This window comes from Pezoporus wallicus, unplaced genomic scaffold (assembly GCF_028554395.1).
Source record: "Pezoporus wallicus isolate ANWC-B61680 ecotype Strahan unplaced genomic scaffold, APGP_CSIRO_Pwel_v1 contig_7274, whole genome shotgun sequence".
Classification (NCBI taxonomy): domain Eukaryota; kingdom Metazoa; phylum Chordata; class Aves; order Psittaciformes; family Psittacidae; genus Pezoporus; species Pezoporus wallicus.
In genome coordinates, this window is record NW_026637137.1 from 2,736,386 (window position 1) to 2,800,067 (window position 63,682).

Below are 63,682 nucleotides of genomic sequence, written 5' to 3' on the forward strand. Positions count from 1 at the left end.
AAAGATTGCTTATTTTAAAAGAAATGGCGCATTTTTCAGATAATCCTTACTCCCTTCCCAAACATTCCTCTTTCTTGGAAAGATTCTCATTCCCTTAGTTCTGCTAACCTCTTTACTTGCAAGTTTCTGGAACAGAGGAGAATTGCACACTGAACTGGGAAACCCAAAAGACTCACTTTTGCAAATCACTTCTATAAACACGGATGAGTCCAGACATACATTGGAGTATTTTCCTGAATCTAATTTCTCTGAGAATTTTGTTTCAAAAGAGACTACAAGATCTTTCCTTTACATACAGACTTTTTCTGTAATTTACTGTACCTGTTCCCATTCCATCAATAAAAGTCAAATGATAATTTTAAGGTTAAAACAGAATTGAGATTCAGTATATCTAGATCTTTTTCTCATTCTAACAAGAATTTTCTCTGGGACTTTGCTATAAATCACTTGTCAAGTATGTGTATATCCAACACCACAGGCAACTACTGCCAGGAGTAAGAAATACCTCAGTAAATGGCAGACTTTCTTTCATGGCCTCATTTTACCCACATATAAAAGGAAACTAACATATTTTCTGGAACATAGATGTGGTTAATTTGCCACTGTCTGGGGAGAACTTTTGGAGCCTCCAGAAAAAAATATAGAAATGTCATAGAAATGTGGAAATGCAGAACTATTATTTTTTAGAATAATCATCCCTGTTTATAAAGTTCTATGGAATTTAGTAGATACGAAGTGACAAATGTTCCACATAGACTGCATGTTAGAAAATATTTTTTAGAACTTAGAAGGACTTAATGAAATAGTATTGCTAATATGCATTCTGTAGTGTTTTCAGAGCAAAATTACAGCTGATCTATTCATAGAAATAGCTGAGCAAGCTTAAGGAATAACTGTAAGTTCTTCTTAAATTCCATATCACTTTTCCTATGAGAACGATGGAACCATGTTGAGATTTTTGAGCCCATAAGGCGTTTTGGGAACAATTCTGATGAAGATTTCTCACAGAAAAATACACAGATGGAAAGGTTTGTTATGATCACAGTTGGATGAAAACCATCCCAGGGATTTGCAAATGGCAGTTGGCATCAAATATGCAAATTATTATTCTGATGTACTATATCAGGAAATAAATTTGTTATGAGTTATTAATTTTTATAGATATTTCTTCATTACTGTTATTTGGCTTATGTTGCTTTTTTGGAAGTCATAAAATGACAAAGGAACCTTGCTATAGGGGATGAAATTACTCTCATCTTGAATGAACTTGGGACTTCGTACTTTCTCTTATATCACTGAACTAACTGAAGAGGAAAATGGAAGTAGAAATATTCCTTCATGGAAATGACTACTACTTTAATGGTGTGGACATGGAATAATGTCAAAGATTGTTTAGGGATGAGTTATCGCTTCAGACACTTGAAATCTGTAGGACACATTGCCAAGCTACATTGAAATCTGCTATACTGAGATTTTATTACCAACTGTGAAAAAAATATGTTTTTTTCTTTCTGTCCTTAAAATATAACAAAAAATCTGCAATACTTGATGAGAAGAGACCTCAAGCCTGAAAAAAAGCCTCATTGGGGAGAAAAAAATGACAGTGATGATGCAGGGTTACATCTATAGGAGGGAACACTTAGGATCAGATCTTTAAGATATGACTATCTGTTAAATACACAAAATGTGAAGAAAACAAGAAAACTGACATTTCTGGCAACTGACATCATTGAAGAAACACAAATCATGGCATGGAAAGCTAATGAATCCAAGTCTGTTATCCTCAGATGTTTATCACAGTTCTTGAAATGAATGACTTTCAAGTAAAAAAATTTCCTTACTCTTTTGGCTGAGGTCTGTACAGTGTAGGCTTTACTAGGAGGCTGGACATACGAGTCAGAGCTTTGCATTACTTCTGGGACTGCCTCAATCTAGACAGCAAGAAGTGCAACACTATCACCATCACAGTCACTGGGTAAAATACTTAGTCTTTGCAGAAGTCATCACAACTCTGTTTCCTTGACTTTCTCTGACCATCATATGAGAGTTCTGGTTCACAGAATCACAGAATGGTTGAGATTGGAAGGGACCTCTGGAGATCATCTTGTCCAGCCTCCCGGATCAAGCAGGGCCATCCCGACCAGGTTGCACAGGACAATGTCCAGATGGCTTTTGAAAGAAAATGGAGATTTCACAATCTCCCTGAGCAACCTGTGCTGGGCCTCAGGTACCTCTACATAAGGTGATGTTCAGCCTGTGGTTCCCGTGTTTCAGTTTGTGCCCATTGACTCTGGTTCTGTCAAAACAGCCTGACACTGTCTACTTTACATCCTCCCTTCAGACATTTATATACATTGATGAGATCCTCCAGGCCATCTCTTCCTTAGGGTAAACACTCCCAGCAGAGGGGACTGAATTAGATGATCTTTAAGGTCCCTTCCAACCCAAACGATGAGAAAAGGGGGGAAATTAGAGACAACCTTCTGCTAGATCCCCAAAACATTAAGGATTTTTTTTTTTGGTAAAATGCAGCTGCTACTTCCAGAATAGAATGTGGTTGGCATGAAGAGAATCTACCCTACGATAGTTCCCCAGGCAACCCTGCAGCCTTGACATATGCTAAGAGAAACTGAACAGAGGATCGAGCGGACTGTGGCCAAGCTCTGTTATACTCCCTGCATGTGCAGGAACTTGAAAGTGCTGTGCACTGATAAACTGCCTAGCAGCTGCCAAACAAGGCAGTTGTATTTTTATTATAAAGTGAGAGCATTTTACACCAATAATTAACAAAAAATACGCATTTAGTTAAATAGGCATTTAGCTAAGAAATTGAAACTTGTGTTACTATGAAAAAGCCTGAACAGGTACAAGGGCCTCCTAAAAGATCAGAAGACCTGAGAAACAGCATATGAAGACAGGCTGAGAAAATTTTGGCTGTTCAGCCTGGAGAAGAGAAGGCTGTGTGGAGACCTCATAGCAGCCTTCCAGTATCTGAAGGGGGCCTATAAGGATGCTGGGGAGGGACTCTTCATCAGGGACTGTAGTGACAGGACAAGGGGTAATGGGTTAAAACTTAAACAGGGGAAGTATAGATTGGATATAAGGAGGAAGTTCTTTACTGTAAGGGTGGTGAGGTACTGGAACACGTTGCCTGTTCCAGTTGAAAGGAAGTTGTAAATGCTGCTTCCCTGGTGGTGTTCAAGGCCAGGTTGAATGGAGTCTTGTGCGACGTATTCTAGTGTGAGGCATCCTTGCCCATGGCAGGGGGGTTGGAACTAGATGATGTTAAGGTCCTTTCCAACCCTAACTATTCTATGATTCTATAATTTATGATGAGAATTAATAGCATGAGAGGAGGCTTTGGCCTTGTGTAGGTGGATTAAGAAAACTGGACTAATGAACCTCTAATCTGGAAGGGTTACCCTTGAAGTCTGGTACATTCTGAGAACACATGGACATCCATCAAAATATGGCTTCATGTGTCAGCAAAACATGATTAGGATGTCCTTTAGATGAACTATCCTTATTATACTCTCATTATAATACTAAAAAGCATACCCGTAGGTCAAAAGAACCCTTCCCTGAGCATGTGTAGTAAGAAAATAAATAATGTAACTTTATGCAAATTAACTGATCAATCATTAAATGGTGGGAGGGTTACAGGGAGTTACTAACCTGAATTAGATTGGATTAACATGCAAAATTAGGAGGGAAGAAGTTAGAGAAAACTCCATCAGAACTGCTGGGATCAGTCAATGGGCTAACTTGTCTTCTCCCACATATGGAACCCTACAGTTTGGGAAGAACTATATTCTATTTGTGCTTAGTAATTAACTTTCACTGGCTTTTGTGTATGTTATTTCTACTGTTTCTTCCAGTTAGTGTACTGTCAAAGGCAATCTTTGAAACTTTATCTGTCACAGATTTATATAACAAAAATTTTCAGCTGAGATCTATTTTGTGTGAGTTTCTGGAAACCTAAACAATTAACTTGATGGGTGAATCTGTTACTGTGAACCTACTGCTGTCCAGTAGAGCACCTTCTCTGACAGGCTAATAGGACTCAAGGGTCTCACCTTTCCTGGGCCGTTAACAGACTGACCAAAACTATAGGTAGGAGGGTAAAATTCCCTCCTTACTCAGGTAAAACTCTCTCTTACTGGGATAGAACCTCCCATTCTATGATTCTGTGATCTCAGTCTTTCATCATAGCAGAAATAGATACTGCAGTTTCTTAATCATCCTTGTAGCTCTTCACTGGATTCCCTTCAGTATGCCCATGTCTCTCTTATTCTGAGGAGCCAAGAACTGGACACAGCACTTCAGGGGTGGCACTACCAGTGCTTAATGGAGGGGAAAGATCACTTCCCTCAAGCCACTAGCAACACTCCTCCTAATGCAGCCCAGGATACCACTTATTAAAGTTATGGGCAGAAAAGAGAGGCTAGCTTACAATTTAATTCAGCAATTTTGTTTAATTGAAATTCCTTTTGCAGACAGGAATTGAATATTTAATGTGCATTTTAGGGACATGGGTTAGTGGTAGACTTGGCAGTGTTAGGTTTATGGTTGGACTTGATGCCCTTAAACGTCTTTTCCAACCTAAATGATTTTATGATCCTATGATCAACCTTTGCCACAATGGCATATTGCTGGCTCACAGTCAGCTTGGTGTCCACCAGGAATCCGAGGTCCTTTTTTGCCTTCCAGCTTGTTGGCCCTAGCATGTACTTTTTCCTCCTCAGGTGCTGGACTTTGCACTTCCCTTTGATAAACTTCAGAAGATTCCTTTCAGCCCATTTCTCCATTCTCCCAAGGTTCCTCTGGATGCAACACAACCCTCTGGTGCATCAGTCACTCCTCAGGTTTGTATTACCAGCAAGGCTGCCAATGGTACACTCTACCCTATTATCCAAATCATACTGAACAGGATTGTACACAGTGTTAACCCCGTGGTACACTGATAGCTACTGGTCTCCAATAAAACTTTGTAGCACGAATCTCCACCCTCTGGACCTAGCTGGACAGACAGTTTTAAATCCATCTAATTGTCTGTGCATCCAGCCCTTCAGTTTCTCTGTGAAAATATTATGGAGCAGCCATAGTGCAGTCCAGGTAGACAATATCAACTGCTCTTCCCTCATCTACCAAGCCACTCATTATAGAAAGGTATTATGTTGGTCAAGCATGACCTCCCCTTTGTGACTCCATGCTTGCTTTTGCCTATGCTCTCTCCCTTTGGTCCCAACACTCTTGCAGTTTTTCCTGCACTATTATGACAAGAAATTTTAATAATTGATTTATTCTAAAAATGTTTATGGCCAGTAGCTCAGGCATTTTCCTAAAAAGAGACATGCAGCCTGGAGAGAATCAAAGAATTAGTAAACAAGTTCGATAAGTACTATTAACATTGCTGTAATTATATTTTAAGATACTAATAAACAATTAAAAAGGAGTTTTATTTCCATCCATATATAGAAATACTATATATTATGTTTAATTCAATATGCTCTTTTTACACATAACTTTTTGCTAATGCTATGTAAGTTGAATTTCCAGGAACCCTGAGAAGTCTGGGAACCCTGAAGGAAGAATGTGTACAAAGCTATCTTGAACCACATGTGGAAAATTATGCAGGTCATTTAACGTAATCATTGAGCTCTTCATTTAACAGTGTGCATTAGGCATCGGCTGAAACCTCGTTTCCAAGTAAAACTGAATGTTCTGGTAAAAATGGTGAATTTTGGACTGATGTTTGAAGTACTTGCAGTCAATTTGTTTGCTCAATCTATTGCATCCCCAAGCTAAACCCTCCATTAGAATATTCAGAGTGAGTTAATGTGATGGTTTAGGTTACTTTCACAAAGGACAGCACAGTATTTTTAGGACGGTGAATTGAGATTGCCAGTTTCAGATTTCATTTCGACAGACTGAGCTATCTTCCATGTAATCACTCTTTTAAATCCTGAAATTCTTTTATCATAAGATCTGCTGTCATTTCCCCACCAAGAAGATCTCAGTATGAATGACTATAATATGCAGAAAACCATATTATTAGAATTAACATATTATTAGTGTTGGGTACTGTGAGGTATAATGAATGTGTGCAAATTTGTTTAGGTCAGTGTGAGACCACATGCACAGGATACTAGTGATCCCTGCTTCAGGTGACTCTGGCCTATGAACTCTGCTGGGCTGACTCCAGGGTTTACAGTTGTTTTGTATAAAACAATGATAACTTAAGGGTGGGTACAAAACAAAAAGAAGATATTGCATTATTTATTAGCAACAGTGGCATAGTCTGTATGCTTCTTGATGAACAAACCAAGAATCTGTAATGTTTTGCTGAAGAAAAATGTGAACTCTATGTAGTCCAAACAGGACTATTTTCTTAATGACAGCAATTTGCATTACTTTTAATAGGATTTATTCTTAGTGCCTTGTAGCAGAGAAGGAAAGAAACATCCCAGCTCGTTCCCTAAATGAGTTCACAGGGTTGTATGTATTGTTGGTATTGCACAGGCACCACTGCAAAGCAAGGCTAAATTCAATGGCACTACCAAGAAGAATCATGGAGGAATTGTTTCAGTCCTTTTGAACATAAGCAAGCATTTTGTTTGTGAAAATAAATCCTCATATAATTTTTGCCTGAGACAAGCCAAGGAGAAATATAGACTACTAAACGTGTTTTCTTGTGAGGAGTGGAGTGCAGCATCTATGGTGGGTGCAGAGATGAATGGTCCTGCTCCAGCGGCAGAGTAGGGTGACAGCCTCCAGCTGCTGCTATTTCCTTCTCCACAGGGACAAAAAATGGGATTGGGTAATAGAAGCTGAGACACAGAAATTTTGCTCTGACTGCCTAAATTAATGATACCCAAGATTTGCTCTCTGAGTATCAGATAACACTGCAATTCCACAGAGCTTTCTGGGTATTTGGTCTGGTGAAAACATACATAATCAGGAGAAGTCTTGGAACAAGAGCTATGCACCACCGCCTGGTTTCTCAGAAGCTGCTCTGCTAACCTACGCAGTGAAGGTGAGGTGGTGATGCAAAAAGCCTCCACTATCAACATACAAAGCGCAATATAGAAAATGTGCAACTTAATAGTAACAGTTTTTCAGATGTTATTTCATGCTTGCTACGTACCCACACATAGGCTGGAGTCTTTGCATAACTTAGGCCAACGTCTTTAAGTTGTGTCAAAAAGCAGATGCTACTTATGAGCTTCGCACTGAGGATGTGTAGGCTGCATAGTAAAACAGCTAACCAGATAGCCTTAACTACAAAACCTTGCTAATTTGTGAACTGTCATCCCCTTTTACCCTTTTCTTATGTTTTATATGCTTTATGCTTATGCATTTGTAAAGATAAAGGAGATCAAGCCCAACATTTAACACAGTATCATATGGTGTTATTACTAGCTAAAATAAATGGAAATTATGTCACTGAAGGAACTGTACCAGAGAACTAAAGCTAACTGAAGGCTTTTTGGTATAAGGTCCTCCAGCTGCCTCTGCAATCTGACCACAAAATACTGCAAATATTGAACCGTGTTAATTTGAAGAGGAATATGATCTGCACTACACTTACTTTTCAACAATTGAATAATTGTTGAAAACAAGTATTTGTTTTGAATGGATATGTTTAATTGGAAGAGACACCTGTATGAAATGCTAGCCTTTAAGAAGAACTAACTCTATGCCTTAAGTCACTGTAAGACGTGACTGCCAGCTGGTTGACTCTGAATTCCCTAGAGGAGATTTTACTTCTGAAGCAATCTTAACAACTGTATCACTGAAGTGTAGCAATAATCAAGAACAATGCTTTCATGGATTATCTCCTGTTGTTTGATAACCAGATAACGTATCAAATGATTTCCTGCCTTAATAAGGAGCTACTGTAGAAGTAAAGGACTATTAAAAAATATTCAGGGATGTTACATAAATACTCTGTAGTCCCTGACTATTCTGCAGTCAGTTTTATTCACTGCAGAAAATGCTTAAGGGGATAGTCTTGAGGTAGCTTCATAAAAGGTAAAAGAAAATACTATGGGAAGGCAGGCTACTGACCAAAGCTAGCCTTTCAGATGTCTGGGATATGGTCCAGAATGTTGCCTACTGTGATGGCACCAGCTGTTTTGCACAGTGAAACAAATTTTTCAAGCTTGCAGAAAGAAATAACATTTCCTTTTCTTACCGAATGATAAGGAAGGATACAACCTGTAGACTCCAAGTGGGAAAATTATTGCTTAAATTAGGAAAGTGTCCCTTGATTAGTCTTCCTGATAAACAGGGCACTTTAACACCACCTTTTAGTTTATCAAGAGAGAACTGGGCAAAATTATGAACGAGAATAGGAATGGTTACAGGAATGTGGATGATTTGCCTGATTGAAGTCTGACAAACTAATCACTGCAACTCTGCAAATGAGCTGAAAAAATCCACCCCTGCATCAGTTCCTGCTAGAAAGCTGGAAAAATTACTTTTGTTGCATGTAGTATTTACCTCAATAATAACTTTTTAAAGCGCTTCCAGAAGAGTACACATCTGATTTTAAAATGGTCTGAATGAATAAAATGCATAATCTGTACTTGTATTTTGCTAAACAGAAAGCCCAGAGGTTATGCCAGTCAAATCATGCCAGTCAAACGAAACTATTGAAGAGGGAGAAATAAATTACACAGAGAAATTATGTTCCTGTACAGTAGATATTATTGTAAAGAATTCTGAGTGGACTAAAGCCATGAATCACTTGTACTTCATGGTGAAGAGCATGAACAGGCTCACAGAATGAGTATGACTCTCAGTTTGCCTGAAAGCTAAAAATATTACCTGTATCTCAACCTTTAGATAGAGTGCCAAAAAAGCTGAGAGTGCTGACTGACTTCCAAGGCAAGGGGGATTTTCTTTACAATTATCAACATAATGTTGTAGGCTTTTATGTATGATAGTCTTGCATATATAAATGAAAAAATGTTGTTGCAAGGATTATCAGCTGTTAGCTGGCAGAGGTGGAGGCTCTCTGCCTGTGGTAGGGAAGCGTTATAAAACCAGCCCCATCACACAGCACAGAGCACATGCCACCATATACAGTACTAATGTTAGGCTTGAATCCCACTTAGTAGACTTTTAATTGACCTGGTACCTTTTGAGGAATAAATATCTCTTACACTTTCCTAATATACTCACAACAGCATAGACAAACCTGTAATTCCACTGGCACAGAAGCTTAACCTGCATGAGGTAAGGACCTGCATCACAAAAATATTATTACATTTTAGGAGCGAAATCCTTTGTGTAGAGTCAGCAGAAACAAAGATGAAAGTCTGAGTTTGCAACAGAATTGTGATAAGACTGAGCTGAGTCATTACCTCTTGAAAATATTAATGTTGAGCTCTAACTCAAGTCTTAAGTTCACTTTGTGTCTTCCAGGAACTATTTTAGCTAAAGCACTTCTCCACTGTGTGCTTTGGCTAAAAAAAGAGATCCCAAGATGATGAGAAACCTCAGAGAAGTAAGCAAACAGCCAAATGACCTGAATGGTGGGGTTTAGAACTGCTGCTCCTCTTGGATGCCTGTTGCACATGCACCATCTCACCATTACCCCTGCTGTATATGTACCCACGGTACAGCACCTGCATCAGGAATCCTGTCTAATCACAGGTTTTGCCTTTGTGGACAGGACTTCTCATCCTTGAAGTTCTGACCCAGACTGTGTTTGTTACTCCATGAAAACCTTTTCCCCACTTCAAATGCTGGCAGCCATGTAAGACTGCTCCAATGACCGAGCCACTGACAGTAACACAAAGAACACTCGGTACAACCTTTGTGGGATAGATTGTTTTATACAAGGCTGAACAGGGCACTGGCACATCCTGTGCTTGGGCAGGATTGAGCAGAAGTGTGAATCTAGTATCATTAAGTGACAGTAGTGCTGTCTTTTAATACAGAATAGAAGAAGCAATGGTGAAACCCAGAAGCTCCTTCGGTTTTAATTAGAGAAGCAAGTTGGGACTGGTTATAACACAAAAAAAAAAGAATCTTAAAGAAAGGTATGATAAGGTCTAATGTCATTTAGCATGACAGTGGCATAGAAAATGTAGGACAGAAGACATCTGTGATGTCTCTTTGTGTGTATATTACTAAGGACAGCTCTCAAAAGCTTGCCAGTAAATGGATATTCAGGTTTTCCAGAGTTAGAATAGAATCATAGAATAGTTAGGGTTGGAAAGGACCTTAAGATCATCTAGTTCCACCCCCCCTGCCATGGGCAGGGACACCTCACACTAAACTATGACACCCAATGCTTTGTCCAACCTGGCTTTGAACACTGCCAGGGATGGAGCACTCACAACCTCCCTGGGCAAGTTATAAGGATGCCTGTAAAAAATTACCTGTTTAACGTTATCTGTGGAGATGGCTCATTTTTAATGGTAATGTTTTAAATAATGAATCATTTTCACAGCTGAGAATAAGCAAAGGGGTTTTCCATTTGGTTATTCATCCTCTTTATTTGCAGAAGCCATGTAGGAATTCAAATTAAATTAATCTGAAGTGGCCATCTTTTAAGGTAGAAAAATGTAAACAACATATAAAATTATTCTCCTTATGGCTTAAGAAGACATATTCCATATCAAAGTAATGCTAATCCTATATTTCTGCAGCTATCTTACTTTTTTCCCTTCGGACATTAGCCTGAGAAAAAAAAAATAGATTTGTTTCCCATATGATTTGAAATTAAATATTAAGTACTTGATTTATCAGGAAATTTAAGGTGTTGTTTCCAAACAGTCCCCTTTTGCTTAAAACAAGTTTATTGCAGGAACAGAAAAATGCGTATTAGTCATCAAAAGCTGTTTATAGATGAGTTTAAAGTGCTATCAACTAAATTATTCTCATTATGTAGACTAAATTCCAGACCAATAATGCAGAGGAGAACTAGTGAAGGATGGATTAAATAGCCAGAGGTAACCGCAAATGAGGAAAAGTAATAATTTGCATTTGGTTTACAATATGAATCCATTGTAAAGGTTTGTATTTTCTAACTTTGTGTGATCCTAAGCTTATTTTCGATACTGAGGCCAAATCTTAAAAAAATTACTCCTTATTTTAGATATGTATTTCATAAGAGCCAAGTCAGATCCTGAATATGTCAGGTTTTTATACTTCAGTTGTTATTGAGTCAGTGCAGCCTCCTAGTGTGAAGAGGGAAAGATGATTTTGTTGTGTTTTGTTGTCTTTTTATGGGTGAGACATGAAAGCTATGTCTGGGCTGAGGGTGGATGTCCTCTGTGATGGAACTCAAAGTCCCTCTCCCTCAGCCCTTCACCTCAAGGAATATGCTAGGCTGCTCAGCAGCTCCCTTCCAGCATCTGCATCCAGGTTTCTAACCCTTTGGCACAGATAGTCAAGAATCCTTTTCTGACGCTTAACACCCACCAATTTTCTTCTAAAGGTGGAGTTAGTTTCATGGTTTCCTTTTAGACCAGCCTCTGTCTTCTGAAAAGCCAGTTTAACAGCATGCCTGCTCAGAAAGGAGACTTAAATTTCAGGCTCTCCTCAGCCTCAGTGATACTAGCCCCTACACTGACCAAAGGCAAAGATGGAGGAAACTCCTCATTCTTCTTCCTCTTTACTGATTTCACACATAGCCATGACTGTATGGAAAGCAACACACTGTCCCCACCTCTGACAGCCACTGCCAAGACCAGGAATCAGAACCAGTGTTCCTCCTGACGACGCAGTTGTAATACTGTTTAGTGCTCTGCGTTAAGCTTGACCTAAACCTACCTAATGCAGTGGGCCTGAGAAGGACATGGACAGTTCATCTGTAAATCTTGAGTGGGTAAGGGCATGAGATAAACAGTAAATTTTTCAGTCTGGGCAGCATGAAGTTGAATATTGCACATGGCTATGCACACTATTAGCAACACTGAATTTTTTTTTAATCATCATAAACATGAAAATGCAGGTGTTGATAGATGTACTGTTGCCTAAGGAGCCAGGCACAGCTTTGAGGGCTGCACCACTGAGATATGCGCTTCACTTCCACTCAAGTCCCATGTCAGGTGCCTATGTTCTCTGTGGGTCTGTGCACTAGTACCTTCCTGAGCCACACAGGATGCCTGTGAAAGTTTTGCTCAGAAGGAAGTTGAACCTAGCTCTATGGCCTAGGCTAATACTCCCTAGAATGAACATACCTCTGCCTTAATAACATGTTCTCAGCAGCTGCTTGTTGCGACATCAGGATTCCCAGATTTTGGCTACTGTCTTCTGTACTGAGCAAAAAGCTACATTACTTCTACAGTATCGCTGTAAATTTATAGCTTGCAGAGCTTGTTGAAATCCTTTGGGATAAAAGGTCCTCTGTAGATGCAGGTATTTTATTAGTACGCAAGGGAAAATATATTGAAGTACAAGGTAAGTATCTGCAGGGTGCTAAGCAAAGGTTAACTATCGCTGCCAGTCAAACTAGGACAGTGACAAATGGCCCAAAAGGGATAGTCTAAGAGCAACAGCAGATGCTTTAAAGTTGGATGAAGCACTGAAAACAGACACCTGAGCCCTTTTGGTTTGTAGGGTCTTTCTTACACATAGGAGTGAAGCCACCAAGAGAGTGATAAGCTTGTTCCTCCCTCAGTATTCTCACAGCAAAAGAACATCAAACATTTACAACAAAACAGTTTGTACTAATGGCAGGGGAAGAAGAGCTGAAGGTCTCTATGCAAAAGAGAACACATTAAAGATTTTGGGGATTATGGGAGCATTTGCCAGCAGAGATAAAGCTGAGAAGTGCGAGTGTTTTGTATAGTGTAAAATATGTGCTTTCGCCATATAATGTCTCTATTCAAAAATGTATTGGCTGTAAGTAAATTAGATAAGGATACAGCAGCTAGTATTGTGACAATGTTTCTTGTGGAGGCCAAACCTTTCTCATCAACTAAAAGCTTTGCCAGAATTGCTATTATATTTAATGAACCAGAAAGTAACATACAACCAGGTTAATATTCTTCCAAAAACTTCTATTATAGGCCACAGCTAGGGGAAAGGACACTGTATAAGTGACATGTGGCAGGAGGTCAATTACTGTGCAAAATCATTTCACCAGGTAATATTTAGTGCTTGAAACTTCATCTGGCTTGCACTGACTGGAAGGCAGCCTGCGTGTGAAATGCCCTGGAAAATGCAGGGTTGTTTGCAGTGGGTTACTGCATTGCAAATGTTATCTTTTGCATTTTTGCTACTTTCAAGCTAAAAATCAGTGGTTTTGCCCTTTTAAGTTACAATAGTGTGTGTTGTCCAACAGTGTTCTCCCTAGGGATTAAGTTATATTAATGGAGAAAGTTAATTAAGATTTCTCCCCATCTTCATTTTTACAAACCGGTGCACTTCTAGACTTAGTGCTGAAATATAGAAAAATACAGTTTCCCCAGGAATGGTGGCTTGACTAGACATGCGAAATATTAAATGGTTTAAGATACTTTGTTCTAATGAGATCAGAAAATAATTCTGCTGATAGAAATGGCTAAAGTAGTGTATGTTAAATACATAGTTCAGATAAGCACCAACATTCTAAAATGGTTACCTAATCTGACCTTCTCTATTTCTTTTGTTCACCTGGCACTGCACAGCAGTGACAGCAGTGACGGCAATGAGGGGCCAAGTCACGGGATCCTTTCTTTAATCTAGGCTGTCTTTTGCTACTGCAGACCCACTCATCCCAACAGAGCCCCAGCATTAAGACACTACATTTCCAATCCTTCCTGTAAACATATCAGCCCTCTGAGGAATTCTGGTATGGTTGCTGTTTCATCAGCCCTTCTGCTGACCCATACCAGGCTGATCTTCCAGTTAAATACAACTCTTTTTTTCCCTGGATGGAATGAAACAATAGCCTCAAATAAAACAGTTCCTCACGCCTTTCACGCTTAATAGTCTTTTCACAAACTTCTTTTTATTGTTGCTATGGGTTTCTCTAAATCTTTAACCACTTACCCAGCCAGAAATTGGTCACGGTGTTCTGGTAGCAGCCACGTCCACACCAAACATTCAAATGAAACCACCTCTTTACTTTTCCAGTTTAAATACCGAAGGATTTCATTTGGCCCCTTCAGCCACACTTGTGCACTGGAAACTGGTGTCTGGCAGATTACCAGGCCAGTAAGTCATTGTCAGAGTGACTGCTCATTAGTACCAAGCTCCTGATCGTGAAGTATGAGCCGATAAACTGATCAGAAATGCATAGTTTGCCTGTGCCCGCTCAAAAACACAATCCAAATTCTATCAGCGACCTGTCAGCCTCACTGTTTACTGCTCTCTCAATCCCTGTAAACTTTCTCAATAATGATTTTTTTTTTCCTCCCGGTCACTGATAAAAAAGGAAACCATCTGTAGCCAAGAGCAAATCCTTGAAGGCTGCAGTAACTTTTTTTTCTGTTTGATGGGGATTCAGAGCCTACAGTTTCACACTGGCGGTTACTTAGACCTCAGTAGCTTTAAACAGTTATTTCTGTATCCTGTTTCTTAAACAGAAAGTTGTACAAGTCTGGGTCAAATGATGTATCAAAGTGTAAGTATGTTACATCTCCAATATTGCTTTGAACAATTATATTTGTATTTTAGTCACAAGTATAAATCAATTAAACCTTTTCTTCCCTGGGATTAATAATTCATGAATCCTACCATGAATCTCATGATTTGGACTAATTATTGTCTAAGTTTTTCCATCTGTTCCTTTATCTATCCTGATATTGATACCAGGCTACTCAGTTTGCAACTTGACTAAACCCCTAGAAATAGTCACCCAGAAGAAACTGTTTGTAGACAGTGGTCCAAAATTATCAGCAATGATTTTGGAATTTATCAGGTAGGCTATACCCCAGACACACACCTTAGCAAAGATCTATAATCACTGGGCTGTAACACCAAATTCCTCCATGCTTGCTTTCCTTTCAGTTTCATCAGTCACACAGTGCTGTTTAAACAATGACTCTACTTAAACAGATTGTTCCATAGTCTCATCCTGGGGCATGGAAGGATGAAATGGAAGGTTTGAATTCACTCAAACTGAGGAGGGATTGAACTATCTGATCTCTAATCAACCCCAGGGTCCTGTTTTAAAAGAATCAGCCTTCCCCAGGAGAGGATTTTGCGGTCTGGATCTTGGCAGGACAGGGAAGCCTTCCAGGACAGGAGGTCAGAAGAGCGCTTTTGTGCCCATTGCTACTTACCAGCAAGCACTTTCTTACTTTGCTCAGTTTGTAGGCTTTCCTGTTTGCCCTCTGGTTAAGCACTTTCTTCCCATTAATTAAATATGCTTTCTAAGGATATGTTGTCACTCCTCTGAATCAACAAGTATGAAACAGTTGTTTATCTTTAGGCATTCCAGTGCCTAAATTACAGTCATCCCTATAGTCAATTTGGTTCTCTACTTGGTATTATTGAAGTCAAGGGTAAAGCATCATTCACTTTGCTGGCAGTGTGCCTAAATGATAGTCCACATCCTCATATGTATATTGATTTCATTAATGTCAGAGGACCTATAACAAGTAAGGACTTACTTTTAGCCTGTACTGGATAAATATTTATTTATTTTTTTAATAATAATGCTATTCTATTTCTAGACAAAAGTTGTAAATTGTTCTAAATTATTATTAATCTTTCATCTCATGTGTCACTAAAGTGTTGCATGTCCATATTTCCTAGTAAAATGAAAGCATAATTTAATAGCTATAGTTAAAATTATGCTTAATTTTGGTGTGTTTGGAATCTCAAGATTAAATTCACTGGGACCAATTTGATTAGATATACTGTAGACCTCAGTGAAGATGCCAGCTTCTGGAGAACAGCTATTAATCACTATGAGCCACATCATGTTCTCTGAGTTAGCTAAATACATACACAGAGCTGATCTTAAACTGATATCCTTGAGGACAAGCCCTTCCACTCCTTTAATGATTAGACAATGATAACAATGATATCAGTAAGAAAGCTGCACTTAAAATAAATTTAACTATCCAAACTCACAAAGGAACACTTTAGAGATTTTGTATCTGAAGGTATTTAAAACAGAAAATATCCTAAAGACCTCAAGTAAAAAAAAGCTGGCATCCACCAGAATGTGGCTGGATAATAGGAGATAGTTGTATAAATAATAGGAAGAAAAAAAGTCCTGCAGTGATTTCTGATCACAGGTTTCTGCTTTGGCAATATTATCTGGGAGGACACTCAGAAATAAGAAGTTTAAAATTTTTTCAGTGTATCTATCTGTACACTAAATATAAAACGCCGTACACAGTGAGCATGGGAGGTGAAGAGCTCTTCACCCTGGAAAGAGAAGAGCTCCCATTTAGATTTCTAAAATTAATTATTAATGAAAGAGTTGAATAAGTAAACTTCTGAATGCTGTATAGGAAATTTAGACTTTCTAATACAACAGTAGCAAAAACAAATGCCTCAGATCTCTCTGATCTATTTCTATTTCAGGATAGGAATGTAAGGACCAATTTGCTTTGTAAGTTATCTTCCAAAAGCCCTTATTCATGGTCCTAAATTCAGATCCTATCTCCTACCTAACAAGGACATGGGCTCCATAAACTTTGTATTCCAACTTTATTTCAACTTATATTCTGTGAAGAGGAAAAGGTATTTGAGTTCCACCTTCTGTGTCATAAATTTTACAAAATAAGGTTTTGGGAAAATTCATAGTTTCTTAAGAGAAAAGCAGCTTTGAGTCTTCTTGATAACACACATGCAGATCAGCTGACCCATGCTATCGATTTGGAACTGAAGTGAAATTAAAACATGCTATTAAACTTACTCAGCTGTACTAAGGATGAAACCTGCTAATTATTATTAGCTTTATTATACACTGCAGTGTTGGCATCAGTATCTCTTAACTAGTCTCACAGGGTAAAATGTATAATCGTTTCTTTTTCTTCACTACTTGCACTGGAGTTAACTGCCTAAGACACACAAATTTAAATCTTGTAGTGCCAAGCTAGTTTTTATGCCCTGAGAAACATAGGGAGGAAATGTAGAATTTCTGTGTTGTGGTTTACTCTGGATGTCCTTTCCCATACATGTATCAGTCCTGCAAAAATTTATGGACATAATTAATTAATTGTAGCTAAGCAACTGTTTACCTCACTGAGCCTAAGACTACTAATGCTCTTACCTGACATTTTTACATTTGTAGTACTCTAAATTCAGTTTATGACATCTCTTCAGAATATCCCACTATTTCTAGAAGCTTGCTCTGCTGTCTGATTATTATTAGCAGGCTGGAAAAAAAATGTTATGCAACTTTTCTTCCTTTCTTCATGATACATTTTGGCTTTATTCAGTGCCCCACAAAACCACAGGGAAGCTCTTGTGGGCTTAAATAGGTACTACATCAAGCCCTGAGTGAATCATTCAGGAGTTCTGTTTCTGTGATCAGGCATTCTCTCGCCTGGGAACCACTGCTTCCATTTTCTTACCATTTCTGTTTGCTGCAATCCATTCCCCTTAGTCTACTGGTATTCAAATAACCTTTCTTTTGACTACAGTAACAGAGTCATTTATTCCCAAGTTATTATTTCTGTTCTTTTCAAACACTGGCAGCTACTATCCTAATAATATTGAACTGCACTATGAACTCCCCTCAGGAGGAAGAGCCTCAGGCACTTGCACAGGCTGCAGGCTGACTGGCTAGAAGCCACTTTGCAGAAAAGGACCTCTGGAATCCTGGTAGACCCCAAATTGAACATGAGCCAGCAATAAACCACTGTGGCAAAGAAGGCCAACAGTGTTCAGGGCTGCTCTAGGAGGAGCATTGCCAGCAGGTTAAGGGAAGTGAACCTTCCCTTCTACTCAGCACTGGGCTCAGTGCTGGACTCCCCAGTACAAAAGAGATGTAGAGGCACTGGAGGGAGTCCAACCAAGGGCCACTAAGATAACTAAGGGTATACGGGGAGATGTTGAGAGATCTGGGACTGCTTAGCTGGAACTGCTTAAGGAGGGATCTTATCAATATGTGTAAATGCCTGACTGGGGGAGAAAAGAAGAGTCAGACTCTGCTCAGTGACAGGATAACAGGCAATGGCCACAAACTGAAAACCAGGAAATAACACATAAAACTACTGAAAAAACCCAACCTCTCTTTATTGTGAGGGTGGTCAAACACTGGAACAGGTTACCCAAACAGGTTGCGGACCCTACACCCTAAAAACCTGACACTCTGAACAACTCTAGTTTACCCTTCTTTGAGCAGGTGTTTGATCTAGATGATCTCCAGAGGTACTTTTTAACATCAGCTCTTTTTCATCTTTAACAGAAAAATACTGGGTAGCGAAGGTATTGGAATGTGGCTCTTACGTCCTAGAATCCAATTCTGTGCATGTGTTTTACTGAGAATAAGATCTGCTATCAGAACTATCACTAATAATGAATTGTTACTGGTTACAGGTTGTATTTGCAAGATTAGGCTCTTTGTAAACTCAATAAATTCACTTCTAACAAGTCCAGGCTTTCAATTAAGGGATTGTTCTTTAACAGAGCTTAGAACAGGACTGCATTCTATATACACATCACTGGTTAGACAGGTTTGATGGAAGGAGGGAATCAATAATTTAAGTTCTTATAAAAATATGCATAAGTACATCACAGAGACTATAAAAACTTCAGGGGAAAGGTGATATTATTATTTAATGCCTTGTTGATGAGGTTTATTTTGGTAAGCTCTTGACAGCACAAGGTAACATATCATCTTTGCGTTGACACAAACACTATCAAAATGTGAAAGGATGCATAGCAGAGAAAGATCTGCATCTAAAATAGATTTTTGAGAGCAAATTATTTTTCTCCTTCCCAATAGCTTGTTGATTTTCTTTGTTAGAATGCTGCCAACACCTTGAAGCAAAATTAAAAAGCATTTTTCTTATTGTATGTTATTCTTTCCAGGTCTGTTTAAAATACTCAATTACTTTCTGCCTTCCATTCAGTGCTGAAAATATTTGTTGCTGTTTGTGGTGGGGTTGAATGTCGTTAGATTTCCATTGCTTTTGCAGTACAGATGCTTTCAGCGCTCATTGCACTGTGAGCACTGTGCTATTCGTTTTCACATTGGAGACCAAGGCCTTTTTCTGGTTTTCTCTCCGACGTTCTTTGCTCGGTTTGTGAGGAGAGTGATTCAGAAAGCTCCAGAGGGCAGTGTTGTGCTGAAAGCACCGGTTCTTTGGGCTCTGCCTCGATACTTCTTGGCAGCAGGAGGCCTAGGGTTATTTACTCACATGTAGACTTGCTTAAACGGCTTTAAGTCTTAACTCCACAATAGCCTTGGATAGCCACATCTTACGACTGGGGTCCTTGCAATAAACAAATTACCTGTGCTTGTGCACATAACATGATCTTCAAGGCTTTTCAAATGCTAAGTCAGATGGCAACAGTTAAAAAAGAAGCAAAAATTCCAGTCATCTTAAATAATGCTGTGCCAGATTCATCAAGCAGGATCAATGGGCTGGAATATCAATTTCCCTGCTTGTGTCACAGGAGAGAAAAGGAGGAAAGAAATAATCCCCACAACAGCTAAGGCAATGCTGTTCCCCTTCTCCCTTGGGAGTTCTGCAAAAGAGCAGCAGTTTTCAGTTCCAGTTAAGGCCTTACAGGAGCACACTGTGAGACAGGCTGCAGGGGAAGCATCAAACCACACACCTCTTTCAAGTATGGCCTCCCATACCTTCCCTCTGCCTTGTCCTGCCCTCAATAGAGTGTTCACCAGAATTGCTAGCTGGCCTGGAAAAAACGGTATCATCGGATCCAATTGCCACTGACCCCAGTATTCTTTGAGAACCTTCTGGCTGCATTTATTGTGTTTTTTAAGCATGATTCATGTTTTCCCCTAAACCAAGCCACTTTGGCTGTGTCTAAAATGACCTCCCAATGCACAGAATGGCTGCTGATGAATGGTTACATTTCAGCAGCCTTTCAAATCACCATCCTTTCTCACCCAGACCTGCTTGCCTGCCTGCCCATGCATTTCTTTTGCTCCTTGTCCCAAGACCCCTTTTATCTCTCGTAGTCTCTCCACATTGCCTCTGCTCTCTGAGCATTCACGCTACTCCTAGGTATACTGCCTCTGACATTGCAATTTTTGTCATCTGTCCTCCTCTTTCACAATGAAATCCAATGTTCATCTCCTCCCTCCCACTGCAATTCTTCCCTTTGCCCACCCTGCAGTGCCCACAGTTTATTCTTTCCTTGGTCCTCAGAGACAACTCTTGCTGCTCAGTGTGCTGCTTGGGTTAGAGGCATGAGCAACAACAAGAAAGGTATGAGTATCCTGACTACTCCATCAGTTGACTAAGGACATGCCTGTACACATCCCAAGCACAGAAGCACTTGCTTACGCCCCAGATGTAGAAATCACCTTGGGAGTTGTGTGTGGCTTACAGCCGTAGCTTGAACTGTTTGGATGCAAGCCTGCAGTCAGAAGGAGGAGGCTTTCAAGAGCTGGCATGCCATCTTTTTTAAACATGCCCTTCAAGCAGTAGCAATGGGACACGCATACCCACAGCACAGCTTGAACTCACCACAGGTATCCCAGAATACCAGTCTGGATCCTTTACTAGACGATATGTATAGGAAGGTACTATGGGATGGTCATTGTGAGCTGAAGCAAGAACCTATGTTGGACAGACCATCGTGGAGCCTTTTGCACTTTAAGTTGCTCTTGAGCCTCCATACCACTGAACAATGGAGACAGACTAAAGACCAGATGATGCAAATGTTTACAGATTTAAGCAGTCCTGACAGGGTAAACCTGGATTTTCACCTGGGTCATACTCTGCCCTCCTCCAACGAGACACCTGGAAGCAAGCATGGGGGTATCAAATGAAACTAGCTCAAGACATGAACTAGTATTTGCTGAATTTTTGTTGGATAGGGACAAATATGGTTGAGTTCTGCAGCTGTTGCCCTCCAAGAACACAATGTCTTAAGGCTGTCGCATCTGGAAAAGGAGAAAGGAAAAAACTGACAGAGTGGGGCAGTATTTGTGCAGACTGGAATTACAGATTTGCATTTATATTCTTCATGTGGGTGCTGGCAGAGGTCTCTGCCCTTTGGAACTACTAAATTCCATGTGGATTTTGATGATCTACTAGATGGCAGGGTCACTCACTCCGACACTAGTGACATGGACGTCCCATGGATAGCCACAAGAGCTGGCAGGAATAGCTATTGACAAGCTGTTCAGAAGTGCCCGTAAGTGAAACGGGTTTTCAATATGCTCATGAGATTGTGAGAAATACATCACTCTTTAAACTCCTCATACAGCAGAGGGAGGCTTTGCTATCAGCTCTGTTGATAAACACATCCCTAGATTCGTGACTTGAAGATAGTGATGCACTCCATGCCGAGAAAGGGAGTGGAAAAGAAAGTGTTGCCACCTGCTTGTGTAGAAGTTTAAATTCATGCACCAGCTCTATAGCACAGTGAAAAAAAAAGTCTTCCCTTTATGTTACATTCAGTATTAAGAGTGAGGTAGTTTTCTCACAGAGAGACCTGAGGAAAGACTGAAAGGGTGCTCACCATCAAGCCTCACGCTCTGATTCAGGCACCTAGACTTAAATCCTCCAGAATTCAGAAAATGCCTCTCTAAACCTATCGATCAAACCATCAATTTATTTGTTAAAAGTCCACTGACAGTCAAGGGAACTAGGCTGTTCCAAGAGAGGCTAGGTTTGTCCGAACGGACACACATAGCCTCTATGGTGCTACTGTTCCCATAGGGTCATTATGTCTCCTTCACTCAGGTTTCACACGGTTGAGTTCTAACATTGTATTAGTATGATTTGGTTTCAAATACTAAGATGTTAAAAGCAACATTGCCAAAGTCCACCTAACTGATGACAACATTGCTACCTGACAGAAGTACTGGGTTTTTTTTAATCAGGTATCAATACTTGTTTTTATTTATAATATTTTGTGGTAACCCAGATTTGGAATTGGCCAGACAACTGTGACTTAATCATGTGTTAACTGCCAGCTTGCATTTTTGCAGGCACATCTACCCTGACAAAAGATTTTAATATTTAAAATCATGCAGATTATCTATTCAGCCCTCAGAAAACTCATTGTGATTAATTCAGTATCTGAGTTTCAGGCACTTCAACTGCTGACACCTTTCTTCAGGCTACAGAGAGACTTTATTAATTGTACTAAAAATCCTGTGCAAACATTTTAAAAATATTAGTACTCAGTGAAATATTTTTTTATTTGAGTATGTTACCATCTATCACTGTTGTCAAGAGAGTCTAGATCTCAGGAGTGTTTTTTTACTTTCCTTTCTAAATGCATTTTTATTCTAAGAGCCTGTGTTTATGCAAATTCATCAGTCATGTCTACTCAGAAATGCTTATATCATATCTGAGGTCAGGAATTCAGCTGTATTTAAATTATATGCCAGATGGATGGGCAATGCATACATTTCAGTTCCTTGACAACTTAATGAACATATCTCTTGGCAAGATGAGGTTATCTGAACATCCAAAACCATCTGTCACAGCTGTCTGCAAACTTTGGGGCTGCAGTCAGCAAAGTCAACTGTCAGCAATGGAAGCTGACCACCACACTGCCTCATCAACCTTTAACTGAAAAAACTCTTAACAATTATTTGCTTGCCTAGGGCGGCTCTGGCCATCTTACCATCGCCCTGACAATTACAGGGGGTAAATCCTGATTTATAATGAGTTTCAGCAATCTAGAAACATTACATAATTAAGCCTCTCATCCTTCAAGTAAGTTATATTATTAGCCATTTCATTCAACTGGCAAACAATGCAGAAAAAAAGTTTTCAACCCACATTTCCAAGCTGACCATTGATCTGGTTACCTTATTTTCGGAAGACTATCTCAAGATACTGTTGGCCCTAATCTTAAACAGTGGTCAGGAATTAGAACTTTTCTTCCCGGAATATTTTCAGTTTCTCAGGAAGGAAAAGTCTGAGAAGTGGAAGATAAAATTTCCCACAGAAGGCCAAGACTTGGCTAACCAAGTTAAATAGAATATTCTTGATTGGCTTCACCACCTATACACCTGCCACATTGACACAATCTATACTTACGGGTGCTGCATTTTCTTACAAATACATTCACTAGTATCTTAAACTGGGAACCCAAACTGTCCTTGAATTGCTTAAAATTAGTAGATAGCTGAAAAGTTGGCCTATATGAATCACCCAAGGTCACTCATTCAGTGATGTTAGTGCCAAAGCTGCAATGAGAACCTGGACATTACTGGCTTTCATCCTAATGGTCACTTCACCAGACCAAGATACCACCATTATGGGAGATAATGACAATAAAACACTGCAGTACTCTCAAATTGCACAGAAACTGCACTTTCACTGTTCCGAAAAGCTATCATTCAGTCTGAAAGTTATAAAAATTGCTGGACCAACATACTCTAAATACATAGTGTCACTTACAAAGAACATGTAGTTTTTCTTAGTGAAGTTACAAAAAAGAGCAAGAACATGAATGTAGAACAGAGACTCCTGTTAAGATGTTAAGAAGGAAAGAACAGTAAATAATAGATACTAGCCAGTCTTTCTTCAAGCTCCTACTGAACTCAGATGTAATACAGGCTACGAGACACTACAAGAGCACTGAGACCACAGTTGCCCAGAACTCACTAATGTTGGAATCGCTTGACACTGCTTCCTTTTGCCAAAAGTTAGCACAGTGTAATTGATAAGCAGCACCTATAACAGACAACAGCGACCCGTTCCTGTCTGGGTGACCTCACTGTTGGCTTTTGCCATCCTCCTGCAAGATGGCTGCTCATCACTTCTTTGTCCCTCCCCTTCCCTGACCGATGTCATTCCCCTTTCCTGTTATTATCATCCTTTCCATCTTTCCCAGCGTCCTCCATCTCCTGGAATCTCAGATGCACATTTCATCACTTTACTCCAAGAACATTCATCCAAATTTGGTATTTCTGCCAGCCTTCCCTTCAGCTATCCTCACCTCCCACCACCCTTATCAATAGCTAGTCCTGACCCTCAGCCAATACTTTGCTGGTTTCATCACCTTCTTCTGTCCTCTGTCTCTTCCCATACAATTCAGGCATTATGCAATCTCTTTCTTAATTTGGTGGGGGAAAAAAAAATAAAAAAAAGGGGTGAGGGAATGACAAACCTATATCCCACTTATTCTGGCAGCTATTCTGCCATCTCTGCCGCTCTCTTTAAGCTCCCTGACTGCAGTCACTACCTGGAGTCAGCCTCCTCGGCTTTCACCAATTTTCATTGAACCTTACTTTCAGCCTAACCTCTAATGACCTCTCTCCACCTAATGCTGTGTATCAGTAGCTATGTTTCTCCCTCAGCTTTGATGTGACTTCATTCTCCTCTTGGCCTATCATGTTTCTTTCTTTATCAAGAGGTTCCAATCTGCTCATGTTGACAGGCTATCACTGACAATTACCACTGACAATTAGATTTTCAAGAAACAGCCTTTGTACTTTCTCCCAAGCTGCTCTTCCCTTCTGACAATCCATCCCCCTGCTATTTTTCAGTTCTTTTAAAACTTCATTTTTCATATATATCTCTCTCCCTCTCTTTCCTTTTCCCTTTCCTCTCTCCCAGCTCTCCCCCTCACAAAGCCTGAATATGTTGGGATCTCCTTGCCCATCATGCTTATCAGCACTGTCTCATCAATTCCTTGGAATCCCACTTGCCTGGAATCCCATTTGTCTGCACCCATCTTGTGTTATCTTTTCATTGTTTGCTTTTAGACAGCGGTTGCTTTTTCACAGAACCTAATACAAAGGGGTAATTATCTATGAAGAGGCTATTAAGCAATGTGGTTATATATAAATACAAATTACAGCAGGAGTTTAGATTTCATTGCTGTAAGAGCGTAGTATGAAGACCTTGTCATGAAGAAATCAGAACAAAAAAGCTTAAGAAGGAGAAGTGGGCCTTAAAAACTCATTTCTTAGATATGCTGGGCATACAAGTGCAACATATACATCAACTGCATGGCATGCATCCATTGCCTGTAGAACATCAGGTTTATAAAACCCTCCCTTCACTGAAAGCAATAGGCATTTTATTACTTATTTCAGTATGGTCAAGGCTTTTCCATCTGAGTCTTACCATACACACTTTTTCAATATTTGCAAAGAAGCAGTCACATAGAATATATAACACAATACCATTTCATAGTTACATTCAGTGACTAGGAATTATCTTGACAGCTTGGTTTCTAATTCTGTATTAGGTTTGAATGCTAAGTCTGACGACAGTCAGGTACCAAAGCCAATGTTTAATGGATCACATACATTGCTCATTTTTTTGTGGTGGTTTCACAGTCTCCTCTGAAATTTAAATGAATAAATTATTTAGCAGCCAGCACTTGTCCTTAGATGGCATAACTTAGATGTCAATACCACCCAAAGCAGCCACATTTGCCAAACCTGTCTTGCATGAAATGGGATGAGGATATTTGTATAAGAAAAATGTCAAAGGAGGAAATTAACCCCTTCAGGGGGTTCATACAATCAAATATTGCACTAATTGTTATTGCATTAGCATTTAACTGATGCCAAAGGATCAAAATATTCCCACCAACACTGTGTTTACCAGTTAGACTGGTGGTCTTCCCGACTGGGAGGGGTAATGGGCTTTTCTGTGATACCACATTTAAGTTAGTATGCTAAAAAGCAAGTTTAACATGAAATTTTAATGCAAAAGGTACAAAACTGAAATGTGTTCTGCAGTACCAAAGGAAACAACAAATCTCAGCTTCTGTGACAATGTACCTCTTAGAGGATGGTCATCTATATAGAAGAGTCTCCACAAAAAATGATGCGTGTCTTTCTGGAGATGAACATTGGAAAGAGAGACTGAATACTGACTGGGGCAGACCATTTGAGCCCCTTGTATGTGTAAATGCTAACTACACTGAAGTACCGGAGTGAGATGCGGAAGAATTGTGAGGAGCTTCCACACCTATTTACACCCTGATGAAATTCCTAACACCAAGACTGGGCTGACAAGGATTTTCTCAACTCATTTATTCCCTTTACATGCATTTCTTTCCATTTATTCCCTTTACATGCATTTCTTTCCATTTATTCCCTTTACATGCATTTCTTTCCACCTATTAAGAACAGAAACTACTCACAGAAAACACTGAAAGAAAAACAAGTTTCAAAAATTTGACTGTGACCAAATAACCCATCTGGAGGAAATCCTGAGGCTGCTGAGTTTAGTGAGTATTACTGCTACACAAGGTGTTTGGTGCAGCAGCCAGCCTGAAATGTGTACTGCTTTCAGTCCACCCCTATTTTAAGAAGTGGGGATAAGGACTCAGCTGCAGCACTACACCCCACCTTACTACGGATGCCCTTAGCACCACTTAGGAGCCTATAAGAAGGTTTACAAATGAGTCCAAAAACATTACTTACAAGTACATAGCATAGCAAGCTATTACCAAATGTCACTCTCCTTCACTGCATCAAGATTTTATACTCACTTACTGTATTCTAAGTGTGATACTTCATGTCCTGCAAAGGGCTTGAGCTGTCCCTGTTTGGTCTCAACTACACTACATTATTTTGGGGAGTCTAAGAAAAGTTGCTCTCTATATGTGTGTGTGTATATATATATATATATATTTTCCCCTCTTGAAACCAATCAAAAGATTGCTTTTGCCCACAGACTATGACAGAAATTACACGTCCTCCTATGCCATGCTCTCACTGAGAACTGGTCAAGTAAAAAACATAAACACTTATGTAAATTATAAAGATCTTGTAGTCTTTATTGAGACAATTTTCCACAAGAGAGGGAAAATTCTGCTTGAGTAGGAATTGTAGGAACTGAGCCAGTTACATGGATTACACATCAAATGGTACGCTACTTTCTCTTTTTCTTTTTTGCTTTGTGCCCGTCTTGCTGTAGCTATGACTGAATATGTTAATCAAAATCCTATAGAACTGTACTCATTTGTGTGTGTTTACTTTCTATGTACATAATCATCTTACAAAAGGAGCATTTCTGCTTTGTGCTAGATGTCTTACTATGTAATTTAAAGTTGCAGTTACTGAAATATCCTATTCTAGCAGTCCCACCACTATTGATTCTATTGCGCAGTCATTACAATAAATTATTATACATGACCTAAATACACATTTCCAGTCTCTGATGTCCAAAAAGTCCTGCAGTCAGAGAAATAAAATGTTCCCTGTGGTGTGCCCTAAGAAACTGCATTTAGTATTCCGGATCAACAAACAGGAGGATTTTCCAAAGTTTAAAGGCCTCCACACAGAATTCAGAAAACATGTAACTGTTGAGTGCCTTGACTTAAAAAGCAGGATTTGTGTATCTGTCACACAGGAAATGCTTATGGAAATGAGGAAGCACATACACTGATATACCTGTCCATAATCAGTTCAAAGCTGCAAATATGTTTTACTATTAAATATGTATTTTAAAGAGTATACAAACTTGATTGAGCATAAAATCAAATGCTCAACTGGTAATCGGTGGGATGGGATGGAATGGAGTAGCTGAGATGGCATGCATTTTCCACAAAAACCCCAAATTAAAAATAAAACAGATCTTCTCAGTCACTTCTGAGGGGCCAACAAGGCATGAAATATCAACCAGGTCACAAAAAAACCCGTTTACCTTTGAGCCTCTGCTTCTTCTGCTCTGTTTTGAGAAGATAAGCACATATCACCTGTCTGTAGCCTATGAATGTTGTCTAGGCATTCCTTATCTCTGTTCACTGCTGAATTTCACCCACTTAGTACTCGGAGTATGCACAACCAAAGTCCAACTTAAACTCAACATGAAGAGGGTCACAGGGCTGTGATGGGCTGTGATAGGAGGTGGCTTTTTTATGGGATAACAGCAGTTTTTTAACTGGCTCATAAACAGGGGTGAAAAGTTTGTTGTATCCTCCAACCTGCAGCCCAGAATAGTCATAAGAATATCTGTGCTACCCTCTTAAACTATGTGAAGGACCTGATCTGCTGAGATAGTGCAAAACTTTATATTTTTAGCAATTTCTTCAATTTGCATAAGGATGTTAGCAGCCTGAGCTTGATGGTTGCAGAATGAAAATAAAAGGGCTCAGGAAATGCTGCAGTTAATGGTGGCTTGAAAACTGTATCTATACAACATATATGTACTGGGAAAAAGTAGGCAAACTGACAGATTATAACCATGGGTAAAATGCAATACATATATGACATGTACCATATACATCTATTGCAAAGATAACCTTAACAGATCTATTTCTGGTATTTTTTCTCTCCCATCCAACATACTTGTATTTCAGAGTTTGCCTTTACATTCCTAAATTGAAACTGTAACATTCAATGGAAATAAGAGAAAGAATGAACTGGAAGCAGGTGATTGTTTGGGTTTTTTTTTGCATCATAGTCATTTACATTCTTCATACATAAACTGGGTGGGGTTATTTAAAATGTGGCTACAACAATGTCACATATAGGTAGTGTAATAACTGAAATTCAAATTAATTATTTCATATTTGTGATATTTAACTCCATATTACAGCAGAACTTGTCTTAGCCAACCAATGAAAGGATGAAAAAGAATATGCATCTTTAACTGGATGGCTCTTTAATAAAGGTGAAGTAGACTTTTCATGAATTAGCACAGGGATAATTTTGAATAATCTCTGGAGACAGTAACTTGCCAAATATTTGGAGAAGTTTTGTTGTAGCTGATGCAGAGTTTGTTGAACATTATATCAGCTGAATTCTGGTTTTACCTTTCTTGTGCTTATTAAATATAAAGCATAGTACAAAACCAGTGATGCAAAGAGTAAGTCTCTCACTGGGCTGCATCAGCCAACTCACTGTCTAAAGGCATTGTTCTTTAAACGCATCAAGTACCTAAAATCACTAAGTACTGAAAATGTCAATAATTGTTTTGTTATCTAAATTTTATGAAACATGTGGACATCTGCAATTATTTTATTTCAAAGGGCTGATGATTGTTGTTATTTATTTCCTCTTTAGACTATAAAAAATTCTGACTTATTTACTGTGGCACTCCTTTGATCATTGTATACTTACGTAATTACACAGTTCAGCCAAACTAAGAACACCAGAAAACCACTTCACTCTTTATAAGGAGCAAACTTTAAAATTCACCCTTGTTTTTCCACACTGGCTACTTAAAAGACTTTATCCACTTCAATGGGCAGCTTCATCTTTTTTTTTTTTTTTTTTTTTTTTTTTTTTGTCTAAATATAAAGCATGAGCTATTTTCAGACCACTCAAGGAAAGCCACGGTGTGTAATATCAAACTCTTTGATTTGTTGCTGGCATATACATTGCAAAATGTCATCTCCTGTTCTTAATGGTCATGGCCAGAGAATGCTTATGATCATTACTGATTTGTATCACTGGTTTCTTCACACTCAGAATCACTTCAGTAAACACAAGCAGAGAACATACTGAATTTTAGTTCTGAAGAGCCGTACCTCAGACTGAGCCTTCTCTTTTCCCTGAAAAGTCAATCAGATTAGCAGTATATATTTATGCAGCTCTCAATGAATATAAACTAGAAGGAAGTTGTCTGTGGTATGCAGAATTGTACAGTCAACTCTTGGTAGTCTGTGGGTGTGTAACCCAGGTTGCAGATTAGTAGTGCTATGCTAAAACAAAAAAGAAAAAAAAGGAAAAACACACACCATTTTTCTTTTCATTCTGACCTCACATTCTACTTCAGCTTAACTTCACTCCTTGGTAAATGTAACAAACACAGGAAGTCCTTAACTAATGTGCATACGCTTTGTATTACCTATGTTACAGCTTTATGTGGGTTAGGATACTCCATTTCTCTTTTCAATAACTAAGAGTTGACTGTGCAACCATGAAAGAGCCCAGCTACCCACAGTTTGGACATTTGTTAAAAAACAATTGCTTGTCAAAATATCTAAATTCACCTTAAAAAGCATCAGAGTTACCCTTTATATTATTTTTTTAAACCCATGAGTAATAACAGCTTGCTGCAATACTGGACTTCTATTAATATAAGTAAAATGTTCACATGCTTGAAAGGCAAAGCAAAGACAATACAGGGGAACAAACTCAATGCGCTTAAAACGAGATAGAGTCAATGGACTCGTTTGCCCCCAAAGACTATAGACTGATGGAAAACTATTTTATAATTAGAATTTGTAGCTGTACCAAAACCCTTGTATTAACTGACTAGCTGTACATTTTATTCATTTAGGGGGTCATTAGCACTGAATATGCTTTACAAAAATCATTTGCTCCTAGGCAATGCAACAATAATAGGGGTTTCTTCATGAAGGAGTTAGGAGAAGTTGTTTCCTGTTGCCCCCTTCCCCATTCTCATTTTAATCTGCAGAACACAAACAGCATCAGCTTCATAGCAAAGCCAAAAGACAGTGACACCCAGTGTGTCATGGAATGATGACTCCATGAACTACTAAGGCAGCTAGAAGGAACTGGTGGTCTCTCTGTCTTCAGGAAGGGAACGCAGACATTAACAAACCTTGGGAAGCTGCTGCAGGAGCTTATCTGCTGGGGAGGAGGGATGGCTGAGGCATTTTGTAAGGAGCAGGAGAAAGATAAGACTCACTATATGAAACATTTAATTTTGAAGAAGGATTGATGGAGAGGCTGTCAAAAGGCCAGTGGGGCAACAGAGGGCAGGAAAGCAACAGGGGCAGACAGCCTTTTCTCCACTGAATCTGTTCTTTTTTTTTTTTGCCACCAGGAAAATTAAAGCTACTAACTTTACATTACCCATGAGCATACAGATATAAAATAGTATGACATTCTTTGCTGTTCTAAAAGAAAAAAGTAACCTACCAGCCCTGTATTTTAACTTTGGCAACAGCTTAACTCCTGTATCAAAATGAAAGCAAAAGGCTTTTCATACAGTGCACTGAATTGGAATAAACCTTCTTGCTCCTTTGAATTTATACCCTAATATGTTAGATTTGATACCCTGACTGGGATCAAAATGCCAAAACCTGCAAGCTGCTTTAATTCATGTATACATACAATTCTTGTGGGAATGTGTCTAAACTACTTGACATCCTGTGCCAGTGAGTTCCACTGAGTAATAACTTTGCATAAAATATTACTTCATATGTTGCGTTTTAATTTCCCTGAACATCCTCTTGTTCTTTTAACAACAGCGAAAATAAAAGGAAAGACTTCAGTTGTTTGCTTACTGGAACAATTATAAAAATTTGCTTAAAAAATGTACTTCCCCTCTACCATGTAGTAATAGAGTTGAACATTTTTGCAGCTAGCCGAAGGAATTATATTCATATCAAAAGAAAAACATTTAGCAAAATATTTGCTTTCAGACTTGTTTACTGTTTATTATTTTAATTTACATCAGTTACTGTTTGCAAAACTTCCAGGGAAATAATTTTGAATTGCTTTTATTTTTTCTTTTCCCACTGCATAGTAATTACAGCCTTCTTAGTATTTCAGAAGTATAGTACTATAGAAATGTTAGGGCCTGCTTCTGCTCCAAATGAAGTTAATGGGAAAACACCAACTGACTATTAGGAGTTAGGTCAGGCCCCAGATATGCAGCTTTTGAAATTTCATAGTTGAAAATTTTCTGGCTAATCTTCAAAACCGACTACTTCTACAACTATAACACTATTTACAACTTTATTTATATGTACTTCTTTATTACAATATGTAATATCAATGTTCCTTGTAAAGGTTACTATTTTATAGAAATTAGACTGAAGTTATTGCCAATCAACCTTTTAATAAACTTAAGTGGGATTAACTTTCAGATTTTTTTCTCCACATACGATCCAGGTTTTATTCACTCTTGCTATCTTTGACAATTACTTAACTACCTTAATTTCAAAGCCTTTTTCAGTGTAATAAAAAAGTCCTTTTGGTAGAAGTTTATTGGTCCCATTTCAAATTATGTTCTGAAACATTCTTGTACTGATGAGGACTCATTTTAGCAATTTTTCTGTTTCAACACAGTATATAAAGCCATGCCTCTCAACCAATCAACCTCAGTATAAAAGTGTAAGTGAGGTCAAACAGATTGCTCACCAAATCTTTGATCAAGTTGTCTGATCATATATAGACACAACTCTCTGAATTGTTGCATATGTTGTATAATGTTATCATACAAATTTAAGCGTTTCCATTATTGACTGCTGCTTGTGTATGTCTATATTAACTTGCTGGTCATAAAAATACAACAAAGGACAAGATATACCAATACTGAATTAAGACCTCTAGTCTTGTCTCTCCAAAAATTAAGAAAAATCCATGTTCTTTGTGATTGACCAACTCATGATGTTGCGCTTCAAATATACACATTTTCCAAAATTAAACTGTGAAGTTAATGTCAAATACTGTGTTGTAACTTTAAATATAGCTGACATATTAGAACAGGTAAATGGGTAATTATGATAAACTACACAATAGTGCTACTGTAGATAATATCATTTATCAATCCTGTGGTCCCCATCATTCATGCATTTACAGTTTGGGAATACAGTGACTGCAAAGGATAATAATTCATAATGGCTACATTCTCAGTACTTCATGCTACCTCACTAGACAAAATAAAAAAGGTTAATTGTATAACTGGAAAAATGTAAAATTTTATTCCAAGAAAATTAACAAGCTACACAGGTAAATTTTGGCAAATGCAACTTTATATTGAAATCCACACATCTGTATCTTAAAGAAGACTCACAGACTCTAATGTTTTTCTAAAATACTAAGAAATCATAGTATATGCTTTCACAAGTTAAAACTTAAATAATTTAAAACAACCAATACACCAAAATGTGCAGAAAATATAAACAAGACTGTGCCTTCAGTAGAATAAATGCTTCACAAATTGTGCAAGATATCATACTAAGGCTGCGGTCTCCCCATGACAGCTGTCTTAAAATATAAACATACATCAACTGCCTGTGTTTCTCAGAACAAACTAGAAAGGGCGGCACACCTAGAAAAAAAAATCATATAATCCCAGTGATATGCATACTGATTTCGGGAACCACTGGAGTAAAAAGGAAAAAAGAGGACTAAGTGATCTTTCATGCACTCCCAAATGACTGACCAGAGTTATTGATTCAGTTTTCCTTGCTTATTTGCTTCAATGCTAAACAAAATGGAAGATACTAGATAACCCTTTAAGGCAACATGTGTTTATTCTGTATAACTGTTCAATTATGACTGGATATTATCATTAACGTTGCCAAACAGACTGATATCTAGCTTTTTAAAAAATATAAGAGTCTACTAAACTTTATACCAAATCAGCAAAAAACACAGAATACAGTTAAATGTTAGTAATTTCACTGTTAGGGAAAATGGTATTTAGAAAGAGTAATATATTTGGGGGGGGGGGGAAGAGAAAGAAAAAAGTCTAAATCTGACCAAAAATACTGCTTTGGAATGCTCCCCAAAACTTACTCACAAGGCAAACAGATTTGTAAGTGTGATAATCCAATAATGCATGGCACATCTTTAATCAGTTACAGTACTTGAGTCCCCAGTTTTCAGTCTTTGCAAAACAATAATTGTATGAAATGTTTTAAAGGTCTTCAAATGTCTAAAATTAGTTTTATCAACACATTAACCTCATATCAACTTAATTTATTAAGATGTCCAATGCTAATTTTTTTGATGGTCTTATTTTATGTAGTGATATACACAGCATTTAGCACTGATACTTAGCACCTGCTACTTTCATTATCTAGATTTTAACCACATAAAGGAATTCAGGGCAGTAGTTCAGTCCTTTGTTCTTAATTACAAACCTTCAGCAGTGGTCAGCAGGAACATGTTTAGGTTTAAAATAGGATTAGAGGTGAGCTATTGCAAAGACTGCAGAATGTTGCCCAAATCCTTACAACTGCTGACATCCCATTCTTGATTTTCTCCTCAAGACATGGCTACAGGCCACAATTGCTTAGCAGAGAATGGTAGTGTTTCACAAGGCTAAAGATTTACAGATGCTCCCTCATATAACACAGTAAGGTTCCCTTGGTAACCTGGATTTTCTGCAGTAAAGAAGGGTTGTGCTGAAACAGCGCCTCAGCTCCCTGTTGGAGAAAATGCAGACAAAAGGATTGATTCCAGCTTGGGCAAAACTCATCCAGACAGCGGCCGTTAGAAATCCCCCCGGTACTACAGGCCCTCTTGCAAAAACTCTCCAGTAACAGGCTACCAAATAGGGACCCCACAAGGTCAGAAAGAGGAATGTCATGATGTAGAACATTCTGCTGATTCTCTTCTCCATTTTGAACTCATCTAAAACCAGTAGCCTTCTCCTGCCTGTGGTGTTCGCGTTTTGCCTGATTCCCAGCAAGGTTGGAGGTGTGGGACCCCTTCCAAATCCAGCCAGCCAATTAGCAGCTGCTTGACCACTCGCTCCAGGACCATGAAAAGTCCAGTTCTGGCTCACTGCTGCAACAAATTGGACTGGCTTCATTTTCCTGCGATCGTGAACAAAAAATATCAGCTTGAGGTAGACAAGCTGTGTGGCTAGGAGGATAAGGGCAAGAAGAAGCATAAATCCCAAGGAATCATTAGCCCTGAAGGAACGATGCTGGAAAGTGCATTGGTCTTCCTCCCTAATGAACGAGTAGGTGCCCACATCTAAAACTGGGGGGAAAGCCATGGCTACAGAGAGGGTCCACACCATACAGATAACAGCCAAACAGGTCCAGAAGGTCAGTCTTTTTGTATAAAAACGGTGGTGGGCAATAGCTAAGTATCTGGTGACGCTTATGCAGAATAACATGAAAGCAGTGTGAAAGCAGGACAAAACCCCCAAAAAGGCAATCACTTTGCAAGTAAGAGTCCCGTACGTCCAAGTAGAGCCATTTTTTACAGAGGTGAAAACAAATGGGAAACAAATTGCAGATCTGAGTATATCTGAGCAGCAAAGATCCAACAGGAAGTAGTAAGGAGCTCTATGCAAGGTCTTATCTTTGACTAGCAAAATGGAGATCAGAAGGTTACCCACCACACTGACTCCTATTATGAAACCCAGTGAAGTCAGTTTCAGAAAAGCTGTTAAAGGAGAGAGATTTTGTAAAATGTTGTCAGCTGCATGGCTGTAGTTCGCCATAGATGGATGGATGATATGTATATTGCCTCAGTCAAGTCTCATGATCTATATTTAAGAACAAGGAAAAAATAGATCCATACATCTTACTGAAAATGTAATCCACAAACAGAACTGATCTTGTGTCTAGTCATACAGTACATCCTCTTCTTTCTGATTTGTCATGCCATCAAAATATCTGAAAAAAAATCGAGCTATCAGTTCTTAAGTTAACAAGAAATGATGTCAGAAAGTGCTAACAAAGATGTTAATTTATGGAGAACCAAATGAAGTTGTAAATTTGAGTACTATTGTTTGTTTTTAAAAACCATGAGGCTTTTTTTATATATATATATATATATAGACATACATATACTTACTGTTTAGCATGATCGATTATTGGCATTTCACAGATCTGGCTTGTTACAGTTTCAGAACTGACCGGTGCCCCTTATATTTGGTAGCATATATAATTTTGCAGTTAAAGCCTCAGAGATTTTATGAATCAAAAGACTCCCAGTTTGCAAGCTCAAGAGCTAATCACTAACATCTTAAAAAAAAAAAAAAACAAACAACAAAGACCGCTGATATTTTGACATTACCTACATTTATTTTATGGCTACAGTATTTGTCAATGTTTTAGAGGCAGCTACTGTGTTGATAGCGATCACACCCAAAGAAACCCTGCAGAATTTATGTTTTTAACCCAAGTCACCAAAGCACATTAATCACACTGTGTTAGTTCACGCATATTGGAAGAGAAACAGTATTCACGATCCCCTTCCCTTCCTCCTATAAACCATAATTTTATCATTTAAGCTCTCAAATAAACAGGTATACCAGACAGTCGATAGCACCGATGCTTTAGGGGCTCCCTCCCCCCCACCCCCTCCCTTTAATGCAAATCTTTAAAGCCTCAACATAATTCATATTAAGCAACGGTCAGTGTAAATACTGAGCAAAAATGGGCAATACACCCAAGACGTAATGCCCATCCTTTTGGAAGGCTGTTTTTGGTAATGCTTAAATAAACATATAACAAATTGATATTTTTTTTTTTAGCTAATTAGGGCTCCGTGATTCCCACTAATCCTCCCAGTGAATCCTACCGGAACACATTTCATGCAATAAAATAGCATAAAGAACTGCCTGCTGCTGCTGGAGGGGGGGTTTGTTGTTGTTTTTTTACCCTCTCCCTCCAGAGCCAGGGACAGGAGCCACAGCAGCAATGATCAGGCTCCTTCGTTATTCACACCAAGTGTTTCCTATGCTACCTCGGGTGTACAAAGGATAGTCCCACTGAATCCCAGCAAAACCCTTCCATTCTTACCGTCCACAAAAGAGTCTGATTGCTGCTGTGTAAACAGAGGCTGATCAGATCATGGCATCGTTTTAAAGCCATGAAATCAGGCTCGCCCTCCCCCCTGCCGCCAGCCCCGCCGCTTCCCCTCCTCTGTGGAGCTGTCCCCGCGGCGCGCCGGCCCTACCTCGGCACGGACACACACTGGACACGGACACACGGACACACACGCTCGCTCACACGCACACGAAGCCGCCCGCTCCCCCGCGCACGGCCATGCAGGGCTGGACTGCGCCGCGCTGCAAGGCAGCCCGGGTGCCGCTGCCTGGCAGAGCCGCATCTGCCGGAGCCATGCGGGAGCCTCCCGCAGCGGGGAGCTCGGGAGAGCGGAAGAGGCATTGTCTGAGCACACTTCCATCATGCCGCCTCTTTAGAAATCACCCCCCTCTCCAGACCCGCTCCCCGGGGGAGCCCTCCCCACACGCACCGGCAGCTGCGGCAGCCCTCGGCACCCCTAGACTGCCCCGGCCCCTCTCCTCCTACCTGTTGGTGCCGGAGATCCCCACATGCCAGAGCTGCGCCTTCCCGCCGGCCGAGCGGTCTCTTTTAGCGCCTGTTTTATTTCCCTCCGCCGCCTGCCATTCTTCTTTCTCGCAATCCTTTTCCTTTTCTTCTTCTTTTTTTCCCTTTTTTCCCCCCCCAGTACCTTAGCAGAGCCCCGTCAGCGGCTGGCGCGGCGCATGCTCACTGCGCCTCCAGCTCCGTCCTCCCCTGTCGCAGCGGCACAATCTCTCCCAGTAACGCTGGGGGCAAGGCAGCTTCGCGGCAGTAGAAGTGTCCTCAAGGGTGGGCAGGCGGCGGCGGCGGCGGCGGCAGCGGCAGCCTTCTCGGTGAGGGGAAGGAAGCCTCGGCACCGCCGGCAGCAGCAGCCTCCTCAGTGAGGGGAGAGCAGCCTCCGCGGCAGCACGTTCCCATCGCGGTGCATAGCCCAGCTGGATTTATTGGCGAGCCTGGGCAAGCCAGCTTGAGGAAAGCGAGGGGGAAGCATTATGTCCTGCGCTCCTGGTTTATGCCTTTGAACTCCCCCTCCCGCCCCTTTCGCTTAAAGCGGGGGGCTCGGAAGCGCCTGCCGTGGTGCGCGTCGCAGCCTGTCTGGAGAGGGATCGGGTGGTTTCTTCGCCTGTCACCGCTTGGATCCTCCCGCTCGTCGCTCGTTTTCTTCCCTACCGATTCCCACCCGGTGAATTCCTTCTTCCTAACCCCTGAGCCGGGGGGAGGGGGGGGTGTCCCTCAAAAGTACGGCTGTCCGTGGAGGGCGGATTTGCCGCGACGACACGGCGCTTCCCCCGGGGGTCCGCCGCCGTTCCCCTCGCAGCCGGCTCAGCCCAAAGCCGGCGCAGCACTGTCAGTGCGCTGCATGGCGACAGCGATGAGTTCCAGTGTAGCAGGACCCGCGCTCCCCCTCAGCGCAGGGCGGGCGCGGTGACAGCGGCACCCGCCGCTCACCGGTGGGGATCGGTACCGAGCGGCCCGATGATGTCATACGGGCCGGGGGCCGGGGCGGCGGCTCCGCGGGGCGGCCCGTGGCCTGTTCCGCGCAGGGGCCTGCCGCCGGCCTCCGCGGGCCCCGGGCCTGGCAGCGAGCCGCCGCGGTGGGACCGGGAGCGAACAGGAAGGGCTTGGGTACGGCTGGGAAAAGCACGTCCCTCCGGCCACCTACCTCCTTGATTTTCATGGAAGTTTATCCGAGAGGAGTGGGAAGGATTGCCCCAAAAGTAACTGGCTCTGACTGCGAGGCAGCTGACGAACAGCTTATTTTGGGTCGAGAGATTTGGATTCAGGGGAACTTCTTCACTGGGAGCTTCCGCTCCAGTCAAAATAAATCCTTCTGCGGGATAGATTTATGGAGTTGATTCATAATGTGTGTCACATCTCTCAGACATTTAGTAGAGTTCAGGCATTTTTTCAGGCTGTTGTCAAAGTTCGGGTTCTTTTCTTTGGCACTTTCTAAAAGGCGTTGGAAGTGGTGGCCAAACCACAAAATTAGCTTCAGTAACCGCCCCATCAAGCCCAAAGGTCTTCAGCCACTGGAAAATACCGTTATTTAAAACCCAAATTACACTGTTTCAAGCATGTGATTAGCTTAGGTGAAAATTATTATTGAGCAGAAAACTCAGGGCTCAGGGACTACACGATTTTTTTCATTTTTTTTTTCATTTTTTTTCTTCTGTAAATGTAATTGTGATGACTGTGTTGGGGATCACTGGCATTTTAGGTTGTTATTAAAGTTACTACCTCAAGGTGCGCTTTCATGTCACTGTCACCTAAGCTAAGCAGACCTCTCCAGCTATCCCTTTTCTATTGTTAAATATATGTACTCATAGTGACAAGAACAGTGACTTTAAAAGTCAGTGTTAAAATGTGAAGGACAAGGAAATGGCTACTAAGCCAGCAAGAACAGACATTTTAATGGTCTAATACAGCAAAGAATTCTCTGAATGCTATGGAGATCAAACACAATGCCAGTTTAGGAAGCAGATTTATAATATGTGGTACAGGATGGCTAAAGTATGTTCATGGTCAGTGTCTATTCTTACACTCTAATGTATGACTTTTTTGTGAAGAGTAAATAATATTACACCATCATTGTCGTAAAAATATTCAGTGCAGTAGTTTTTAACCTTTTCTGTCTGTGCTTCCTTTTAGAGATGTCACAGAGGTATATTGCTGTATAACATTCAAGAACTTGAACTTTCTTTTAGACCTCTCATAGACTGCTTACAAGTAATCTGTGGTCTTCAGAATTCAATGTTCAACCACTGGTTCACCATAAACCCATTTGTCACTGTATGTGTAATCTGAGAACCGGTGCTGTCATTTTGCTCAACAAAATGTAGACATCTAGACTGAAGCGACATATAACTAAGCTAGTTTGCCATCATAATCAATGGTGAGAAGAAGATGCGTTAGGGAGTGGATCGTCTTATTCTGAATCACAAGTCTAAAATATGTCAGATGGATTGTACTCTATCTTCTGTATTTTAAGTCAAGACAAACTTGTTACCCTTGTTACCAAGGGAGATATTTCTGATGGAGTGTGACATAATGCTATGTTAAGCTGTTGTACTGGGAGCAGGTCACATCCCCACAGAGGGAAAGAAAATCCAGGAGTCATGGTATCAGGACTTTGGGAGGTGAAGACAAATGTCAGTTAAAGGTGGTTCCTGGTAGCATGAATCAGAAAATGAATGTGCAATTGGAAGGGGAGGAGGAGGAGAACTATGGAAGGACAATGAAGAGATCTGTGCTAGCTAGTTCTTCAGAATAGCTGGGCTAGAGATATGAAAGGTTCAGAAAAAAGTGTGCAGCAGCCTTTGTGGCAAGGATCAAGGGTAGCCCACGGAATTTTTTGGGGCTTTGGCACAAGAAAGAATCCTGAACCCTGAATAAATTGCCCACTACACTACAGTGTAAGGGGGGCAACACTAAGGTGGTTTAAAAAACCCAGAAGACCTGTATGCTTTATTAGCATTTTAGATGAAAGTAGTGATTACTCAGAAAGTCAACCTTTCCCTCTTGTTTTTATTTATTTATTTATCTATTTTACTTAAGTATGTAAGTGTGCTTTTCCCCAAGAAGGAAAGCTCAATGGAGTGTAAGGGAAGTGTAGGCACAAGAACGTTTCTATACCCCATTAGAGCTTTTCTTAGAAAATGAGAGAGCCAAGACTATTTCCCTGATTTTCTGGTTTAGATCAGACATGGACCATCGCCAGATTTGGGTAACTCCAGTGCAAAGTTACTGACAGTTCTGATACAGAGCTCTTTCATTTTCTTCTGTTGGATTTATGTAATAAGCATGGACTAGAAAGTAACTGGTGAAGTACTCAGCTTTGTTGGTGGTGACTGAGTATCCTGTATTCCAGTTGTAATTTTTTTCAATTTAGGTACTGTTTAAGAATAACCTAGAGACTGGGTTCAGTGAATTGGACCTACTAAGTCCATTCCCAGAACAGGATCACCTTACTGAGGAATCCTGTTTTGATATTCTTGGTCTTTGGTATCATCTGTAGATCTGGGCAGCTCATTCCCCTGAGGTGACGGTGATGCTTGGAAGCATGTGGCCAGGGTACCAGGAACTCCAGCACTGGGGTGGGGAACAGTTGAATGCTACTGCACAGGAACTTTGTTGGTGTGTAAACAGCATTTTGGGTACTTGGCACCTAATTTCTTTATGTGCCTTGGAATCCTGTACCACAGTTGTAAGCCAGGTGAGGATGTTGGGTAGGTGATTTATTGTTTTGAGCTTTTTCTTCAGAATGGGAAAGGCTTTTGAGAAAATTCTGAAACTGAGAAATCTCACCAGTTGAGTCAGAGACAGAGATTGGTCTAGAAGACAGGCTAGTGATGACAAGTAGCTATCAGCTGAAAAGATGGGGTGAGATGCTGGCTTCACCAAGGTCAATAACAACTCTCACCAATTTCAGAGGAATGAGGATTTCAGCATAGGACCAGAAGTTAAAGTGTAAAATATTCATGTCCCTGTTCTCCTGATCATTTAAGTGATTAACATATTTACTGGCTGCCTTGAAACTTGCACATATGCCATGTCTACCCAGTCTGCATACTGCAGACTCTGAAGCACTGTAGGATTTTGCAACATTTCTGCACAACAGGAGAGATGCTCTGTGAGGTGTACCCACCTCTGTGCAGAGGCCAGCACAAGATTTATGTATTGCTTAAGAGACTGTGATAGATACTACCAAAGTACATAATTTTCAAAGGACTCAAGGAATTCTTCCAAGAGAAATTTCTTGCCTGTGCAGTAGATTTGTGCAACTTTGAAATAGTATTTAAGTAGGACTTATGTAATGCAGAGACCTGTGTGAGACCCCTGCACAATGGAGAATTTCACCTGCAATATATTTGGTTACTGTGCTTTGTAAAGTATTTACACAGTAAAGATGCTTGTTGGTAGTGTCTGGCTCAATGGGTTGACTTTCAACACAGACATAAATTTCACCCCACACTGAAAATCTCGCTAGTCTCTGGCCCAGTGATGTACGTTTCACCTATAACAAGATTACATTCACGTGACTATAACAAGTTCTATGGCTAATCATTGCATTTTTTTTTTTATATTACTCTTTAGTCAGGTCCTCAGATGTTTTATAAATATTATTAAAAAAAACTTAATGAGGTATTTAAAAAAAAATGTTTCATGACTACCCTTTGAAACCTATTTTTTTGTACTTAAAAGTGGATCTATGTTGCACATTTACATAGGAATAAGTGAAGGTTTATGGGCAAATACACATAAGCTTATCTGCTAAGCATATGAAAAAGGCTTTGTCCTCCAGAGGAAGACCTCTGCTCTTTGTGACTCTAATGAGAGTGAGGCACCAAAATGCTCCTGTCAGACCTGTATCCTCAGGCTTCTAAACACCTTTTATCAATTGATATTCATTAGGACAGCATTTGTAAACCTGAACACTTCTTTTGCATCTAGACTTTGTAGATACACTGTTAAACCAGTGTTGTAGCATTACGTGCAGCTATTGTACAATTTTCATAGGGTGGACATGTAAATACTTGACTTCAGTTGCATATCAGGTAGGTAGAAATGCAAATGAACTTCATTATGGTTTTGAATAATTACCAGTGTTAAATTGCACTGCTAATTACTTGTGCCTGCAAAAAGATCAGGTACGTTTTTCAATTGCTGGACTCCACAAATGGCTTTATATATATATATACACACACACATATATATGATTGAGAAAGAGAGAATAAAAGAGAATTAGAGGGGCAAATCAAGGTTCATATGCAGTCTTTGTTGTTGTATGCATGTTGTCCTGTACTGAAAAATTACCATATTGCTTGTTTTCACAGCCAAGGTGGAGTGTTAACATGTAACTTCAACAACATACAGCCAGTGACATCCACAGTGAGACAGATCAATGGCTGAGCTCCACAAAAGGAAAAAAGAAATTAAAAAAGGGAAAAAAAAAAGGGGCATCTTTCTAGTATCTGAACAAGAAGGTCATAGGATCACAGAATGGTTTGGGTTGGAAGCGACCTTAAAGCTCATCTAGTTCCAGCCCCCCTGCCATGGGCCTTCCATTAGACCAGATTGCTCTAAGCCCCATGCAACCTGGCTTTGAGTACTGTCAGGGAAGGGGCAGCCACAGCTTCTCTGGGCAACCCGTGCTAGTGTCTCACCACCAACTTCTTCCTAAAATCTAATCTAAATCTCCCAATAGATACACTTGTTGAGGGAATATTTCTGGATGTTTGAGAATATTTCTCTAATATCACCATGTTGGATCCCTCATAAATTCTATATATAAATAACAAAATACTCAGAATTTAATCTGTGAGTAATTTGTTTATCTCATTTTGGAGCTTTGTGGGTTTTGCGGTGTTTGGGTTTTTTGTTAGGTAAGCTCTATCTTATATTCTGAGCTTGCAGTCTTGTTAGTGGGAAGTATTGAGATTCTTATTTTATCCACAGTTTTTTTAGTTAATATGGGCAGCACTGTAGAGATGCCTCAGTAAGAGGGTCTGTAGTGGGGTCCTGAGCTGCTGACCTGAGGACACTTGCTGTTATTCTCTGAACTCCTGAGGAGGAGAAAGAACCTCTTATCAGAACATTAAGAGAACATGGACCAAGCTTCCTGGAGTTCCCACTATATCCAGACTCTCTGCTCAATTTCTGTGCCAGAAAATCTGTTGGTGTTTTGGTAACTGCATGTGGAATGGGAGGAAAAAGACTTTCTTCTTTCTCCTTACAAAAAATACAATACCATTACTTGCAAATCTTGTAGATGGGATTTGTTGAAGCATGCGCGGACACCGGGAATAGTCTTACAGAAGAAGTGATTCATTTATTTAATCTGCAGTTTAATGAATCCAATTAATTGTACATATACATTAAAATATGTCTTTCAGCTACTGTAAATACCTTCCATTCATTGATTTGTTTTTCTGTGCATGACATATGATAATGTGAACACATTATTGTGGTACAATTCAGCAACCAAAGTGGTTGAAAGCAGCAATGCTGAGCACAGTTAGAAATTCGTGACTCAGTCACCATAGGTGCAAGGCATGACTTTTGCATGAGTCTCGTCTAACCAATAATATGAAAACAATCTGGTGAGAAACAGGTGGACAGTCTTTCAACATTATGAAGCTGAATTGGGAGCACTGCCCCAGGGCTGTGCTAGTGACTTCCTGACTGATGCACGGCTAAGCCTCTTTGCTGACTGTTGTTCTCATATCTTACCTTCTGACACTATCAGCTATGTTTGGGTAAAAGTGAAGCATCCCCAAACAAGAGATTTCCAGCCAATGCGAGTCAGCACCTCAAATCTCTAGTATAGAAAGTTACATTAATTTACACCAGCAGGGGCTCTGTTACTGTGATTTCAGAAGTGTCCTCTATTAGCTTTAGAAACTGATGATGGACAGAAGTTTATGGATTTTTTTAAAGAAAGGAAGTGTTTAGTTTGTGTTGATTACACAACTCACCCCTTCTCAGATAATCATGTTTGACAGTCCTTTTGTCTGTGCTATTTTAACACTTGAGTTTTGAATAAAACGCTTTCTCAGAGGCTATGTAATGCTTCTGGTTTGCCTTACTACATGGAAGTACAGGACTTGAAATCAGCTAACCAGTGCTGAAGCACACAGCAGCTCTGCAGTGTCATCATCATTAACAGTGCCAGTCACAGCATTCAAGAACACTTTTTTCTGATCACCATTACAGACTCCAGTGGAACACTGTGTAGCAAAATGAATGGGGTAAGTGACATTACAGAACAGAATGCTTGCCTTGAGAGAGGAACCTGAAAATTACTAGGAGGCAGGGGAAGGATGATTTCTTCCAGCTGAGCTGCATCCAACAGTTTTATGCACCTGATATCAAGTCTAGACAGCCTCATGTCTGAGATGCACATGACTACATGAGTTATGCAAACCTACTCTATCCCAAGCTCTTCCACAGTTTTTCAGCGTGTATGGATATGGGTGGAATGCTGCTTTGGCTGACAGAGGGAACTGTCAGGCTGGCAGGTATTGCTCCCATCTCTTTCTGTGCTGTTCGCTCACTGGAGATTATTAGGCCATGGCTGGGGCCTAATGAAGGGAGTGATTATGGTCCATTATTTTTCATATACTTTCTGTCATGAAGCTATATAATGACTAAGTGAATTTACGCACATTGCCTCCCCTTCAGTGTCTTTTAAAGCTGGAGGCTGATTTTAGTGGTCAGATACATGAGCAGAGAGGTCTCAGAGGCAGGTGAGGTTCCTATAAATTTTGTGAATGTAGGCGTTGGCTGCTTGTCCCAACAGATTACCTTTTTCCCTTGCTGTTCTTTCATGCTGGCCATGCTGATCCATGCCTTAGGCTTCAGCATATGGCAATTCAGCTGCTGGTGAGAGCTGGCTATGGCTTGGAGTCTTAATCCCTTCCCAGTTTGAACCCTGTGTGACCAGGCATGGCTGCGCTCAGCTGTGCCGCTGAACAGTACATGGGATGCATCACCGTTTTTTTTCTATCTAGGGGAAGAATGGCAAGTAGCAAGCACAGCACTATGTTAGGCCCAAAGATCATGCTGATTTGTTGACAGACTACACACACCGTTCATCAGTTCAATATCAAATGGATCAACAGCCATGCTGCAGTGCTCATAGAAATATTTGCATGACTATTCATAGTGTTTAGGGATATACGTTAACTCAGACATTTTTGTAGAGCTGAGATAAAGAATTATTTCCATTTTCTGCCACCTTTAAGGTTAGGTTAGAGATGAACCATGAATGGAATGTATGTTGTAAGATTAAAGAGATTATTTGGGCAATAGCATTTTCTATTTCTAGCAATATATTGAGAGGGGGATCTAAAAATAATAGGATAAAATAGGATAACTGTCACTGACAGATTTCAGAGAACATTTAGGCTGTGCTCAGGAAAAACAGTAAGTGTTAATGTTAGAAATATTTGGTTTTGCTGATAGGACTGGTTCACATGAAGACGTTCGGCTTCCTACTAATTTATTGTTCAAATTTTAAATTGAGATAGAATCATAGAATAGTTGGGGTTGGAAAGGACCTTAAGATCATCTAGTTCCAACCCCCCTGCCATGGCCAGGGACACCTCACACTAAACCATGGCACCCAAGGCCTCGCCCAACCTGGACTTGAACACTGCCAGGGATGGAGCATTCACAACCTCCCTGGGCAACCCATTCCAGTGCCTCACCACCCGAACAGGAAAGAATTTCCTCCTTGTATCCAATCTAAACTTCCCCTGTTTAAGTTTTAACCCGTTACCCCTTGTCCTGTCACTACCGTCCCTAATGCAGAGTCCCTCCTCAGCATCTGTATAGGCCCCCTTCAGATACTGGAAGGCTGCTATGAAGTTTCCACGCAGCCTTCTCTTTTCCAGGCTGAACAGCCCCAACTTTCTCAGCCTATCTTCATACAGGAGGTGCTCCAGTCCCGTGATCATCCTCGTGGCCCTCCTCTGGACTTGTTCCAACAGTTCCATGTCCTTTTGATGTTGAGGACACCAGAACTGCACACAATACTCCAAGTGAGGTCTGACGAGAGCAGAGTAGAGGGGCAGGATCGCCTCCTTGGACCTGCTGGTCACGCTTCTTTTGATGCAGCCCAGGATATGGTTGGCTTTCTGGGCTGCGAGCGCACACTGAATCTGGCTCATGTTCATTTTCTCATCAACCAACACCCCCAAGTCCTTCTCTGCAGGGCTGCTCTGCATCTCTTCTCTGCCCAACCTGTAGCTGTGCCTGGGATTGCTCCGACCCAGGTGTAGGACCTTGCACTTGGCATGGTTAAACTCCATAAGGTTGGCATCAGCCCACCTCACAAGTGTGTCGAGGTCCCTCTGGATGGCATTCCTTCCCTCCAGCATATCAGCCAAACCACACAGCTTGGTGTCATCGGCAAACTTGCTGAGGGCTCGCTCAATCCCACTGTCCATGTCAGCGACAAAGATGTTGAACAAGACCAATCCCAACACCGATCCCTGAGGGACACCACTCGTTACTGGTCTCCAGCTGGACCTTGAGCCATTGACCACAACTCTTTGCGTGCGGCCATCCAGCCAGTTCTATATCCACTGAGTGGTCCATCCATCAAATTGATGTCTCTCCAATTTAGAGACAAGGATGTCGTGTGGGACAGTGTTGAACGCTTTGCACAAGTCCAGGTAGATGACGTCAACTGCTCTACCCCGTCCATCAGTTCTGTAGCCCCATCATAGAAGGCCACCGACTTGGTCAGGCAGGATTTTCCCTTAGTGAAGCCATGCTTCACTAAGCATGTCATCAAGCACCTTGTTGATTTTCATGTGCCTTAGCATGCCTTCCAGGAGAATCTGCTCCAAGATTTTGCCAGGCACAGAGGTGAGACTGACTGGTCTGTAATTCCCTGGGTCATTCATTTTCCCCTTCTTGAAAATGGGGGTTATATTACCCTTTTTCCAGTCATGAAATAATACTGACATATACGGTATAATGATTCTGGATTGATTTAAAGCTTTGTAAAGAAAATATAAGTTGTTTAACATACACTGCTGAATGATAATTACTCTGTATAAAATTGAGGCAATGGGTTAAAGTCTATAAAGTCTGAGATGGAGAGTGAACACTGACTTTGCAAGCAGCTAGTATGAATATATGTTCTACTGGTGAGCTTCAGGTCTTATGATCTAGAAAGTGGACATACTCTTGGATATTCCTGTGTAAACTTCAATGTAACTAATTTGATACCTAGAACCTAGTGTCATGGTCCCATTTTGCCAGTTTGTTGGATATTAACTATGAAATGTTCTCATTTATATGTAGAACAAAGAGAAGTAATTTCAAGATTTATACTTGCAAGGATGCAGAGATCAGTCTATCTCTGGAAAAAGATAGGTCATCTGTTAAGAAACATGACAGGTCGAATTCTGCAGATACTGACAGAAGAGCACTATGATGGCACAGTAGGAGGAACTGCATGAATGCAGCTTTATGATGCAACCACAAATGTAAATTTACTACTGCACTGCCTATTTCATGGTGGTATGAAAGAATGAATGTTTCCTTGAAATGTCACCTGCAAAACTAGTCAACCTAATTTTAACAAATGGCAATATCTTTTTCTTAATTTGACTAGGATTTGTATATAGTTAGGCAATGTTTGAGTAATAGTATTTAGAGAAAAGGTTAAAAAAACTGAGCAGGAATAGGATGTTGCACTGTACTAGATAAGACACTGTGCTGGCAGGAGAAAACACATGGTTATCTGGTCCCAGCTACCTAGATTGTTTAGTGCTGGTTTTGCTTTGGGTTTTGGTTGACTACATGATGTTAGATTATGGAGCTGGGACCAGGACCTCAGTCATGATTTGTCCACATCCCACTCTCCTGTGCCATTGCTTTTATGTTTTTACACATAGAGTGTCCAGGATAAAAAGAAGAGCATCCTTTCTGGGATTGAACCTCCTGGCACACCAGGAAATTCTTTTTTGGAGGTGGGAGACTGGGCTTGAATTCCAGATTTTCTATTCTGTGTGACTTAATTACTAGGTGATTATGGAAAAGGTAGGCTTACTGCAGCATTTGTGCATTCTCTGGGCTCAGCACTGCTGCTGATGTACCTAACCTGGACACATCTCTCAGACCTGACTCTTCCAGGGACATTGCTAGGAGCAAGACATTTAGGTTATGCTCTATCTCACATCTGGAGCACAGAGATTCTGCACTGCACACTCTTGGGCAGTTCTGCACATGGAAAGCTTGCAACCTCAGGTCCAAAGTGGAAACGTCAGCTGAAAAGTGAACACTGCTAAGTCTTGCTGTTGCTTCAGTGAGTGGTTTCTGGGTCCCTTTTTTGGAGGGTTTATGTCCTAAATCCTGTTCAAAGTCATGTTTTAGATACTTAAATCATCTCTTAAGCTCTTGCAGTTCCTCACTGCAGAATATTATTAAGCCGCAGTGAACTTATTCACTCTACATTATTAAAATAAAATGTGGAAATAAGGGATCTAAATAATATTAATCTGGTTTTCATAATATCGGGTACGTACCTGGACATAAAAGCACTCTTTTGATGAGTGAACACAGCAGTCCCTCATAGTACAGGATAGTAGCAGTAGCCAAGTAAAACATACCTGTTGTGTAATTCTGGGCTGCATTGTAAATTTGGTATTAATGTAATGCTTCAAAATCTAACAGAACATTTAGTTGATATACTGTATCTCTCTATTATGTATAATATCTCCTCATAAATAAGCATGCATAACAAAGCTGGCGATTTGAGGAATTTATGTAAAACTCATGAATTCTGTTTGATATCACGAGTCCTCAAGATAGATCTGTTTCAACCTGCATGCTCTATATTGAAAAGAGAGAAGGTTTTTTCTTTCTTTCTTTTTTTTTTTTTCTTTTCCCTAACCTTTTCAGTGCATTCAAATTTCAAAGGAACTGCCACAAGGTCAACCATGGAGCATAATGGAATGCTGACAACCTGAACTCAAATGGAAGACCTTCAGACAAAAAGAGCTGGCAATTGCTCAGAATGATTTATTTGCCCAGGTGGGTTAGTAACCAAAACACAGATCACATCTTGGGAAAACTTAGTGATGCTGAAAGAGAAGTAGAAGGTAAAAACAGGAAGGTGACTTAACGGCCATTCTGGAGTAAGAAGAAATCAGAAGAAAAAACTTGTTGCAGGAATGCAAGAAGTTATTTTCTACTGTCAGAGGCAGACAGAGGCAATTGAGAACATAGAATCAGTGAAACTGAAGGCTAGATTTAAATGCACTTTTGACCAGTTTAGGCAAACCTAGTTAGATAATGAATGGAGCTACACTGAGATGTTAGAGAGAGCTAAAGTTATAGTCTTAATTATGAAACTTTCAGACTTCTGCTTCACTTGTCAGTCTCGAAATACAAGTTTGAACCTACTTAACCACAACAATTTTAAAGTGAGGTAGGTTTTCAGTCCTTAAACCCTTTACTTAAAAATCTGCTAAGTTTGGAATATGGATATTCAAATATAGCTCCTAATAAACAGATAAAGTTAAGATACTTTTCAAACCAGAAAATAATGCTAAATGCTTTTTTTTTTAATGTGAAAAACCTACATGTTAAAGTATGACTAGAGGTTTCTGAAATTGAGATATACAAGAAAGAATATGAGGATGAATAATTACTTGTACTAAGAATATGCTGAGACGTTAACAAGTGCTAAAATGAAGAAAGAGATACAAGTCTAGTAGAATTTGACTCAGCATTATGGTTAAAGGCTTAGGTATGCTGTAATGTGAATAAAAGTGGATTATATAGCAGTTTCAGGAAAGGATTTCCAAAGTGTCTCTACCAGGGGATGGTGAAAGATTTGTTCTGGTCTGTTCAGTGCAAGCTTCCTAGAAGGAACTTTTTGAACCAATGTAGTTTATGGGCTTCTGTTATTTCTGTTGTAAGTTTACAGAAACGTGCGTACTTACAAAACTCTTTCTAAATGTCTCAGTTCCATGTAAGGTGCATATTTCTCAGTCTTTGTAATAAGACCAGAAATAGCTACTGTAAGCAGGTGGCAGGGATCAACTGGTTCAGAAGTGAAAAAACCCAGTCTTTCAGTCATGAAGCTTACTTCCTTAGCATTTATTTCTTGTGAAAACAAAATGCAGCTTTTGCAAACATAGGACAAAAGGAAAGCGGGTTTTCAACACCAGATCATGAAAAACCAAAAGCCCCATCCTATAAGAGGACACAAAATTCCTACCGAGCAAATGGCTCAGCTACTACTGCATGAAAGAGTGTGTATTTAAGGTATATCTGTCAGTGCCTCTTCACTCTGTTTCTATGACATTTGCTTCCCAAGGCCTGTATTTTGCACTAAATCAGGCAATTTTTATTGTCCTGAGTTAAGATGGTTGGCATTATGATATATTAAGGCAGCAGTCTGACAACTGTTGTGTACAGCCAATTTCACATTATTTTGGTAGTGTGCATAAGGTGATCACATGCTCTACTTTCACTATTGGAAGGTCAGTACTCCTTTTAGAAGGGGTTTTAATTCTTAATTCCTATTAAGTCTATTGGGAGTTACGCAAAATTTATGAAAGTTCAGATTTTGAGTGATTTACATACAGCTATAATATTTTCCTTGCTAACCCTTCTGAAATTGAGAGCATGTAATCCTTTTTTTTTACTGGAATTTCATTTTTACTTCTGGGTAGGGAACGAAAATTCACAAAGTCCGTCATTTAGTACAGAGAACCTCATGTAGACTTGGCGAAGGGAGTTCTTGAGGAAGAGTTTGACATAGACACAAAGTAGATTGCTCATTACTGAAATGATAATAACAAGGTAGAAAGGTAAGCTGATGTACATCAGATGTGTACAGCACGCATATATTTAAAGTGCGTGAAGAGGCACTTTGTATTAGTATGGTGTCCTTGAGAGTAGGCTGTTTTGTGGATTTCCTTTGGCCTTGGTTGATAAATCTTGGGGGATAAGAGAAACAATGGAGTCTAAATTGAATATACAAGTTCTGAAGTGTATTTGTGGAATAAAAGTAGGGGGAATATTTTTTTCTAATATTTATTAAGATGTAGGTCAAATAATTTACTGGTAGCGGGCTGAGAGAAAAAAAAAGACAGCATCTATTTTAAGAACCAATTTAGATTTTCACATAAATGGAAATCAAGAATAATTCTACTGCATTACACAGAAGTATATAAGGGCTGGTGCAAGGTCAGAGTGAAGCCTCCTGTTATTTCTGTTCAAAATGAATTTAAATCAGGATGACTGCACTGATTTCAGCAATTTCAGGCTGTTTTTTTAACCAGATGAAAATTTGGCATTCAGTTATCACAGTAAGTAATTCAGGTAATATTTTCCCAAGGAAAGAGATGGGGATGGAGCCTAATGTGGCTGCAGTTCCCCATGAGCACCATCTGGTGCAAAGTGCACTACTGGTCAAATGACAGGGACCCCTCTGTCCTATCGATGTAACTATTGCATCCAAACCCGTATTTTGGGTTTGATCTTGTCCTAAACTCCCACTGATACCAATGGGAACTATGTGTGCAACACAGTCTTTTATTCAGGCTGTCAAACCTTAATATTTTCAAAACATTGAGATAATTCACATTTAGGGCTTTGCACTGAAGCACTTGAATTCCGTTTGGAGTACAGTACCAGCCCCATAAACCCATCTCTAAAAATCCCACCCTGAAAAGAGGATTACTGTATATATGCCACGTTTGCTCCCTTTTTTCCATAACATTTTAATGCCTCAGGGATTGAGTTTCATTAGACGCAGTGGGAAAATCCTGGTACATCTGGTTTCCCTGTGGTCTTACATGATGGCTGAACAGCCTCACAGCTTTTGCGGTCAGGTTCCCTATGGGTTCACACTGTGATTAGATTTGTTCACCACAAATATATCCTTGTTTGCCATAAAGATATGAGTGAATTGAGCTGCTGTTTATGCATCCCATTTGCAACTAGGCTTTCATAGAATCATACAGTAAATTAGGTTGGAAAGGACCTCTGGAAGTCACCTTGTACATTTCCTGGCTTGGTCTCTTCCCAGAGATGATTTCTTTTTTCCCCTTTTGTGGATGGACAATTTACAAATGCCCTTTCAGCTGACAGAGTGACCTCTGCTTTCTTACTTCTCTCAAATGCAAGGACTCACCCCAGCCCACACACATTCCATATTGTAAAAGACTATATGCAAGTTTTGTAAAAAAAAAGTGCAACATAAAATACTAAACTTTGAAATGTGAAATGTGGCATGGAAAAAGGTTGAAGATATATAAGCCACAGAGCTATTCCTGAATGTGTAAACAAGTATCTGATCACCTGTCTGACTTCTGTCACAGCAGGAGATGATGGATCCATGGAGCAAGAGGGTAACAGTGGCCTGGGCATGCATTTGGTAACCAGTGAGAGTCAGCTGTCACTTCCCAGACAGGATTTGAGGTTATCCAGCTCCCTTTGCATCAGGACAGCCTGCTGCCATAACCCTGCCGTGGGAGATGGTTGTGGCAAAGTTGCATGGGCTTCAAAGGACACAGTTTGGCCACCCCTTTATGAGAGCTTGATTTCATTTTAGGACAATAAAATTTTTTTAGCTGACTTCACTGCGATTTTTACCAAGGCCATAATTATTACTAGATAACACTGACCTGTTTTTGGAAGAGCACTCCCTACGTATTTTTAACATAGAATAGTTTATTTTCTGGGATTTATGTTTTCTGTCTGCAAATACAAGAGAATGAAAAACAAGACTATGTGGCGTTTATTGCTGAATACCGGTTTCTTATTGGCAAGTGCTCCGGATACACAATCAGTGTCTTTCATTTTTATGAAAAATGAAAAGAGACTTAGGTAAGGCCCATTGCAATATTACTTTTGATGAAAAAGGACTTTTGGGTTTTTTTTTGTAGATACAGACTCTAGACACCATAGATGCTATGCTGCCTCCAAATCTCAGATAGATAGACTTTTGGAAGCTGACCACACATAGCCTTTCTGAAAAGGTCCAACTTTAAGAGGCATAATCATTCCTTGCTAATCATGCAGACACAGAAATAAAGACATACTATTGAGAAAAAAAAAAGAGTCAACAGGGCTTCTGCTGATCCTCCAGATCATCTGCATAGATACAAATAAAGTTTAAAACTGCTACCATGTTACTTATCAGGAATCATGTTTGTTAGGTTAAAGTCTGAGACACAAGTTCAGGTATTGACTGTCATTTCCATAGCCATCTAAGCTCAGAAAAAAGTTGGCAGAAAATGCCCTTGAACAGTTCTAGAATTAATTAATGACATTCTCATTTCACAGGTGGTTCATGCAATGGGAAGGGAACATATTTTGATAAAATTGACAATTTTCTTCACTTTAATTGTGCCAAGATTAAATTTGGTAATGTTTTAGGACTGCTGCTTTTTTTGTGAGCGGGTAGAGAAGGGATGTGCAGTTGGATTACTTATTATTAGTATCATCACAATGTGTGCAAATAGCTGCACAAACAGAGCAGAACAGAAGAAAAAGACAGACCTTTCTCTAATAAATTTTATAGAACTATGTCAGGCTGCAGCATTTTGACTCCATTCAAAAAGAGAAGGTGATTTTCATGCTTTTCTTATACTTGCAAAGTGAAGAGTAGCAGTACGAAGGTGTGTGCAAACATTTTAGTGCCTTGAAAGAATAGCAGCTGGGAAAGCTGATAGTAGTGCTGCTTCCAGCAGCAAAGACTAGTGAGTAGGAATACAACCAATACAACCAATAAAACCAACAGGACAGCTCAAACAGAACACAAAACTTTAACCCAAGACAGCAGCAAGCTCTAGTTTTACACAGTAGCATGTCTGGGGATACAATTCATTCTTCCCTGCCTCTAGTGGTCGCAACTCCTAGGTCTGCTGGATACCACACCACCTTCAGGCCTTCACTTCTTATACAGGTCTCGGCTCATGAAAATCTCCGTTCTGCTCTAATGAGATGAATAATCCAGAAACAAAAAGCTATGCTGTCTAGTGTGCCTGCACCTTAATGTGACAGAGCCTTCCACGTATATTCAAATTTCATTTGAATGAACATGGAGCTGACAAGACCAGTACAACATCTGGAAAGGTTTTGAATATTTATATAATTTTATTGTTCTTTTACTTAAAAGTAGATGTGCTTTTATGGTATTTACCATACCATAGCTTGGTATGTAAATTCCAGCTTGCTTGCTGGAAAGCTTGCTTTCTGAATATTGGAAATGTAGTATTTAGGTGCTACTCTGTATTCATGTGAACTGAAAATCTTCATAGTTTCAAAACTGCTTACATTCTTTAACAATGTAAAGCTTAGTAGTGTGGTCAGTATCTAACGTATTAACAACTTGTCCCTTGCAAGTTCTGATTTCAGCAGGAATTAAGTGTTTTGGGTCCTGTGCATCTTCAGAGAAGGGCCACAAACATGATCCAAGGACTGCGAAGCCTGCCATGTGAGGAAAGGCTAAGAGAGCTGAGTCTGTTCAGCCTGGGGAAAAGAAGGCTCAGGGAGACCTTATCACTGTGCTCCAGTATTTAAAGGTGGCTACAAAGAAGGCAGAGTCCCTTTTTACAAGGAGTCACATGGAAAAGACAAGGGATAATGGGTACAAGTTACTTCCAGGGATATTCCAGTTGGACACAAGAGAAAAAATTTTCACGAGAACAATCAGCCATTGGAATAATCTCCCCAGGGAAGTGGTGGATTCCCTGATGCTGGACACTTTCAGAATTCAGCTGGATAGGGTGTTATCTGGTCTAGATCATTTTTTGCCAATAAAGGTTGGACCAGGTGATCCTTGAGGTCCCTTCCAACTTGGTATTCTATGATTCTCTGATTCTGTGATTGGTTACATCAATCTCACCCAACATGTTTCTGCATTTGTTTCTGAATTAGTGGTCTTAATTTTCTAATCAAGTGAACAAGCTGTATTTCTGTTGAAATACAAATTGTTGAACAATTTGTTCAAGTGTAAACTGCAAGGACAAACAGATCCAAGCCCTCCTTTCCACCACTCTTAACAACCTCGTCACTCTATCAGTTGAGATCTGCCAAACCTTTCATCAGACGTAAAACTGAATGGAAAGGTTACTTCTGTGATATAGTAATTAAAGCACCTACCATGGTAACAGACCTATTACAAATCATCCATTTAGTCATGTTTTATGTTATTACAAATGGTAAGCCCAGCTCCCTGCTCCCTTCTCACAAAGCCTGTGTAAACAGCTTCATGGAAAGAGGAATCAAGGCTTCAGGCTTTATCTAGTCTATACACAGGAGTCTCTAAGCTGGTCCAGGGGCAGCTCTCATGGGCAGGGACATGGTGGCCAAGAACCATAAGCACAACACCCTCCAGAAATCATAGTGAACATCCTGGAGATATGACCTACTTCCTGTGATACCACTGCAGCTCAGTGACTCTCCTTCTACTTGTTCCACTCATCAAAGGATACAGTAGGGTTGCAAACATTAATACCTGTAAGCATATAAGGGTTCTAAGACAGAAGGTGCCATAGAACTGCCAAGTCTCACAATAATGTTAAAGCAGCACCACTGGCAGCAGGAGAAAGGGTTCACAGCAGTTCCTTATCAGTTTTCATATACCCAGGGAAGCAAGTGCATTAGGGACCGGGTGAAGTGTTTAGAGTTTTGGTCACACATACTGTTGTACCCAACAGAATAGCAAAGCCTAGCTGGTGTGTAGTGCCTGAAGGTACACCATGAAGAGCGAAGGGTTTCTGACCATTTACAAAGGGACTGTACACTGACTGTTAAATGTTTGTAGGATGGCTGGTTTTGAGCTACACTACTAAAGCAGATGGAAATCATAGCAGTCAAAATCTACTCATTCATGACTTGAAGCTTTCTTGCACTAATTAGAGGGTAGGGTGTATTTGTTAAGAGGTAGGCATTGTCAGGCTGTCTTGGCTTTCTGCTCTAAAGACAGCCACTGATGGTATTAGTTTAGCGTGCAGTGAACTGCTTTGTGTACTAGCTCAAGTCCCACATGAGCTAGAACTGTTTTCATAAAATGCTGGGATAAAACAAGCTCTTTTGAAGCCTCCAAAATATATAAATGTATAATTTGAATAATTGTAAAGCACTAGAACATAATTTTTCTTTAGAAAAAAAGAAAATGGTCCTTTATACCCTTGGATTTCCAGCTAGAAAACTGCCATAAATGGCTCTTGTGGTGTAAAGGCAACTACATAATAATAATGTTTAAAAATCACATTCAAAAGGAAAAATAAATACTTCAAGTTTACCTTGTACCAGAGAAACAGGCTTCTTCACAACGCAAACTGCCAGTTTCAAAGTAAGGGGACCGGCCCCCTTGAAGTGCTCTGAACTAACTGGTATTGAAATGAGATAAACAAGTAACAGGACTAAAAGGCCACATTAGTTCGTAAAGTCACCTAACATAGGCAAAAGTATATAAGAAAAAAATACTTAATATCAGTAATTTAAGCAGTTTAATTTCTTGTCATCCCGATTTTCCTTTTCATAAGAATTACTTTATCAAGCTGATGACAAATCATACATGAAAGTTTATTAAGACAAAAGAAAAACAGGGGTATCCGATTTTACACTCAAGCCATTAATAAATGTGAGTCTTTAACAATAAAGCTGCTGTCAGAACCCAGGAAACAACACCATTACACTGTGCAAACACCTTTCAATAGAACATAGAGCTTCGGGCAAAGAACACAGTTCCGCATATCCCTGTCGCCTGATGCTAATTACTCTGCTAAAGCTTAGCTCTCCTGGAACCAAACTATTACACAGCTCTGCAATACTACTGCCAGGGATCTTTTCCAACGTAAAGATAAAAAAGTCTGCGAAAAGCTGCTTGTGATAAAATTTATTCTATTGAGAGAGCAGTATTTAATATTCTTCTGAAAAATTGGCAAAATTCTCTAACTTTGGAAAATATAAAGTTAATGGTGTGGTGGTTTTGTGGGTTGTTGTTTGTTTTTCCCAGGGTAATAGTTTAGCCAAGCTGGAACATGGATGATCACACGTTATGTGTGCTTGCATCCACCCAGTTGAAAAATCAGATTCAGGATCATCTACTGCTGCTAGGCAGCTTTCAAAGGTGACACTACTGGCTGAAGCTCTTCTTAGGGCTGTAAATTTCACCTGTACATAGTACTTGTGCACTATGTCCCTTTCTGCCTTTTGGAAGTCACAAAAAGGGTTCAAGAAGAGCTATCTGTCAAGACTTAAATCTCATCAGAGTAACTTTGTGACCATTATTATCCCTGTCACTTCAGAGCAGAAACCTACATTCTTGTGGCTTGCTGGGTAGAGTCCTGGAGTTTTAACCCCACACAATTTCAGAAGCTTTTGTTTTACCTTCCTCCCTCCATCAACTATGAGAGGGGTATAAATTGCAAGACTGAAATCACCAGGGCTTCCGTCTCCTCAGAGGTTGGAAAGCAAAGTCAAACCAGTCACAAATGACATACAGAAATCTTATGATTTGGATTACATGATCTGCCCACCCACTACAGCCCTGCCTGACAACTCCTCTAGCCATTGTGCTTTGTGCTCTATTGAACAGAGACACAGAAGAACAGTATCAATATATGTGGCACTGCATCACGTTTAACCTTCTTCCCCAGCTCTTAAAGATAAAAGCCAAGATTTCTAGCAAAAATGGCAGCATTCACACCACAAAATCAGAAGGAAATTCTGTGAACTGTGGAAAGCTCACCTTCCTGTGCTCCTTATCCTGCTGCTGCTACAGACTGCGCTCAAGCGGAAGCTAGAGCATCCTAACAAGCCAGAGGGACTTGTGGTAGACATTTCTCAGCTGTGCCATCTCACCTTTGGTACTTAAAGAAAGAAATGGGTCCTGTATATGCTACTGAGTAGTCTTTCAACCATACACCATACAATCTGACTGAGCATGAATAGAGTAAGACAACTTGCATCAACCATTTTGCATCAGGATTTTTTACTTTGGTTTTGGTGCTGATCTTTTGTGGAACATATATGCATCAGTCAGATAAGAAGCCTTAACACTTAGCTAGCAGCATAAGTTTGTCATGAGGAAGACACTTAAGAACAATGGACCTGTTAACTAAACCCAGGATTTTAACACAACATTTCCAAAAGAAGTACGTGCACAACTGTCTCATTATAATTCTAATAGCCCCCTAATGCAGAAGTATTACACATAATTCTCATTAAAATAGGTAACTTCTGTTTTGGGGAAAAAATTACAAACACCAAATGAAATAAGCCTTAAACCTGGTGTGCCTAATAGAAAGCCAAGTACAAAAAAGTAGAGACAAACCCCATATCCCTAATCCAATTTATGTAGCCTTACATGTACTTTTCTGTGAAATACACATTAAAGAAAAATACTGGTTCTGTTCTTAAGTGTATCTACTTGGTAACCAGAATACAGGCTACAGGAGAGGCATGTTCTAAAATAAGTGAAAAAAAAGGTTTAAATATTCTCTGAAGTCTCATCCCTGTGACCTGTTAGGTGTTAACTGTCATTATGAAGAATGTGAGCATATGCACACAAGTCAAAGCAGTCTGCTCACTAGCTATCTAGTTACGAGTACTTCCAAAGCTCTGTCGTTCTGGCTGGAAGATTAACAGCTGCATCCTCCTGATTAACCCTTGAAACCAAAATTGAGGAACTTTCTGATGGTCTCCCACACATGTTCCATTTATAAACATTTACTGTGAACCACTGTGGTTTTCCTTCCCTGTTCAGAAAGTTCTTATCCTTCTCTAAGAAAGTACTTAATCACAATTAAACACAAGCAATATAAAATCATTTTACTGTCACAAGGACAGATCCTACAAATCCCTTTTACTTGTACAGTCTTGATTCTGCTGCCTTGCACAGTAAGAGAAGTTTGCAAAAATATCTACTACATGGTTTCTGAAAGTCATCCAGAACCAAGCTTAGTCTCACACCCGAGATCTCAACCCCAAGCCATGTTTGGAAATGCAATTCATCTGAGCATCTTCTTGAAATCACTGTTGCCCATTCCTTTTCCTTGCGTACAAGCCAAGGCAGGCACAGAATCCAATGACACTGACGGCAAGGCCTAGTAGGAAGGCGATGGTATCTCCTGCATCCAGGGCTTCAGCTACTGGCAGCAGCAGCAGCAGTGAAATGAGGACCAGGAAAAGTTTTGAGGTGTTCTTGGTAGAAGGCATACTGATGGCCAGCTGACCCCAAGGGGAAGTTAAAGGAGAAAAGCGGTGGAAAGCTTGGAAGCAGGTATTTCAGTGTTATCTACAAAGGAAAGCAAAAGGAACGTCTTGCTGAAAGCCAACCAATGTGACTGATGTATTACAAATACCTTTGTGGGACTCAGGAAATTACGGTTTTATCTTCACAATTACAAAAGTAAATGACTTACTATCATGAGAAAGCCACGGTGGGATTGCTATGTTGTTATACAGCTTAGTGGAAACTAATCTTTTGGAGCCCTACCACGAGTTAAAATCATACCCCGCTCTCCTGCCTGCAGCCCACTGTGCCTGCTAACTTCATGTTGTGCTACGTGGGTCTTCTCTACCCGCTCTTCAGGGCTGGGCGGCTGCTGCACACCACTTACCCACGCCTTACAGAGCTGGACATCCCCGTGAGCACAGGGACACCACTGCACTCCGGCGGGGATCCGAGTTTCACTGACAGCCCCTCCCCGGGTACGCGTCTCCGAGCACACCTTACTGCGGGACAAGTATTATCCTTCCTGTTCCCTCTAACTTCGGCATGCCGCCGGCACCCACCCGCTCCGCAGCCGCTTTTGCCGCAGAAGCGGCTCACTGGCGGGGACACACGATAGAACCCCCCGCCGAGATGCTCCACAGTGGCCGAGGCCGCCTGGGCCACCCGGGACAAGCGGCTTCTCCAGCAGCCCCCATCGGGGCTAGCAGCGGGGCTCTCGCCCGCATCCGGCCGGCCTACACTGGAGGGGCCGCGAAGCAGGGAGGCACAGACCCGACCCGTCCCGTCCCAGCGGCGCTGGGCTGGCTGCGAGACGGCCGCTCCTCGGGGCAGCCCCTGCCCGCACGGCGCCCCTCAGTCACCTCCTGCCGCCGGCTCCGCACTGGGGGAACCTTCCCGCTCCGCGCCGCCCGGGCGGACCCTCAGCTGCGAGAGTCGCCGGCCCCCGCCGCCTCACCGCGCTCCCGCTGCCCGCCAGCGGCCATGACAGGAAGGGGCGGTGGTGCGGCCGGGGGCGGGCGTGACCCGGCCGGGCCGCCTCCCGCTCCCGGCACGCACTGCCGCCGAGGCGCCTCAGCCGCACTGCCGTGGCCGGCACCCGGCGGCAGTCGTAGTGCTCCTGTGCGGTTCGGGCGCCCAGCTGTGGGCTCGGGAGCGCTGCCCGCCCGGCCGGCCTGGGCTCGTGGCGTGGTGCCGCCTACGGGCAGGTAGAGCACCGGGCGGCGTCGTGGTGAACCCCAGCCTAAGGAGCGTGTCGGCAGGCAGCGGGCCCGTACTGCGGCTTAGCTGAAGGCAAACCATGGCGGCTTGGGCTGGTTGTCCCTAGAGATTTCACTAAAACAAATAGCACACGTTACCTTTAGCTGGATTACAGGCAGTACCTGCTTCGTTTCACATCTAGGCTGTCCCGCAGCTGTGATAAGGAGTACTCGGCCATTATAACCAGTTCCTGCTCTGAGGAAAGCAGTTACGGGGTGGATGGAAAGCAGTCTGGTGCCTTGTAAAACAAGCGTCTAGGGCACAGAGAAACGTCACCAGGTATTACCTGGGATCGCCCCAAAGCCTAAATCAAGCTTGTCTCGATTTTTATCCTATTTCTACTTTGGGCAAAGCTGCTTGCAGAAATAATTGTGTTACACTGTTCTGTTACATGGAGTGGGGTTAAAATGTCCTCGTAAATGCTGCAGCATTTACAGTTTTTATCTAAGTGGCAGAGCTCAGTTTTTATCTAAGTGGCAAACGTGTGCCTAAGTTTGAATATAAGACCTGTAAGCTGTTATGAATTCATAAGTATGTGTATCTTTGGAACGCTCGCAGAAATAACCAGAGGAAAGGGTGCTAATCTGATGTCAAAATTGGCCTAGAATGTGTAATCCATTACATCAAGCATTAATTCTGAGTGAGAAGCCAAGGTCTCACAATGTTAACCAAGACTTGTGCAAGAAAACCAACTTTTGTAAACATTTCTCTTAAAGAAAGAGTTTCCAATGACCTTCTTAAAAAGCAGTGGAAACCCAGATTGTTCTACATACATATAGCCTTGCCTCTGTGTTATGTAATTTCACTGTAATTGCCCTTCAGCAACCATTCTTCATGCTTATAGGAACTTCAGAAATTTGAGGGGGGATGTTACCATTGTGCTGATTGTTATTCTTTCATTAATGCCCTTCCTTTCCCCATCTGTCTGTATCCATCAGCTGTCAATTTTATTAGACAATAAATGTCAAGGGATAGTACAGTCTTTTTGCTCCCTTTTAATACCAAGTAGCATAAAAGCATCTTCATTATGAGCAGTAGTGCCTAAACTCTGTGTAATACAAGTAGTAATGAATATCAGTATAACTCATAAGCATCCTTTTTTGTTCCTGAGACATCTATTTAATTTTCTCAGATCTGAAGTACTTCATGCTTCATGTTCAGTTCTGAAGGCATTTTCTCAAGAAACTGATGCCAGATAAACTCACTGGAGAAAAATCCTGAAGTTCCTAAGAAAGATGTCATATCATGGAGGAAAGTAATGCTGCAATACCTTTCCAATACAATCCCTTTCCTTAAGGAATCACAGATAAATTGTAACCCAAACAGGCCCTGAAGGGTGCAATTTGAAGTGCTGGAGATAGGTGTCATCTTAGTAACTGTTGTCATCTTGGACAGCAGTCCTTGGCGCCCTGGCTTTCTTTGTTCCTTGCTTGGCCGATTTACTGCATCCTGCACTACTGACAGGTAAATGTTACACTGTTCTCCAATGCCAAAAATGTTTAAATCATCCCTTTAAATTTTGGTGCTGTATTTGCTGTCACCACCACTTACCAAATAATATATTCAATAGTTGTCCCACAAAACTCATGTGAGGGGATTGAACAGTGATTCTCAAGTTCATCTTTTACAACTAGAAATGTCAGTACCAACAAGCTCTGGCATCTTTGGACTTGAGTGTTTTGAAGGTGACGAACGTAAAGTCCAAGGGGAAGATTGGTCTTCACATACTATCTCTTCTCTCTTCTCAACAAACATGCAAATTTATAGGCAGTTGAAATGAAAAAGAGAACTACAGTAGGGATGTGGAAAAATATTGATTGTGAGATATATAATTTATTAGTAATATAATGGAAATGCCATTGAGGGCTAGGAAGCAGTGCCATCTGGGGATATTTCTTTCGCTTATTAGCTCTTTCAATGCCGTTGCATTTTGTAGCATTGGCTTCAGAAACAGTGCTGCTTTGAAAAAAAGCCAACAAAATCTAAACAGTGAAGGAGGCTCTGTCGGGTTTTGTGCTGTCTGAATAGCAGAGAAATGTGTATTCAGCTTCAAGCTCTGCCATCAACTTCCTTCATCACCTCAGGCAAATCTTCCTTTTGACCTATCACTGCTTTGATTGCTTAGCTCAAGCTATTATGTAACTAATATTCTGAGGAAAGACAGAGAATTCCCAGAGCTGAGGAGCTGAAGCTTTGTAAATTTTGAGCACAAGGCTAAGGAGGTGTACGTGAGAATGGAAACTGAAAATAAAGTGCGCTTTCTGGAGAGGAAAATGTTAGGAGATAATCAGCAGAGCAAGGCTACACCCTGAAGGAGGCATTCAGTATTTTTCTTCCCCTCCTCCTTGCTTCATCTGGTTTTGAGAGCCATTTGTTTAGCGCATGACCACACTGATTTCAGAAGCTTTCTGATCAATCTTTAGACTTCAGTTGCACTGCTGTAATGAGAAATGCTAACTCTGATTACTGATAAGGCATTGACTGTGGGGCAGAGATTATCACTTCTATATCAACATGCTCACCCTTGAGGTACTTTTCCCTGCTGATACCTAATCTGACATTTTAGCTGTCTGTCACTATGTCCTCATGTCTTCACTCACTGATCTACATCCAGTCTTTCTCATACAAAAACCATGACTTGCTTTATTTGGATTTCGCTGGGTGCTTCTGTTTCTTTGAGAAAATAGTCTCAATCTCCTTTGCAACCACCTCATTTGCTTCTGCAGAAAAGCCAGTTAAAATACAGCACAAATTACTTCCGTCTTTAACCTTTTCCACATTGACTTCTCATTCTGCTGTCACACAAATGTTGACTTCATCCTTTCTCTTCCTTTCTCTCTCATTATTATCCCCTCCCTTCCTATCACGTGTCTACTTCATCCTGTCTTCTTTTTCTATTTCTTAAAGTCCGTAAGTTTCTTCTCAAATGAAGGTAGTCACAGACCTTCCTTGTCATGAAAACACCAGTTGGATTCCCTTCCTGTAACTATCATGTCATCTGTTTCATTCCTCTCATCTCTAACCTTTCCAAACCTGCTATCCAAAACTGCTCTAATTACATCCTACATCTCCTTCAGTATGGTACATTCCTTCCTCCATCAGCTAAAGTTGCTCATGTTACTGTCTCTAGTTATCATCACAGACATGAAGGCCTGTGTTTCATTGTTGTCTCTTTGACTGATAGACTGCTTTTGAAACTCTCATTCCTCTTCCCAAATCCAGTAAACA

The 63,682-nt window shown here is 40.5% G+C and overlaps 2 protein-coding genes across 6 annotated transcripts; both read right to left on the reverse strand.

The window, feature by feature from the left end:
• Window positions 1-32,687: 32,687 nt before the first annotated feature.
• On the reverse strand, window positions 32,688-37,217 carry GPR85 (G protein-coupled receptor 85). Of its 5 annotated transcripts, XM_057403721.1 has the most exons (3): window positions 36,961-37,217; window positions 35,498-35,667; window positions 32,688-35,316 (listed from the first exon to the last, which is right to left on the reverse strand). In XM_057403721.1, the coding sequence occupies exon 3, from the start codon at window positions 35,139-35,141 to the stop codon at window positions 34,029-34,031; it is 1,113 nt and encodes a 370-aa protein (XP_057259704.1). In that variant the 5' UTR covers window positions 35,142-35,316; window positions 35,498-35,667; window positions 36,961-37,217; the 3' UTR covers window positions 32,688-34,028. The 5 variants fall into 5 exon arrangements, with proteins under 5 accessions (XP_057259704.1, XP_057259706.1, XP_057259701.1 ...); XM_057403723.1 differs by lacking the exon at window positions 35,498-35,667 and having other exon boundaries at window positions 32,688-35,291; XM_057403718.1 differs by lacking the exon at window positions 35,498-35,667.
• A 21,433-nt stretch (window positions 37,218-58,650) lies between these two features.
• On the reverse strand, window positions 58,651-60,144 carry SMIM30 (small integral membrane protein 30). The gene is made up of 2 exons (XM_057403651.1): window positions 60,058-60,144; window positions 58,651-59,257 (listed from the first exon to the last, which is right to left on the reverse strand). Exon 2 carries the CDS (start codon window positions 59,176-59,178, stop codon window positions 58,993-58,995), a length of 186 nt encoding a protein of 61 aa, XP_057259634.1. The 5' UTR covers window positions 59,179-59,257; window positions 60,058-60,144; the 3' UTR covers window positions 58,651-58,992.
• Window positions 60,145-63,682: the final 3,538 nt, after the last annotated feature.

Excerpts from the sequence above, each read along its gene's own strand:
- GPR85 (XM_057403723.1), bottom strand. The coding sequence starts at position 35,141 with ATGGCGAACTACAGCCATGCAGCTGACAACATTTTACAAAATCTCTCT.
- SMIM30 (XM_057403651.1), bottom strand. The coding sequence starts at position 59,178 with ATGCCTTCTACCAAGAACACCTCAAAACTTTTCCTGGTCCTCATTTCA.